This window comes from Amblyomma mixtum, chromosome 3 (assembly GCF_055824585.1).
Source record: "Amblyomma mixtum isolate Tamu chromosome 3, ASM5582458v1, whole genome shotgun sequence".
Classification (NCBI taxonomy): domain Eukaryota; kingdom Metazoa; phylum Arthropoda; class Arachnida; order Ixodida; family Ixodidae; genus Amblyomma; species Amblyomma mixtum.
This window is the reverse complement of record NC_143014.1, coordinates 114,849,287-114,919,545: the sequence shown is the minus strand read 5'-3', so window position 1 is coordinate 114,919,545 and position 70,259 is coordinate 114,849,287. Positions and strand designations below refer to the sequence as shown.

Here is a 70,259-nt window from a genome sequence, read left to right as displayed (position 1 = left end):
CCTTCGCACCTTTGTGGCTGAGCTGATTCTGTACCGACCACTTCAGCAGCCCAGATAATTTTAGTTAAACACATAAGCAAGCATTACAATTGCATCAAGACTAAAAACAACGGCAGAACGGTGGTAGGCAGTAGGGTCTCTCATAGCGCCAACTACTAAAAAAAGGGTTTCTTCTTTTTTCAAATAATTTTTGCAAGGTGTGCATTTTTGCGACTAACACATCTCAAAATCGCTGTTTAGGCCATCACGGTGGCTCAGTTTTTATGGCACTCGGCTGCTGAACCGAAAGACGCGGGTTCGGTCCCGGCCGCGGCGGCCGAATTTCTATGGAGGCTAAATTCTAGAGGCCCGCGTACTGTGCGATGTCAGTGCATGTTAAAGAGCCCCAAGTGACCGAAATTTCCGGAGCCCTTCACTACGGCGTCCCTCGTAACCTGAGTCGCTTTGGAACGTTAAACCCCCATAAACCATAAACCATAAAATCGCTTTTTATGGCCAATAATTTTTTGCTTGATGGTATGGTTGTGGAAAATGCACACGGCTACCTTGGCACATGCTTCATGAACCAAGCCGCTATAGTTGCTTAGAGTAGAAACCACAAACTAGCACAAAACTGCTCCATTTCCCGTGACTCTTTTGTTCGAAACTGGACATCGTTATGAAAGCAACACGTGATATGCGACGCATCATCCGTCAAGCGCGATAAGCGTTGGAGAAGATTAAGCACCTACGCAAAGCACCGTTCTTACGCAATAATTTCTTAATAGAGGAAATTTTCAAAATTGGATAAATTGGCAGGCGATGGTATAGGCATGACTTTTTTTTTTTTTTTTTCTATGGCGAGATCGAACAAGAGAAGATGTTTGGAAAAGAAACTTTAAGTTCGTCTTTGCAGCCCAAAAATCTGAGAGAACGCATTTTTCTCCCATAAAACATGAACGTCCGGACGTGCGTCGAAACGGGGTCTCGGAAACAGATTTTTAAAAGTTGCGAAGCAAAACGTCTTCAGTGCCAAATGCCACCTTTTGAGGAATCACTGACCGCTAAAATTCTTGGATTGCGGTCTGTATCGTTTGAATCATCAACATCCGTCGGACCGCGATCCAATTGGCAATGTTTGCCTGCCATGTACAGAAAGTGTTTCGGGGCTCCGTAAGTAAAAGCGCGCTTCAAACCTTCTTACTCTGCGGTCTTGAGAAGCGCAACTGACGAGACTTGTCGACATTAAAGAGTAGATTGAAGTCGGCACCTCCGAAATGTGGCTGGCCCTCAACTCCAACATAGCGGCTAACGCACAAGGAAAACGCACACAGAAGGAACCCAGACAGGACAGCCGCCGCGGTGGCTCAGTGGCTATGGTGCTCGGCTGCTGGCCCGAAAGACGTGGGTTCGATCCCGGCCGCGGCGGTTGAATTTCTTTGGAGGAGAAATTCGAGGCCCGTGTACTGTGCGATGTCAGTGCACGTTAAAGAACCCCAGGTGGTCGAAATTTCCGGAGCCCTCCACTACGGCGTCTCTCATAGCCTCAGTCGCTTTGGGACGTTAAACCCCATAAACCAACCAACCAACCAGACAGGACAAACGCTAGACTTGCAACTGAATTTTATTGCGAATTTTATGACGTATTTATACAACATTTTATCTTACATTCTCCTTTCCTTGCGCCGCTGATGCCGCTATATACAGTTGCAGTCGCGTTAAAGTGTGATAATGGAGCCTAAAAAAGTCACGTGTGTAGTGTGCCAACTGTGACAGGTTCCGCTACCGCCATGCGCCGACACTACGCTGCACCAGACGACGACGAAGTTATGCGCCGACACTACGCTGCGCCTGACGAAGACGAAGTTGCCCCGCTCTCTTGGTGCTGGCTACGCCCGTCTACGCTGCCAGATGGCGCCAGAACAAATGACGGTGGTTGAACTGGCCGCCGGTGTTGGGGCAGTCTCATCTGGCATGGTTGACACAGGCGGCAGCGTACGGCTCCGGAGTTCCAGGTTGGTAGGGGACGTACCCAGCACCTGCACCAATTGTAGGGGTGCGTTTATTAGGCGTCCTCAAGAGACCGAACCGCCGTGCAGGATATGGCAGCGTAGACGGGTGTAGCCAGCACCAAGAGAGCGGGGCAACTTCGTCTTCGTCAGGCGCAGCGTAGTGTCGGCGCATAACTTCGTCGTCGTCTGGTGCAGCGTAGTGTCGGCGCATGGCGGTAGCGGAACCTGTCACAGTTGGCACACTACACGTGTTACAAAAAGCCACGGGCGTTTCTAAAAGTGGTTAGGCTGGAATGCAGAACTGAAGAAATCATGAAAGATGTATATACGATGTAAACCCGAGAGAAAATATGAAAGGTGAGCGCAAAAAACAATGAAAACGCAACTGTGATGGTGAACGAAGCTTGCAAAAGGCAAGATAAAGGCTAAAATAGACCTGTGCATAGGCAGGCCAGGGTAAAACAGATAATTCACATAAAATCGCTAAAACCAAGCAACGATAAAACCAAAAACAACTAAAACCACTCCAACCCGTGGAAGGAATGTGAAAACAACATGAGCGGAAAGGAGGTACAAAGATACGAGACAGCAACAGCCGCAAATACACAGGTGCAGGCCAGAAGGCAGACGGGGATATTGCTCTTGGAGGCAGGGGTATTTAAACCCGCCAAAACCCTAACGAAGGCTACGTGGAACAAAAAATTAACCACCAGCTGACCAAATGGGAGCAAAAGTACCGGAAGTTCACAACCTATATATGTGGGGCTGCGTACTGTCCTAGGAATTTTTTTTCTTCATTGGTGAGCACGACAGAGGGCCTGCTCACGCGTTCGTTTCCAACCTGTTTAATGTAAAGGGCCTCTAGGATTTCACTGCACTCCCTTGTGCTCATTTTCCCTATGGCAGCGGTTTCTTTCCATTTTACAGTACAAGTAGGTTTGTGAGGGCATTTTTTGCAATGTTCGGCCATCGCAACGGCTGCAACCTCTAGCTGGTGCTCTTGCAGTCTTTCATTTAGGCAATGGCCAGTTTGTCCTATAGGTAGCGTTTGCCGCAGAGCAGGGGAATGTTGTACACAACGCCCACGGGCGTTACTTTTAGTAACGCCCGTGGCTTTTTGTAACACGTGACTTTTCTAGATTCCATTATCACCCTTTCACGCGACTACAACTGTAGGGCGGCATCAGCGGCGCAAGGAAAGGAGAATGGAAGATAAAATCTTGTATAACTACGTCCTTTCCGAAGTAAAATTCAGTTGCAAGTCTAGCGTTTGTCCTGTCTAGATTCCTTCTGTGTGCCTCTTCCTTGTGCACTAGCCAGTAGTTGCTTGCGCTAGCAACCAACTAGTGCGCTAGCAACCAACTAGTCCAATTAAGAGCCTTGGCCTTATCTCTGTGGGCTCGCCACGCGTACTAAAAAGCCCCCACTTTCTCCCTCGCTCAATCCCTCCACCAAGAGCTGAATATATTAGCTCGGCCCGCTACTTTCGTAAACCCTTTGCCAAGTCAGCTTCACTGGCTGTGAAAACAACATGATTAATACGTAACTACCATGCTTGGTAGAAAGTGCAACCACGGGCTGCGGCGAGGACGCCAGGGCATCACTGTCGAACCTGCCCCGAATCGTTAGATGCGACCTCATCGATACTGATACCAGCTCCGAATTCTCGGCTACCGAGCAGGAAAAGCTCTTGGTGTGTCGATACAAACAAGACCACTACGTACAGCCCCCGTCAAAAGTATACAGCTCAAGGGGTTTGCTTCTAAACTGTTTAGTGCGGCTGCATAGCACATCTAGCAGTCCAAAGCTTGGCAGGGTTGGGGCCTCGAAGCCATTTATCGTTCGAGAGATTACGGTCTCTGAGGATGCATAACCAGGCACGCTGCAGTCCTCACAAGCAAATCTCTTTGTCTGTATACTTTTGACGGGGGCTGTACGTGTGATTAATGCCCTAAAATTTGGAGAATTATGCAGCCCCACAGTGATCAGATTTAACCAAGTGGTAGGAGAATGCTTGCGCAACTGCTTTAATGTCCCTAGTCGAAAATTGAAAAAGAACATGGACAGTTTTGTTTTCTTTGTCATGTGCGCGTTCCCCAATATATTGTGTGGTTTAGGTTGCGCAAGAAAGTCTATTTTCAGTGCACGTTACCTGTATCTGAAGCATCGTTGCCAACTCTTTCTAGGAGAGTTCCGCAAGCAGATAGAAGAAACGTGCCCCACCCTCATCTTTTGTGATGCTGCCAATTCGGACAAGTGCAAAGGAATGCTAGACCTTATACCCTCAGTAAAGGTAAGAGAGACAACATGATGCATTAATTTATTACGACGTTAAGATTCGCGCTTTTCGTGCAGGTCCAGCGCGATAGAAAAAAAAAAAAAAAACGACGTATTACGCATGTAATACGCAACAGATCAGTGCAGTGCACCGAATAACCAAGCACAGTGAAAGCAATCGCAGATCGCAGCCACAATTATTAAAGAAACAGCGCAGGGACGCTAGGGCAGCTTGCGGCAGATAAGGCGCTCTCAGCGCCTGTCAGCATTATCAACGCCTTATACGAGGTCTGTTAGAAAAGTATCCGACTTTATCTTTTTTTTTTGCGAACACCTGATGGATATGAGACAAGCGCGCTTGCATCAGGCGACCTTGAACCTTCATGCGCATGCATGAATTTTTTCCCGCCTGCCGATAGCGTCAGTCGCTGGGAAGCAGCGTTTGAGTGAGGCAGTGTGCAGTGCTCTCGTCGGTTTTTTATTGCAAGGAAAATAGCGGAGTGAAAGGAGCAGCGCTACTGCAACAAATTTTGCCATAAACTTGGCGACAGCCGAGTGGAAACCATTCGAAATATTCAGACGGCTTTCGGTGAAGATGCTATGAGCAGCACACAGTTTAAGCAGTGTTACAATTGTTTTAAAGATGGCCGCACATCGGTGGAGAATGAGCCACGCTCCAATCGGCCATCAAAATGCCAAAATGACCAGGTCATTGCCGAACTGAACGCTATGGTGATGCGGGACTGTCGCGTGACTATCCGAGAAATTGAGGAAGAGGTGGACATGAGCAATTTCTCCGCACATTCCATTATCACCGAAGATTTGGCCATGGAGAGAGTTGCGGCGAAATTCGTGCCGAAGCTGCTCACGGTGGAGCAAAAGCAGCTTCGTGTTGAAGTCTCACAGGACATGCTGGATTCCGCAAACAGTGACCCCGACTTCATCAACATCATAATCACTAGTGACGAGTCTTGGGTGTACAGGTACGACCCGGAAACCAGATCCCAGTCGTCAGAGTGGAAGCATTCCACGTCACCAAGACTTAAGAAGGCCCGCCAATTGCGCAGCAATGTGAAAGTGATGCTGACTGCTTTCTTTGACACCATCTGTGTGGCAGACCACGAGTACGCACTCTACAGGGTCAAACAATGACCAAAGAGTACTACAGGGATGTCCTCCGTTGCCTACGTGATGCTGTGCGGCGCAAGAACCCGGAGCTGAGGTCAACAGGAAATTGGCGCACCCATCGCGCCAATGCTCCTGCACATTCCTCGCACTCGAATCAGATTTTTTGGTGAAAAACCAGACTCCTGTAGTTCAACAGACTCCTTACTCTCCTGATATGGCCCCTGCGATTTCTGGCTGGTTCCCAAAATCAAAAGGCCATTGAAAGGAGCGCGATTTCAGACAAGGAAGAACATTATGGCTGCAACGACAACTGAGCTAAATTCCATTCCGAAAGGGGCCTTTTCGGAATACTTCCCAAAATGGCAGCACCGCTGGGAGAAGTGTGTGGAGTGCCAAGTAGACTACTTTAAAGATGACTAGGTTTGCAACGCTCCAGTTATGCAAGTTTTTTTTCAACGGCCAAAGGTCGGATACTTTTCTAACAGACCTCGTATGTCTCAGGCTGGCGTCGTATCCCCGAACTGTTCGTTTTCTGCCGGTAGAAAATGAACAGACCAGCCCAAGAACGAGTATTGCTGAAGCCACGATTATGTTTCTGAACGCGTATCAGACTTCCGTCGGTGTATGAATATCAGCGTTCCACAAAAAACGCTGCTTTGAGTCAAAGCGTTAGTGATGGTTTAATCTACTGCTAAAAAAAAGCAATAATGAAGAAAGTATTTAAAAAAATGATATACGATTTTCTTTCTAATTAATGCGTTTAATCAGCGCAGCAGTTGCATGTGCTGCTCCATCCTGGCATCCGTTGCGCCCCATCGAACTCTATTTTTCTGTCTTCTTTTTCTTTCATCAATGCGGCCAACTTGGGCGCACCTAGTTGAACCAATCAGATGCATTGTGTAGCCACGTGGCTTACGAGAGGGGAGTGCATTAGGACGCGCCCCACTTACCTCTTTTTCACCTGTCCTGACCTCCTCCTTCTTTGGAGCGCTTTTACTCTCTTCACGCCCTCCTCCTTTGACCTTTCCTCCTCATCCTCTTAGAGGAAAAGCCAACGCCGCCAAAGACAGGGAACAGGCACTCAACAGCTGCGCTGAATATACTTCGGCAAAATCCCGAGTGCTCAGTCAGGCTCACTCACAAAAGTTTGGTCAACCTACGGGCTAACTCAAACTCACACTCACAGCAGGCCGGGCTCAAACTCAGGCTCACAACTCGCTTGGGCTCACTCAGACTCACCAGTGATTCGGGGTGTACCACCCATAGCGACTCACGTCTCGCTCAGACTCACGCCTCATCTCGGCTCACTCACTCATTTCAACTCACGACTCATATGGACTCACTCATTTCGACTCATGACGACTCATATTGGCTCACTCATTTCACTCGCACCTTTCAACTCATGACTCACGCAGGCTCACCTTCGACCAGAAATCGGACAGCTAAATCGTTTTTACGCCGAACGGCCCTAGTTACGCGCCTAAAATCACCCCCCCCCCCCCTCAAAAAAAAAAAACGAGAATCCGCGTTTATGAACTTTACAAACTCTGCCCAATCGGCATCATGGATTCACTTGGAATCATGGGATTGTTCACCTCATGTCATGGACTCTATACCGGACTGAACCACTCTCCCCACGACTCAGATTATGATCTGATTGTGAGCCCGTGCTCACGACTCACATCATGATCTGAATGTGAGCCCGGACTCACGGCTCAGATCGTTAACTGAATATGAGTCCAGAGTCACTCACGACTCAGGCCATGATCTGAAATGAGCCTGAGTGAGCCCGAGTGAGCCGACTCATGAGTGAGTCCGCCGACCTATGGCGCTCAACGACTGTTATGTACTGTCATCACTCATTCCTTGAGCTTTGGTTTCGTTTTCCACCATGCGAGTGCGGTTGAAACGGCACCCTGGTCACGTGCAAGGGGCTGAGACCTGCACCGCCATGAATTTTTTGAAACCACCCTTTCAGGTTACACCGACTGTTTCAAGGGCGATCTGCATTATCCTGTTTGTGCAACAAAACAGCGGTAGATCTGCGCACACTGCAATGCGAATAAGCTATGGGTCCATTGTTAGCGCACAGAGAAAAACAAGCAACAGCCTGTTATAAGGCGGCAGCCTCGGAGGCGGATGCACTGCTCGGCTTTAGGTGTGACAGCCGTTGTCTGTCTACCTACCTCTGCAGAATGTCATTATCTTCGGGGAGGCGGAAGGCCTGGTGAGCTTTTCGGAGCTGCTGCAGTCTGGCCAGGCGGGAGAATTCCGTGTGCCGCGCGGAGCGGACCCGGACACCATGATGGGCGCATTTTACTCGAGCGGCACAACGGGCGTCGCAAAACGGGTGGCCATCTCACACCGTCAATGGATCGCCCAACTGCTCTCTACCAGGTGCGTGCAAGCTGCGAGTCTCCCGTGATCCTCTTTTCTGTCGCGGCAACAGGGTCAAGCTACATATGCGTTAATGTAGACGTGGCTTTCTCCCCCGTTCTTGCGCAATTTACGAATTATTGCAGCCCATGCATCGTTGCCGACGCGTCAATGCGAAGTCTCCAGGCACCGGAGAACAGTTTCCGAGGCCGATGACGTATGCCGGTCTGTCGTTTGCACAACGGACTCGCGGTACAAATTACACTCTGAATGACTGCCCATACGTGGGCTGCGACGAGAGGTTCATTTTTTTTTTCTCACTTTCCCAGCCCTTGAAGGACGTGTTGGAAGAGAACGCTCGTTTGTCGCTCCAACGAGTGTTCTGCTTCGACCGGCATTTGTGATTCAGACCCTGCAGGCATCTGCGTGGGGTATATTCGTAGACACAAGGCGCTCGCTATACGCAGAGAGCTGGCAGTCAGCCAGCTGGGACCAGGGGACCTGGTGCTGTGCTCGGCCCCGCTGTCACACATCAGTGGCCTCTGGCTGTGCTGCGGCTGCCTGGTGATGGGTGTCCCGCTCCTTCTGCTGCCTTCCTTCGACCAGGCCGTGCTGGTGCCAGCCGTTCGCAAGCACAGGGTGAAAGTCTTAAGCAAGTACCGCGGAGGCCAAAAGGCCGCGAGGAAGCCTTTTCAAAACAAAGATCGAGGCTGAAATGGATCTCTTCGTGTTGGATACAGTCGCTTCGCTGCTGAAGCATGTCATGTTATCAAAAAAAAAATTACAATATGCAGCCGCTGAACGATTATATGGTTAGTCCAGCTATTAACTGAGGACTTAAAAAAGAAATATTTTACTGCGTAAGGAGGCAAGAAACGTGGACATACTTCCTAACACCTCTTTGTTGTTATCCATAGGCGTCCTCGTGCGTTGTAGAGACAGCAGCACGTCTATATTTCCGTGGACATCGTACAGTATGCCCCGTTGTGGACCGTGTCAACGTTTACAAGCGCTCCTCAAAGGCGAGCTTGAATAGACAGGGCCTGCGGCCGCACTTCCGCTGTATGCGATTCACTGACACATTGATTGTGGCTTTCTTCTACGGTGAACAATACAGTGAGATTCATTGTTCGTCATTTTAAAAGCTACACGCATTTCGATGCTATACTATACACAGAAGTAATTGTAACAGTTAATTTTTTTTGCTGCGGCTGGAATGGTGTCATCTGGAATCCAATATGCGTTGAGTGGCAGAATCGTTTGAATAAGTGTTGCCGTAGCTTCTGATAATGAAAAGCGGGGCCGCTGGTTTTATTTGTTCATAAAATACTACGGGCTCTTATGTTTGTAAAACAGTGCAGAAAAACGATGGCTACACAAACGACGACGCGTTCGTACAAGAACGTAAGGTGAAGGCAGCGTTTATTTTTCATGGTAGTTTCGACTTGAAGCAGCGAAACCTTAAAACGGCGTCTTTTAGAGCGTTAGCTCTAATGCTCGCATTACTCAAGGTCGCGTCAGTGTGAAACAGAAGGTCATTCAAGTGGGACCAGTGGGTGGTACCATTGGTACACAAATTGTGGATCACCTAATTGGCGTAGTATATTCGGAGTGGTATCAAACGATTCAGAGCACTACGGAGTATAACTTTACTAGTCGAATCAAAGCGTAGCATATAACAGGAATTCGCACCGACGACCTTTGGTTCCCAAAACCGTGACTTCTTGAAACTTCAAACGTCCATTACGGCGGAACTAATTGACGTAGGACATTCGAAGTGGTGTCAACCGATTTGTTTTCTTGCGCTGTATACGCTGGCTTTAAAAAAAAAGTAGATATCTGGATATAACGAAAAATTTGTGCCGGATATAGCGAAGATGGCTAATGACGCAATATTCGTTCGAAATTGCTAACACTCGATACTCATACGCTGCCTCAGCGTTTTGCTCTTTTGTTTTGCTCTTTCATCGAGAGTGTGGTTCGGCGGTATTCGCATTACACACGGGTGGGCACGGGTGAACTCGACCAAAATCGAGTCTTGTGGGAGATGCAATTTTTCTGCTCGGGCTCTCTTACGTGCGGCAGACTTAGCCACCAGGGCGACGCGTCGCAAAACAAGAAGAGTGCTCACTTGGTTTTTTTTTTAGTTGACTGTGGCCGTTCGTTTTCCGATAAGTGACGGCAACTAACTCACGTTTCAGGTTACAACCATCATGATATATCCGTCCTACCTGAAAAGTTTAATCGACAGCGCACCAGCAGATGCTTTCAAAAGCGTCGATAAAGTGTTCATCGGTGGAAGTACTGCTCCCGCCGCGTTGTTACAGGAGGCGCAAGTCAAGTTCGGCTTCAAGTTTATATCGCAAGGTGAGCCCCAAAGCTGACGATAATGCGGCGTGCACTTGAGCAGGGTGTCCAATGGATATGTTATCTTCCCGCGAATAGCAAGCGATTGCAAGTAAAGGGCGTTGCTACCATTGTGCAGGCGCTTATGTTGATAACCATTTTGTCACACGTGTTTTCCGTTTCGCGTAAAGGATACGGCCTCACCGAAACGTGCGGCAGCGTCACGTCCACGGGTCTGAAGAGCTGCGGCTTCGGCAGCGTTGGCAAACCGGTTCCAATGGTGCAAGTTAAAGTAAGGCCATTCAGCTAACGAGAACACATAAAGAACTCATGCACACCTGCATGGCTGTGCAGCATGCTTTGTCTTTACTTCAGCCTATATCTCCCTTCCCCTTCTCCCCGTGCAAGCCGGCCGACCGGAACACTGTTGAGGTTAACCTCGCCGTCTTTTTCCTTCCTTTCTACCTCTCTTGTAAAAATGAAATAAATTTTGTATGACTCAGCTGCAGTGGAATGCCATGCCATTCGCCTTGGCATGTGTGCATGAGTGACCGGAGGCAGCAAGGGTGTGACTAAAACATCTAACGCCAGTCGAGCGCGAAGTTTTGTGATGCACCGAGATTTTTAACGACTGGCGAGTCTCCTCCTAGACGATATCTCTCAAAAAGTGTCTGTGCACCTATCCGAGTCGGGATCTCACTGGGGGCTCATTTCCTTCTTGCACGCATAGGTGGTCGACTCCAAGACGGGCAGGAAGCTTGGTCCAGGAGAGAAAGGCGAAATATGCGTCAAGGCGCCGTTCAATTTCATGGGCTATGTGAACAAGGCACGGGAGACGGCCGAGGTGTACGACGGCGAAGGTTTCATTCAAACTGGTATAGACCAAATGATAATAATTGACAGCCATGGAAGTTCTCAACGTTTTCATGTCGAACAATCTTGGAGAAAAATTTTGAATATTGGAAACCTGTAAGGTACACGTACAGAGGGCAAAACGCTTCTCTAGAACACGTTCTCGGCGTGTTTTGGGATAAGCACGCGATATCTAGCGATAACATTTGGTTCAATATGGTCTGGACGTAAGCATTTGCAGTTAAGCTCATAAGATTTCGTCGTCATTTTTTGTCTGCCTGGTCATAGCGGCTTTGGGAGGTACGGAACAGACATTTCAGTCGTTCTAGGCATGTGTTTTGCCCTCTGTACAAAAATATTGAAGGTAATGGTGCACTCTTCCGATATGTAACAAAATCTTTCTTTTATAGTGTCTCCATCGCTCGCATCGAGCAGTTAAGGCTGCCATAGAAAACCAATGGGGAACGCTTTTGACGACAGCGAAAACGTTAATAGCAAAATATTCAAACATTCCAACGGGAGATCTGCGGATATACTGATTGTTATAGCGGAATTTTACAATATATGAAAAAATTGCGCTCATGAAGTCTTAAAACTGCTTAAAAACCGTTAAAAACTTAAAAACCGTTAAAAACTGCTCTTTTTTCCAGAATTGTTGGGTATGGAACGCTTCTGGCTTACGATATATGTGCTGGCTATGAACGTAATAAACTGCAATGTCCTTTGTTTGTTTGTTTTTGTTTTTTTTTGGGGGGGGGGGGGGGCGTGTGCCGGAAATAACAGCATTTGTTTTTTGTTTTTGTTTTTTGGCGCTCAAAAGCTCTCGAAAGGCGCACTGCTCAGCAAACGAAGCGATGTCAAGATGTAGGCGTCAGGTCCTCAAGACAGCGTTTGCAGACCAGTTGCAGTCTGAATTCGCTTTTTATTGTTGCAGCACATAGTTCCATCGCTCTGCAATGTAATTAAGCGCACTCTGCTTAAGCTGCACTTAGGTCTAGGAGGCACGCCGCAGTGAAGCGGTCCGGATTAATTTCGGCCACCCTCAGCCTCAACTCACGGACGTTTTTTTTTTTTTATTCACCTACACTGAAACGGGGACTCCGTGGCCGGATTCGAACCCGCGACCTCGTGTGCCGAGTAGCAGAATGCTGTAGCCACTGAGCCACCGCGGCGGGTCGTTCTGAAATAGGATGACAGATTAAATAAGAGAAATATGAAGACACCATAACGGCAAAAATGCAATGAATAAGAGGTTTCTCAGCCAAGTTTAAATGAGAGGTGCGCGTGCGCCTTTCTTAGGCGCACACGTTCAGCAGTGCCCGCGCAACGATCTCGTCCGTGGAGCGAAGCTTTTCTTTTGGTCTATGAGAACCGCCGCTAATTGTAGCCGGGGCTGAGAGCGGGCGGTCAGGGTGTCCTACAGTGCGTGCAGGAGCCGGGTTGTGTTGCAGGCGACGTGGGCTTCTACGACGAGCGAGGCGACCTGTACGTGACAGGCCGCCTCAAGGAGCTCATCAAGTGCATGGAGCTGCAGATCGAGCCGGCCGAGATAGAGCGGCTGCTGCTGCAGGACCAGGCCGTGCGGGAGGCCCTCGTGGCCGGTGTGCCACACGAGCAGTTTGGCGAAGCCGTGCGGGCCTTCGTCGTGCTACGCCAAGGCTGGGCCCCGGACGAGGACACCAGGAAGAGGCTGCGACGAACGGTGGCTGGTGAGAAATGGGGCGAGGGCGTGCACGTGTATTTTGTGCGTGCATGTGCAATTCCACGCTGGAGGGCCTCCCTAACGATTGCTTTTCTTCACACTTGTACAAGCATTGCTTAAGACAGCTAACCCATTTTCACGCAGGAACACTCAGATTCAAAGCCCCCTTTGTCGCCCTCTGATCGTGCTCGTCATTACGACCATCAGCATACTCAAGTTCATTGCAGGAGAAGGCCTCTCCTGGTCGCTTTACTGTTCGGCTATTTCAGCTCTTCAGTTTAGGCGCATCCGCTTCATTTGCAAAAACAGCGATGATAGCTTTCCTGCAACTTGTGCTCTCTACACAGTCAAGGTCACCATGCGCTTCGTGTGTGTTTTGGTAAAGTTCGTCAAGCAGTGTTTGCGCCTTCCAGTGTGACCAAAGTGGGTGACGGAGAACGAGCGCGGGCTTGCTGCCAGCAGTGGTCAACGCCATTTCATATTATAGTCTCGTTAACAGATGAGTTGAGGCGAGCGCATTTCTTGACGAAACACGAACACCATGTGTGTACTTACTCGTACAACCTCGCACTCAGGCAACCACGATTCTTTCAGTTTTTTTTTACTAATTTTCCTCTTGGAGTATAATACGCAAAAGTCAGTCTCAAATTTAAAGCAGAAACAGCCAGAAAATTCGGAATTTTGTACAAAAAGATTGTTCTCTCATAATTCTCACGACTGCACATAACGAAAACGTGCAATAAGAAAGCGTTTGATACTGAGCTTGAACGAGCAAATGCCTTTGCGTTGTGAAAAAAAAAAACAAGAAAATACAACCCTTTCACAATTGTTTCCAACTTCGTGGTCACCCCATACCTTCTCTTTCCACTTCAGGTAGGTAGGTAACGACTTCATTTTGAGAGATTTTATGAAAAGGTTTCTGCACCCTTAACCGCAAGCTTGCTTCACTGCACGGGCCGATAGTAATAGGTGAAACAAGCTTGCAGGTAATGAAGGCGCACACGAAAACGAGTGGAAGGTAGGGATAGTGAATGTGGCATTATGAATGAAATGCTTAGAAATGTACGACAATAACGGCGAAGACTGAATCCAGTCTGCAATACTTTCGCTCATCGAGCAGTCGTCGGCGGCATTTGTCACTGCAACGTGAACCCGGTGAACTCAACGTCACCTTTCATCTCTTACACAAATATACACATGCACTACATATTCCAGCTCTCTTCGGCCGATGCTGATCTGCTCTGTTCCTCAGCATGACTTGCAATACGTGACGCGGTATGCTTCATTCCGGAAGTAGTGCGAGGCCGACGCTGCTGAAATGTTTTGTACTTGGCTGTCCAACAAAACAGCGTGGTTCCCTGCAGTGTACTCCCATGGTTCCTGCTGTGTATCCGGCGTATTCTTTTCCAATGAAGCGCGAACCGCAATGTGATAACCACCGATGCGTTGGAAGCCATACTGAGCGCGACTGCACCTACCTCGGCCTATGCCATATTCATTTTCCAGAAGCTAGATAGCGGTGTTGCACACGTCAGCCTACTATACTCCCCAGTCGACCCTGTCCACTACATTTTATCATCCCATTTCCTCCCTCTTTTTTTTCTCCGTTTTGTGTCGATTTGCATCTAAGTAACATGAGAGACAGGCCTCCAAGGTGTCTTTTGTTTTGATTTGTTTTTATTAAGATTAAGATTTGTGAACTAGAGTCGCGGTAGAACTTGCGCACACAGGAAGCTTCGTCAGCCGCAATTTTCAACTTTTCCAGTGAAAAAAGTTTCATTTTACGGTTGATACTTAAACTGGCCCTGAAACACTTTCTGGGGAAAGTATATAACTCGCTCAATCACTGACCTCAATTGGAACGAACACCTGAGCCAAAAAATACACTTCTGAAAGCAGCAAAAAGCCCACAATCGTGCGCAGAAGTTGGCGAACCCTTTCCGTACACTTCTGCATACTCGCACCCTCGTTTGTTTCACGCTCCTACGTAGGTCGCTTAAGAGACGGCTATTAGATTATTTCAGACGTCACGCAGCTACCATGGCCGCGGCCAGCCAGCAGTCAGCCGCAGTCATGCGACACGTGTTCTGAAAGCCGACGAAACCGAGCTACGACCAAACATAGTTCGGTACCTGTCAGCAGCAGGTCTCTCGCGGGGTAGCGCAACATCGTATGTTGCGTGGACACTAGGAGCGCATTATTGGCCCCTTCTTGCCTTGTTTCCACACGTATGATTCATTCCATTTGTGCCTTCAAGCAATAATAAAATGTACTAAAGAAAAAAAAACGCAGATGCTTGTGAGCTGACACGCAGCGTCGTTAGCAAAGAGCGTGACGACGCGACTTTCTTATCAAACGGCTACTTTACTGCTGTGCGTGCCATGGAGAAATAAGCTTTATGCTTCTTCCATGCTATCAACTCCAGACAGCGGTAGCAAAACTCGCTCTCTCGAAACTGGCGAGCGACCTCACCCGGTACGGTCAGGGGTGCGGCGTCCTCGGAACATTTCACATATACACAGGAAACCTCCTACCGGCTGCTTGCACTGCTTCCCCATTACAGTTTGTTCACAGAGCACGCTGTATTGGCAAAGCCTTTAGAGTATAGGTGGTGTCGTGTTGGCTGCCTTGTGGAAGCAGAATAGCAGTAAGGAACGTTGAATAGCTCGTTTCTTGACGTGGAAGTTTTCTTGTGGCTATCTAATTATTGCGTTTCTTTCTCTCTTGCGCACCCCTTGGCAGAGGCGCTACCCAGCCACGAACACCTGCACGGAGGAGTTGAGTTCGTGGACCACATTCCGAAGTCCGAGACGGGCAAGAGCATTCGCGCGGTCCTGAGGGACGCGTACCTTCAGAGGCAGGTTTCCATCACAGAGTGAATTATCTCAAACGCATGCTAGTTCAGCATACTTTTTTTTTAAATAAACGTGACCGATATTCCAAGCGAAACGTTTTGGAGCTGTTTTTATTTTGTTCCAAATGATGCAAAAAAAAACGTGTTATGGGCAGGGTGCACATACAAGATTTTAATTGTCTCCGCCACACAGCATCACTCCAGGGGCAAATTACGGAACACTCAGTCTAAGACAGAGCAGTCCGTAATTCGGTCCCTGAGGTTTGTAGAGTGATGCACGCACCTAAAGGCTTGGGTGTCACGAAAAAATATGCGTGAACACAGTGGCGGTCCTGAAGGGGGGGAGGGGGGGCGTCACCATTCCCCCCCCCCCCCCACACACACACGCACACACAAAGCCTTAGCACATCTTTCCGAACATCCGTTTTCGGGCTCTCATAGAGCGAGATGTGATTTTTTACGCTGAACTAGATAGCTATTTCGTCCGTGATGCGTCAAGTAGTCCCCTGCTATGTACGTTCACCGTGTTAGCGGCTGTCTTGTTTCACACAGTTCTACGTTCTACAGGTTGGTAGCCATACTAGTACACTTCGTAGTGATTGTCGAGGTATCGTGGTCCTGCCGTGTCCCCCACCGTTGTCTTGCCTTGGGGCCGGCGCGGCGACGACGGCGGCGGCGGTGCCATTCGCCTGCGGTTGCGGTGGCCAGCACCCTCGTCGGGGCGGCAAGGAGCCACCCGTTCATGTCTTTATCCCGCCATGAGACACAGTGACGCCAGCTAGGGGATCATCCCTTTTGTTGACTTCACAAGAAGCGCCAACCAGCCGCGTTGTCGGAGGGGACCGAGGGCGGAACAAAGCCTCTTCCCCGAACTGAGTAATGAAGACCGCTAACCCCACTCGTGAAATGCCTGGGCAGGTGCTTGGACTTAATAAAACATGGTGCGGGGCTAGCTGGTGATGCTTTTTCTTTTCGCCCGTCCTGTCATCTCTTTCTGTGTATTCGTCTAAAAACGTAGCTCTGTTCAAATTTCAAGAAAAGGTGCTATGACCTTCCTGGACACGCCATGGCGGGATATCTTAGCCGAAGAATTGTTTTTCCCTACTATCGAAGTGGATATTGCTCAGGTAACCGCTAACTTTGAAAGCATGGGTTGTGGTGTAAATTTATATCATTCGCCATTTATTTTTCAACAACAAAGAGCACAAAAATTGTTGTACAAATAAAATGTCAATAAAAATTGTTGTTTCTATTTCTTTTCTCTTTTGGTACACGGAAGTTCGCCCCATGCAATCATGGAGCACATCAGTTGATTGGGAGCGAAGGAAAACAACTCTGGAGCGCCTGTCGAAACATTGAACAAGGCCGCATCCCATAGAGGGCCTTCAAAATTATAAAAACTTGCGAGTACCAGGGTTTCCCAGCCCACCGCACCATTGTATGGGCCCTACCGCATGTTGGCATTGAGGGGAATGAAGCAGCTGAGCCCGATTCTGCCGCCCGCGCGCTCACTCACTGGGCATCACCTCACGCACAACCAGCGCAGGGAGAGGAACTCAAACCTGCTATTACTTTCCGGTAGATTTCTCTCCTATACCAAAATCTGCACGGCCACTACCCCCCACCCTTTAAAGGCCTCAAAAAGGCGGAGGAGCGCTGGCTTCTCCGTCTATACATCAACACGGTACTGTAGTGCCCACATTGTGGGGAGGTGTTTGCGGACACCTACCACATGGTGTAGGTTTGCCCCTCAATTCCTTCATTCCCACCCCATCCCCACCCTACCCGGGAGGACTGGGAGGCTGCCCTGCTCAATTGCTCCGACCTCCAGGCCCAACGAGCCCTGGTGGCACGAGCCCAGGCCGCCGCGCAAGCCACGAGGGTTCCAGACTAGGGACCACCCCTCCCCTCCTGAATTTGTAAGGGTCAGGCGCTTTAGGTCTGACCCAAAATCCTCTCTGTACCACCCCCCCCCCCTCCCATTCTAGGGGTAAAATTGGGGGAGGGTGACACCAATCCACCCCCCTCTTTGTCCCTGATTCTCCGCAGTCGTTGTTGCATACCTTGATATTCGCGCAAGAGTGACAGAACTTAAGAGCAAGGAGTAACTTTTCTGAACATACAGCGCGCCCGCAGCGCCAGCCATTCTTCTGTAAGGCGCCCAGTATCGGAGGCTATGATGCGCCGACTAAGTAATAACATATTAATGCTAGCCATTCATTTTACTGCAGAACGATACGGCATATAACTTGCAAAAGCGCTGCAGCCATCTCATTACAAAGGAGCATTGCAACTGACGTTGTCAACAACGGTGCACCATCATCATCATCAGGGTCAGATCTGCAGTCGGTGCGCATCTCCAGAGACTCAGTATGCAAATTCGAAACAGCAATTCAGTCTTCTTTTATCAGAGCAAATAATGTTCTCGGTGTTTCACCACAATCAGTCTACGTCGGTAAACGTATCAAGCGACGTCGCACTACAACTGCCCGTAATTACGAGAGTCATCGGAAAGTCTCCAAAGTTCGAGCCCGGCACCATGGTTATTCTTGGTTTTGCGGCGAAAAACCGCTTACACGAGACAGAAGAGAGTGGGAACACGACGCGTCGTGTCCCCACTGTCCTCTCTCGTGTAAGCGCTGTTTTTTACCGCAAGATCATACAGCCGGGTAAACCGACCGCGGCGGTCGCGTTTCGATGGAGGCGAAACGCAAAAGGCGCCAGTGTGCTGTGCGATGCACCGACCAGCCCAGCCTTTCACCTTGTTCATGTATCATTCTTGGTTTATATGCCATACACTCTATTTACTTTTCTGTATACAGTCCTGTTCGGATGCCCGCGGCACACTCATATCAGGAGTGAAGCCAACAGCCAGAGAAACCAAAGGACACAGGGGATTTTTTTTATATTAATTTGTTTATTTTGTGGTGTTTATCAATTCAGAATATTAGTAAATATGTTATCGCTTAAAGCTAATTGATTAGAAAAGCAGAAGAAAAACAACCACATGCCGCCGGTGGGATCCGAACCCACGACCTCCGAATTACGCGTCCGGTGCTCTACCTCTGAGCTACGGCGACGGCTGTGAAATCTTCTGCTTTCGGGGGTATTTATGTTTACAAATAACCTAACCTTGAGAGTGTTCATCAGCGCCACCCACGTTCATAAGGGGCGGACGTAGAACATCCTGAGTTACCGCTGGTGTGACGTAGAACGTCATCGAACGGCGAGGGTGGAAGCTGTGTGAGAACCCTCTTATGCTTCCTATGGCGTCAAGGCTGCCAGAACCGAGACCCTCGCTAAGCAATTAAGCAAACAAGGGAAGGGGAATGAGGGGCTCGTTATAAATATGAGAGAAGCCAACAGCCACAGTGTTATTCATACGTTTCAGGAAATTGTTTGCTTCCATTTGGATTCATTTATACTGCTGCTCTGCCCCTCGCCCTCAGCATATTGTTTCCTTGCGTTCAGCGTCCCCTTCCTTCAGCCCATTCAGCTGATAACAGCAGCTGTCTTTGCAAATAATTACACCAGACATTCGCCAACGCGCAATCTGCTGTACTGCGCATGCGCGAATATACGGCAATACTTTAGAAAACGGACAAGACAAATAATTACCGCGGCCGGGATGTCTTCATCCTCTTCCCAGCGTACGCATGTTCGGGCGAGGCCACGCGGCGCGCGATGCACCCGCGCAGAACCGCCGGGCTGGTGGCGCCATGGAGCCCATCTTCGCTTCAGGCGGCGTACACATGAGCGCCAACGGCGCGGCCCTCAGCGAGGCGACCAGCGCCACCCACGCTGCTGTGCAGTCCGTCAACATCAGCTCCTGGGGTAACGTAATAGTGGCGAACGCCAGCAAGGCCCGCAAGCTGGCCCGGAGAGACGACCTCGCCGCGGCCAAGGTCAGAACTCACCCCCTTGCGCCGCCCGGACCAGGCCTCGCGCGCCTGCGAACCTGCACTCAGAGCGGCAGGCCGGGAAGGGCCTCTTTGCCTTTAAATGCCTTTCGTTTCCTTTGGCCTAGTTATGATAAATTAGCAAATCAGCGCGAGCAGTACTAAGAGGAGCACGCGTTTCGCAATTGACAAGGTCAGGAGAGTGTTCACTAACGCACTCGCAATACCGGGAGCTAGAGAGTTGCCTGAAGCAGTGCGTACATACTAGCCGGGCGAGTGCATGCCACATGCGTGATCCCTTTCGTCGACTGCATTCCGCAACGTTCTCCTGACACCATGTCCTTACGGCTGACACTCGGGTCTACTTAGCGGGGTACCGATGCGCGGACCACCATGATGCTTCAGCAGCAGCGCTAGGCGCGCACACAAGGCGCCTGCGCTTGCCATCGCCGCTGTTAGCTCACAAAAGGGCGCACGCTATCAGGGTGATGTTACAAATAAAGCTGTGGGAGCATCGATGGAAAATCATTTTATTCCGCATTAGCATGGAGCCAAACGCGAAATAAGCGCCAAGTTTAGCCAGTGGGATACATATCGCTAATAGGCCTTTTCTTTTTTTTTTGTATCGCAAGCAGGATACAGCAATGGCAGCAGACGGTGCAGTTCAAATGTGAAACCACCTGTTCTGTATTTCAGCGTTGCTTAGGCGACGCTGCGACGATAAGGAACCGCTCGACCTTGAGTGAATGATTGGTGAACGGTAAAATGCACAGAATAATTTACATATCTGTGAAGTTTATGAAGGGACCGATAATTAATCTTTCAAGGACCCCAATTTTTTTTTTCGAGCAACACAAGGCTTGGGTGCCAGCATGCTAGATTCCGCAGTGGTTCGTTACAAATGCTGTAAAATATGCTACGAACAATTTTTCGGCCAGTGGATGCGTTCGTTTCTTTGTATTCGGATGCTTGAAACAATAATCGATATCGCACATCACGAAAGGTGACAAACCGTAAACACTATAAATAGCTAGCTAGGCCTTAATTTTTTCAGTAACTATGTGACTGTCTGGTCGGCAATCTTCCTCTGCACAATTTCCCATGGCAATAAATGCCCACTTGTACACATTTCCATGCTTGCATGCATATAGGTAATATATACGCCTTGCATACCACCAAACGCATTGACGCGCACCGCAATGTTATGAGGGCTGTCGGAATGGGCGGATTTATTGGTCACTCTCGGAGGCGGCGGCTCCATTCGAACGATGTACTTGACCTTTTTCGTCAAAAAAACGTGTTCATTATGGTCTTCCCACGTAAAATAGCTGCTCACGCCTTCAGTCATGGAACGAACTATGAAAACAGCTAACACTACATAAGGCCACAGTGTCGGATTAAGAAGAAACAAGCCGCCGCGTGGCCAAAATCCAGGAGCCAGAGGGCCTCCGATTGCGTAGTCCGCATGGCGACGGTAGTGATTGAAGTGATTGGACCCTTCCGCAAGGGTTCAGCAGCACTCGCATTACTCGAGGTCGCGTTAGTATGAAACACAAGGCCGTTCAAAAGGGACCAGTGGGTGGCACCATTGGTACACAGCATATTGTGGACCACCTAATTGGTGTAGAATGTTCGAAGTGATATTGACGATTCAGCGCATTACGGAGCATAACATTACTAGTCGAATCAAAGCCACAGGGCTTCGCACTGACGACCTTTGGTTCCCCAAACTGTTACTTCTTTAAACTTCACACACCCATTACGGCCAAACTAATTGACCTAGGACATTCGAAGTGGCGTTGGTCTAGCGGAGCAGAGCTTCTAAACGTTCAACGGCACTACTTATAATTCAACAATCCCGTTGGCTCACATCGTTCTTGGCTTCCGCACTTCGTAAATTTTCTCTTGTGACCGATTGTAACTCGTACACAATAGCCAGCAAGCTATGAAGTATTTACATCTGAAGGACCTTTCTCGCTTGAAACCCAACTTAAAAAAAAAAATTGGCACTGGCTTTGCTCAGCTAGGCAGGGTATACGTAGCGAAAGCAGTTTCGTCTACTGACATTGCGGTAGCGACACACCGTCGGTGTCGTTCAGCAGCTTGGAGGCGTCTCTTCGCGAGACGTTCCTCTCGTTCTTCGGGCGTCTCGGCCGTCCGCTTAGCCTTTCTCGCCTCGTTTTCACGCTGTCGGCCGGCCTCGTACCATGCGAAAACTTCTGGACCGGAAAACTGAAGTTCACGCAGCCTGCACTGCTGCCGTGACGAGCACGGCCGCTCTCCTTCCATGGTGCGCGTCTGAGGAGCGAGCGCATCGCAGCCGGCTGCGCGGCGCGACTAAGCGCATGCGCAGTGCGGCGCCATGGTACTGATTGCCTTGGTAACGGCGCATGCGCAGTAGTGGCTTTTGGCAAGCACCGCCAAATTCGCTTCTGCTAGCCTAGTGTAGCTTTCGCTACAAAAGAAAAGATGAATTCGACGTCGGCTCAAACCGAAACCTCCAAACCATAGACTATACCGATAAAATTGGTATAGGCTATGGGATACGCTGCCGATGCTTCACCGGCGAATGTCGCCCTATACAAAACGCTCGTTCGACCGATGAAATGTACGAGTCTAACAATCTAAGGCAAGGTATTTTTCAGCCATAACACATTTTGGCCAGTTGAAACTGAGGTGTTCAATCTTCTCCGGCGCATACCCTGCCCAAATCTGCGTGGGGTGCCCCCCCCCCCCCCCTCCCCACACACGCACACTGATCTTGATGGAGTCTGCCGCGCTATGCTGTACTAAACGCAAGGCCTAGACTAACAAAATGGTGGTTCCGGACACAGAATTGTGACCAATATGCTTCTGAAAGAACGGTAATTTGCAGAGGTTAAACAAGCTGCGCGCTCTACACAGGTAGTGGGCATCTGGCTTGGCTGCTTCCTGATAATCTTCCTGGTGGTGGGCATTCCGAACTACATCCAGAAGAAGATGCGCGAGGCGCAAGAGAACAGTGACCGGCTGTTCGAGCGGCGGCTGTCCTTGGGCCACATCCGAGGTCCGGAGTGACACGGCGGCGTTGCTGGCCAGAGCTGGCCGCATCAACCACCGCTGCGCGGCCACATTAAAACGCTACACCCGCCAGTCGATCTCCGCACGCAGGAATGCATCAACGACCCGGCTGCACTATCAAGAGCCGGGTTTACGCGACGCGCCAGCGAGGGACTGACCGATACGACGGCAGGTCTCTGGACATTCCTAATGGTGCACGGAGCAATATCGTCGCATACGCATGAATATAAGCGAACTTAAAATAAATAAAAGGGAAACACTCCTTTCCCATTCATTGACGACTGAAGTTTTGCTTTCTTTTTTTACTCCGAGAGCGAGAGAGAATAACCTAATTTACTCAAAATCAGGTTGATTCGAAGTTTGCTGTGGCTGGGTCCCGAAGACCAGGTCTCCTGCGGCGTCAGCTGCCTTGTGGGTCCTGTCGATCAGCCAGAGCTGACTTTGCAGGTCCCTGGTGGGCAGCACTACCTCCCACTGCTCTGATGTGGCGCCGTGTATGACTCGCATTGCTGTTATTTGTTTACAGCCCCATGAAGTGTGATATAGTGTGGGTTTGTCCCCACACCAGGGACAGGTGTCCATCTATATGGCTGGGTGTATCTTGTTTAGCATAAAGAGAGATGGGTCAGAGTTAGTCTGCACCTGTCTCCAGTTGACCGACTGCTTCCCTTCCTATTTAGCATTTTGGGCCCCGCGGTGGCTGAGTGGTTATGGCGCTAGGCTGCCGACCTGAAAAACACGAGTTCGTTCTCTGCAGCGGCTGCCGAATTTCAATGGAGGTGAAATTCTAGAGGCCCATGTACTGGGCAATGTCACTTCACGTTAAAGAACCCCAGCAGGTCGAAATTTCCACCCTTCACTACGGCGCCCCTCAAAGCCCGAGTCGCTTTGGGACGTTAGTCCCCCATAAACCACCTATTTGGCATTTCGTGTGCAAGTGGTTTACTTCCTCCTATCTCCTCATAGGTGCTCCAGGACGTCGCCTTAAAGAGGCTGTGAAAGGGGGGGTCTCAACAAAGATGCGATATGCCTAGGATGCTAAACGACGCAGCATCGCAAATATCATCCAGCAAAATATTTTTTTGATGCGTTTTGTGGAAGCAGAGTTATTTGCAGTCAAAATTTGAATTCTTGCATTTTCGCGCCTTTCCCTCTCCTCATTTTTTGCACGCTGAAATGTCGCTTCAAATCGGACTATCTAATTTTCTGTTTTAGTCTCCCCGATACTCTTTGGCCCTGGCTGGTTGGCTGGTGCTTGGTAGGCAAAGTTGTAGTTGAGTGCACACCTGGATCACACCGCGAGGGAAGGGAATAAGCAAGAGGTGAAAGGGATAGATATTTAAAAAAAAAGGTGTTTACGCTTGCCCTCGCTAAGTTTTGCGACTTATGCAGCAGTTATGTAGCAGCCAATATATTTTTCTGCTTTTAATGGTTGTGGGAAATTGTGGGGGGGGGTTTAATGCCCCAAAGCAACACATGGGCTATGAGGAATGCCGTAGTGGAGGGCTCCGCAATAATTTATACCACCTGGAGTTCTTCAACCTGTGCTGACACAGCAAAGCACACGTGGGGCCTTTTGCGTTTCGCTTCCATCAAAATGCAGCCGCCGTGGCCGGAAATGAACCCGGGTCCTCCGGCTCAGTAGCTGAGCGCTCTAACCACTGAGCCACTGCGGCTTGCTCTCAGAAAATCATAGCATTGCAAGTAAATGTATACACACAATTTGTACTTGTAGTAACAAATGCACTAAAGTATTGTTTCCGTCACTTCGCGAGCGAGCTGCTCCACAGGAACCAACATCACAACCCGCCCAGCCAATTTGCAACTTTGCCTTTCACATACATGATGTAAACAGGCAATTTGGTTTCATAACCATCAGGAACACTTTTTTTTTTTACACTTCTCTGGTGTTCAGAGCTGCATTTTTCCTAATGCAATTAGTGAAAAAAAAAAAAGCTGCACAGATACCACTTGCATGGCACAAATTGTGCTGCCGACACAGCATACGAAGTAATAAATTTTGTTCTATTCTCAAATACTACAGCAAACCTGCCCATGGTTCAGCATGCCTACACTTGCCACATGCTGGTATATACTGGATGTTTCACCCAAGGTGTTCTGCAACTTTTAAAAATATGCTTTTTGAGTTAGAAGTGTGCTTTTTTTGGCAAAGCATTTTCAGCCGTAAAGTGCACCAGAATACAGCTAAGATGTGCTAACAGTAGGCTGGTTAACTAATACTGGAAGATAACTTTTTAACCTTTACAGTTAGCCTCCTTATTTATTGAGAGGCGTGTAGCGCATCATAAGTAATATCCATATCAGCTTTCATAATTTTGAAAATGCAATTACCCTTGGCGCTGCGACCAAACAATTTTGACTACATTGACTAGTTACGTGCACTGCAGGGGTTGCTTTGCCTGCCAGCATTTCAAAAGAGCATGTACTATAACGCAATGTACGCAAGATCTGATGGGCCACAGTGCTGAGGCTAACTGCAATTTCTAAATTCTAAAGATATTACTTACAGTGAACTTATGCCTCTCAATAAATAGAAGACTAAGTGTCGTATTTGCTCGCATAATTTGTACACGCTTTTGCTTCAAAAAAGGGGGTGCCCAAATAGCATGGAAATTCTGCGAACACTATCTAAAAAAACTCTCATGCTCTGGTGAACTTGCGCAGCAGGGAGCGTAAAATATGCGAATAAAGGCTTTTTCTTCAGAAACCTGGGCAATAAATTAGGGGTGTGCGGATTGCGAGAGTAAATACTAATAATAAACATTTAATATTACTTAACTAGCCTACTAGTTGGCACATCTTAGCTTTATTCTGACATGCTACACTGCTGAAAACTCTATACTGAAAAAAGCGCTCTCCCAAGTAAAAAAGCCTACTTTCAAAAATTGCAGAACAGCTACAGTCAAACACCAGGTAGGTGCAGTTCTTGCCTTAATCATTTACATACACTGAAGAGAGAGAGAATGACTTGAGACAGCAGAGCCTAATGCTTTGTGATTTTACATATGTTTAATGTAACAGGTTGTACAACAGTGTTTCTAAGTAGGAAAAAAATATTACTGATCCATTTACACCACTTCAAGCACACTTGTAAACAGATTAAGTGCTAATATAAATGTGCACTTTCCAAAAATTCCATCCCATTTCGTGAAAAAATAAGGCACATCCGGGTATCATTAACATGCTGATATAATCTACTAAACGCAGCCCAAAAAAACAGAACCTTCCCCACTGATCTATCAGGAATATCAAAGCTATGTCAGAATTCCATAACAATGTCTTCTCACATAACTGAATAGCCGCTGGAATTAGACGCTTTCACATCCAACACATTGGACACAGAACTTAAAGTAAATCATTTCTGTGATGAAAACTTGAACTCTAAATGCTAGCAACAAAATCAGTAACAAAACCCCTGCTGCTAGTAACAAAAGCCAGATGCAGCACAGACTATGTGGTGCATCACACGCATGGAAAACGATGACAGAGACAAGATGAGAGCAAATGAGCTCATTCACATGTCTAATAAGGTGCTTAAAATGCAATCTGATGCACTCAAAGCATAAGAGAAGTAACTGAAAATTTGCTACTACTGTGACAACAAAAAATCACAGCAAAAATCATAGCAAAAATAGCAGTTCCATCTGCAAACAGAAGCACTAATTTTAAAACCCAAAGTCCTTATGCATGTAAACAGTGGCAAAGAGCGTATATGCACAGCGTGCCATAGCCAAGTGATAATGCCGCTGCTTGGCTATATCAGTCATACAATACGTAACATAACGACGAAGAACCACAAAAGATGCAGAACGGAGGCAGGCGACAAGACAAGGTGGTTGTCACCTGCCTTGTGCTGTTGCCTGCCTCCTGTGTCTTTGTGGAGTAGCAGGCCAGGGCCATGTTACCACCGGCCGACCTATCCTCCACTCCTCTCATTAAAATCTTCTCTTTCTCTCTCCTGTGTCTTTTGCAGTTTTTCGTCGTATAACGTCTTGCCAAATTATGTGACATAATATGGCATAAAAATGTACAACTGATCCAAAAGAAAAAGTAACAAAACAAACTTAACAAAAATAGCCCAACAAGTATTTACAAGCTTGTACAGAGAAGATTTTACACCCCAACATGTCAAGTTGCATGCCTACGTACAACACAACAGAGTTGCAGCATTATTTAAAGCATTGTTGGTAAGCACTAAAACAGCCATCTTTGAATTTGAGTCTAGAAGATAATCCTGACCTCTGCTTGTGACCGCTCACGCAATACTGTGAACATTGCATTTGCTTACATTGTGCATCAATGGTAATATGGGGACGATAATATCCCATCAGCTCTCAAGCTGATCGCTCTTCATGATTTTCAAATTCTATCATGGCCAAACCTCACCCATACCTCAGCCAGGCAGAATTTACAGCACAGCATCAGGCAGCAACCAATTTGCTTCTAGAATCCCACTACCCACACCACCACATGCAACTATTATATATTACTGGCCTTTCCTCTTGTACTGTAGTGCTGTTAGCCCATGACTGCCCCGTTACCTTTCACCCCTCCAGCCACTTGGAGAGCCGATTCACTGCTCCGCTTGCTCACACAAAGCTCAAAAAACTTCCGACTGAAAATGTGAATGCAACACTAAACCTCACCAACTACACATGGCACAGTACTGGACTTAGTGCTGCAAAAAAAGTTAAGCTTCTATTGCGCTTGAACAAGCTGCATTACTGCTAGAAGGCAAAGCCTATAGCTTTTGGGAAGTTCAAATATATTGACCAAGCGTCACAAAGCCACTAGCCTCGCCACTAACAATTTTTGCATTCCTCAGGGTCCCACGCACGACAGAAGACACTCCAAAAACAGAGACAAATGGCACATCACTCAGGATACTTGCATCCGTCCACAGATGATGGGCTAACAGTTCAAAGATAATTAAGGCCACAGTGATGAGTATGCTAGATTCTGGTACTTTGGTCGATTTGAACAGGCATCATTATCTATCAGGAACCACCAAACATGGCTCGGTTTCAGCATTACTTTCGGCTTTGTCTTGCAATGTTTTTGAAATAATATTTGATCACAAAAAATAAAACGGACTTTCAGAACAGGCTTGGGGTTGAAATTCACTTCACATTCTGTTATAACAGGGCCTTCACAAATAACATACTTAATCTACAACAGCACTATAATGCATGCAGCATTCTAATTTTCCAGCTTTTGACAAACAGCCTTTATAAACAATAACAACAGCTCAACACACAAAGCAATCAGCTGTGGTTAGCACGAGTCCTTTGGTCTTTGTACTTGATGTATGGTGAGTACACATCAAATCCAAAGGAAATGAGGTTGTCGAAGAAGACGCGATACCTCAGAGGAAGCACGTAGAAGTTGAGAAACTGAGCAGGTGGCCAAACTACCCACTCTACCCGGTATATGGTGCCACCTTTGCACCATAGCTCACGGCCCAGCTCAGCCCAGGTGGAACGCTCTAGGAGGCTGACTGTGCCAAAGTAGACAACCAGACAGATGGGTGAAAACACAACCTGGTCATACAATACCTTCAGCAAAACAGTGCGCAGGGATCGACCCAACATCCATCGGTCCAAAAGGACGTACCTGCAAACAATGGTGCAAACAATCATAGCACACAAATTCAGGCAGATGAAAGCATGTTTCTCTAACTGAGTAACGACATTAAACAAGGAGTGGAGGCTCATAAAAATCTATCAGCCAAGGCCAAGATATTTGCATTTCTTCTATCATTTGAAGCTCTCCACTCAACATGTTCAAATGTATGCAAATTAAAATGAATGGACCACTGCCAGTCTCACTGCAATGATGTACGACTTCATGCATGCTATGCTCACACAGCAGCGCTGCCTGCACTACAGTTGCCCTTGAGCAAAGCAAAACTCTCAATTCCACTTAATAGACATAAATGCTATATGATAACAGCAATGGTTCTATGTAATTTTGGATCATCTTATACACAACACATTCAGGAAGTACCATAATGGTACCACTGGACACCTTGAATGCAAATACTTTTGCATGCGAAGTGGTACTGAAAAGGGCCATGTGATTAGGAGTTCATTTGCTACCATAGTCACCTTCACAAGATTAGACCTATTTTAAAGAGGTCTAATCTTGTAAAGGTTAGACCTCATGCTTCATGCCTAAACTGCAAATCAGCTGTGCGATGTCAGTGCACGTTAAAGATCCCCAGGTGGTCGAAATTATTCCGGAGACCTCCACTACGGCACCTCTTTCTCTCTTTCTTCTTTCACTCCTACCTTCCTCCCTCCCCTTATGGCGCGGTTCAGGTGTCCGCCGAGGTATGCGAGACAGATACTGTGCCATTTCCTTTCCTCAAAAACCAATTTACCACATACTATGCCAAAAATTTGCACAAGTAATGTTACTTTGCCAGTTTGTTTTCTTCTAACAAGTCAAGTTTTTATAAAGAATTTTTAGTTTCGGTAAAGTAGCCAATACTGATTCTTTCCTTTGGTGTCTGAAGATTGTAAAACAATTATTCTGCAGTCATAACCTATATGACATGTTGATTGATGTCTTGCTATGTATATATGATTAACAAGTTAAATAAAGGCGGCTAAGACTGAAAATTCAAGCCACCGGAACATGCATAATGCCACAAAGTTGAAAGAACATGACAACAAACAAAATAAATGTAGATTACAGCGTAAATTTTCTGTGTTCAATATTCATACATGTAAACATTTTGCTGCAGCTTGCTCCATACCTTGAAAGAAAATGAAAAGAGTGAGTTCAATGCCTACGGAAACTGTCCTGAGAGGCGGTGGTCTCGGGTTTGATTTTCTATACCAGGACAAATTTTACTTCAACTACGAAGTTTCTTTGAAAGCTGTATAGCTTTCCTTTATAGCCATATAGCTGTGCTTCGGTGGATGCTAATGAGTGATAACTCCCTAACTAAATATCAAGGACGGTGCAACGAACATGAAACTTCACTAAGACGAATAAAACAAGTACACACCAATAATGGCACACCATGCCGGTGGTAAGGCCAGCTGCTGCCATGTGTGACGTCCTTACTGCGTTGATGTCAGCCTGGTGGCCACACAATATTTCATAGTGCTGCTGGACGAGGTCACCGGTAATCCCCATAACGGTCGATATTGTGGCATTAGTTGCCACCAAGTGGCGACCAAAGAGCGCTCGACCAAATCTCCTGAAAAGCTGCAGGGCTCCATATTCCATTGGATGCAGTTCTCCAGTCAGTTCTGAGCTCGTTCGACACTAGCAAAAAGTGAAGAATTTTAATTAATGTTTCTATCAGCATTTGTCATTACCAAGCATCGAGAGTTTTATCAAGGGCCAAGTGCTGATCTATGTAGTACATCAACTAAATTCTCTTTATGCAGAGAAAGCTGTGCTAATGGGTAGTTGCCGGAGAAAATGTTAATCTGCGATACTCGAGAACAAACCTAAGAAATTGGTTTTTCGGAGCTTTCCTTTCCTGGACTGAGGCGTCCCCCCGAGAGGCTCCAAAAGAGCAACAATTTCTTTTAATAAAGTTTCTCCTCCTTCTCATGCGACACTGCACAACTACGAGCGCGAGGCGACGGCTTTCGCAAGGGTGCTGTTCTCGATTACGCGCTCCTGAGGCGACCACACGGTTACCTGGAAGCTGACGGCAGCTTCACTGCAGCGCTACAGAAAGCTGTCAGCAATTACACGCGGCTAAAATGGATTAGGTTACACTTGGCTGCTTACGAGTTGAAAGTATAATATAACCAATGACCAGTTAGTTGCATGAATCGATGGACAGCGGAATAAGCACTCACATTCCAATGGTACACAGCAAATGATACATTATTTCAGTAAACTTTACTTCGAAAATATTTCATTGCACAAAAAGATCACAAAGTCGTAGCAACATCAAAACACTTCAAAGTAATTTTAAACGACCAACGTGACCAAAGGCGGATATAAAGCATAAAAAAAATTGACAGAATACTGAGAGGCAGTACTGTATAGTTACCAGCTACGTGGAACATGTGGCCGTAGGAGCCACTTTCTGCATTCAATGGGAACAACAGCAACAGAAAAAGCCCATGCATGAAAAGACCGGCAACGGAGCTTCTGTACAGAACAGCCGCGAACGCTCCACTGAGCGCATCTTTCAAAGGTTGATACACTAACTAGTTCAAGTCTGATAATTTACAGATCGTCGCGCTACGGAAGAGAGACAAATAAACTGTTCTTTCAAAGAAAAGTTGCAGAACTCAACAATAAATAGCGTTTAAAAAACAAACCATAGGCGGCGCAACAATATGTAAGGTCTCAATGCTCATGAAGACAAATGTTAAGTGAAGCGTGAAGGTGCCAGTGTTGCTAGATAAAATTATATTTTTTTCACCATATCAACTAGGAGACAAACGGTGTTTCAAAAAAAAAAAATACATATATAATTTTAAGTAAAAACTTTCTACAAGCAGCGCTACTAACTCGCTAAATCGCCGGTACCATCACAGATGCGCTCTCTGCAGCAAGTGCATGCAAGGTCAGTGCATAGAGAAAGGGATTCCGTTGTGTGGGTCCGATGGCGCCTCCGTCATTGCCGTCGTTGATGGGAATGGTGCTCATGAGGGCATTCCGGGGAATGAGGCTGCTCACAGCCTCGCTCGAGAATTATACATCCGAGCTGCTCTGGAAGTGCCCTTGAGTGGGAATAAAGACCCTCTCATAACGTATAAATAAATAACTGAAACACCAAGACAGGATAGAAGAACACTCTCACTTCCGGACTCACTCCAAAGGAGTGCAGGGCCTGGAGGAGGCTTCAGGTCAACAGATTCTCTTTCCCTACTGGGGAGCCTGAGCTCTGCAGTAGCTGCCACAGAATCACTTCGCAAAAACACTTAATTTGGGAGTGTCAGGATTCTCCTGGGGCTAAATCACAAATCATCCCAGACCTTCCCACCTGGGAAGATCTTATCCGAAGCCACGACCCGGATCAGCGAAGACTCATCCTCCGTCAGGCTGAGACACCACAAAACTCTCTCCGCGGTCTCCGGTGCTGAGAGCCGGCTGGGAGGCGCCCCCTCCTAATTGTTGCGCCCCGACCGTGAGGCCCCATGCTTACGGAAATAAAGTTCATTCATTCATACCCTCTTGCCCCGCCGCGGTGGCTCAGTGGTTATGGCGCTCGGCTGCTGACCCGAAAGACGCGGGTTCGATCCCGGCCGCGGCAGCCGAATTTCGATGGAGGTGAAATTCTAGAGGCCCGTGTACTGTGCGATGTCAGTGCACGTTAAAGAACTCCAGGTGGTCGAAATCTCTGGAGCCCTTCACTACGGCGTCTCTCATAGCCCGAGTCGCTTTGATACGTTAAACCCAATAAACAAACCAAACCAACCAATTTACCTTCTTTTGGCTCTCCTCATGAACCCTGGCCTATCCACAGTCATATATGACATGCCACTAAGGAAACAACTACTAAAAGAATATGCTTGCGCCATCTGTGACCCAACCCAATGCCACACACTACACACCAAGGACCTTGTACCCGCTACCGGGTCGCAAGTGCGGTCTCCATCCTAGAGAGAGCGCGATCCGCTTCCAAGCGCGCGGACTAGTCTCGATGCGGCGGGAACCTAGCTATCACGGGGCGATCCGCGCATGCCCCGTGCCTCCACGTAGAAGCAAATCGTGCTGTGCTAAATCCATTACCGCACCGCATTCAACATGCGCCTAATTGCAGAACTTGGCCTCTCATCTACTTACCACCACCACCTTGAATTCCTACTTCACTGCCCCAGACTTGAGGCTTTCGATCCCACCTGCGAAGCATTATGGCTCTGGTACAGCACAACGCTGAGAGCCAAGCAAACACCACTGCCTCCAAAATACACCTGATCTAAGCCACCGGTTCAACGCCGGCCACACTACGATAGATGAACACAGACGCCAATGTGTCGAGCAATGTCAGTGCACGTTAAGCTTGTAGCCCCTCCCATTAATCTTCCATTGTGCTCAATTGATTTGAGAGGTCCCATCCCATCTGAATGGGAGTCGCCTGTATAGACAGTCACTTCATAGCAGAGTTGCACAACCAATGATGGCGTATTAGACATAAGAGGGGCATTTGGCTGCCATAAATGTTCCAATTCTGGAAGTCAATGTGCAAAATGACTGTTCATACTAAAGCTGTGCAGGGAAGGCCATCAGCACTTATCACTTCTACTTCAACAGCAGCTGTCACTACAAGTAGGTTTTGCATGCATGACCCAGTACACTACACAAAAAGTATTTAATACCTTTTCGAATAGGAAGACGACAGTGCGCAAGAAAACACACTGCCACAATTATTTGATGTACAGCCAGAAATCGGTTTAACAAAAGAGAGATGAGTAATGAGAACTGCAGCACCACATCATACTTTATTTTACTCACAGAAACAGAAAGTATACATAAGCCAAGAGAGATATACTAGTTAGATGAAGAGCTTCTTCAGCAAAAGTAAGCTGAAATAAGGATGTATATACAACATGACAGCATGATGCAATGTTGAAAAAAAAAGGGGGCAGTAGGCAACAGTCCACTGCACTGTCATGAGCCAATACAATGGGTGCTAGTCGCACTGCACCCCGAGACCTTTTGAAGTGACTGTTTTCTTTCAGATAAGCAACGAAGTATTCCCTCATATTATACTGGCACAGAAAGGAAAACTAAAATACAATGAAAGTTAAGTACTTGCAGCAGCAACATAATAACAACTTTTACTAAGTCACTGCATTTAAACCACTACCAAATTATTTGGCTCAGCCACTGTGGGAGAGCTAATTGTGTCCTGTTAACAGAACAGAATACCATCCAACCAAGCAAATAACAAAACTTCTTGCTCCGTCTGAAAACAATGACTGCCAAAAGAATCCCCAAGTGCAGTACTCTTCTTTTTGAAAATGAATTCCAGCTGGTGAACCTGAAAGAATAAAATAACAATAAGATTACATACAGTAGCATAAGCACCAAGAAAAAACTACAGCCTACAACCCAACTGGGCACTACAGAAAAACTTTCAGTTTATATGAAAGTTTATAATATTCATATATAAGACACACACATACACAGAAAGATATATTCAGTACACAGACATCAGAGAGATTTAGCAAGGCAGAGACATATACGGATTAATGGACGCCTCCAGCGTGCAACGCCAGGTCCAGCGATTAAGTAGACGTCTCCACTATGCTAACTAACCATTACAGGATCAAGATCTGCTGATGAGCTCTTAGAGTATGCAGACAGCTGATAAGCTCCACAAGAAAGAAACCTGAGGATATGATTAAGCTACCAAAGACCTGCCTTCACACACTAATTCCACAATTAATATTCTAAAACAACACAAACAATTAAGCTGAAGGGGAGTAAATCTCCCCTCTTGACCCATAAACCTACATCAATTATCGTACACCCCACCGCGGTGGCTCAGTACCACGGCACTCGGCTGCTGGCCCAAAAGACGCGGGTTCGATCCCGGCCGCGGCGGCCGAATTTCGATGGAGGCGAAATTCTAGAGGCCCGTGTACTGTGCGATGTCAGTGCATGTTAAAGAATTCCAGGTGGTTGAAATTATGGGAGCCCTTCACTACGGCGTCCCTCATAGCCTGAGTCGCTTTGGGACGTTAAACCCCAATAAATAAATAAACAATTATCGTACATGTAATTTGCACACCCGTAATTTATCACCAGGGTAAAAAAAAAAAAAAAAGAAAGCATTTACATGCACAACGCTCCCTGCCGCGACAGACCACCAACATGCACACGGGTGCGCGAAAGGCAGGCTTGGGAAGATGGCGCAGCAGCGAAAGGTGCAAGTGAAGAGGGGACAAATTGCGCGCTGTTTACCCAGCTCGCTCATGCTGGCGCGAGAGCAAACTTCCAGTAACCTCTGGCTCGTGCCATAATTTGAAACTACAAAACAGCTTGCTGCTAGCCAGCCGGGCTGCACGCAAGGGTGCTGTTTTATCGCCTTTTATCTCCATTTGCTCGACTCCTGGCATTGCAACGGAATCGTTGCTCGTTAATTGCTTTGAGCCATCATGCCATCCCCTGGGAAGGAACTGCATAATGTGGGGCAGGGTGGGAGAGGGTGATTAGTATTGGGAATCAATTTTTTTTTTTTTGCCTCAGTGAAGGGTGTGAGAAGGAGAGAGAGTGGTCGACGTAGAGGCGACAATATTCGGTACAGTAAAAGCTCGTTAATTCGACACTGACGGGACCGCGAAAAATTGTCGAATTATCCGAATGTCGAATTATCGAATGAACAACAAAAAACAATGTTTGCCGCAACAGGACGTATACCTTTATTTGGCAAGGAAATCTGTAATCACCGTCCGCTTTTTCGAGCGAATTTGAGCGACTACGATAGCTCTAACAGCTGCCAGGTGCCGCGGCACACGCACACGCGCCGTCAGGGATTTGTTCACAGAAGTCCTCCCGCACGGACAAGGCTTCTGCGGCTTCTTTCACCGTGCACTTCGGCATTTGGGACAACTGCTCACAATCGTAAATCGTCGTCGTTGTCAGCGCCTGTCACTTCAATTATTTCATCCTCGGTCAGCTGACAGGACACGAAGGCGAGGCGGCGCGCAGGCCCTGCGCGCTACCCACCGGAAAGTAGCGCGGGGAGGAGGTGAAGGGAGCGCCGCTCCCCGCTTATCTGTTTTTTCAACCGCGGACTGCGTTGTTGCTGGAACGCGTCTTATCTTTCCTCTGATCTTTTAACTCTCCTCTTATCTGCACGGGGACTGTGGACAGGTGTCTTATCTTTTCTCTATATTTTTCTCTGATCTTTTAACTCTCCTCTATCTGCACATGGCAGCGGTGGTGGCTGAGCCAGTAGGCAATCCCTTGCGATTTCCTTTCACCCTTCTCTCAGTCGCAACAAAACAGCAACAACAAGTAGCGCAGTAAACACGCTGACAAAGCGGGCATTTACCAAAAAAGGCGCCGTAAATAACCGTGATAGCGACTGCTGCGACACAACAAAGCACAGAAAAAAAAAAGACGCCAGCCGCTTTGGCCGCCGCTAACTCGCTTCCTCGGATGGATGGACGGATGGATGGATGATATGACCATAGGGATGGCCTATCAGCCGTACAGTAGCGCCGCTCATGGCAGTGTTTTTTTCTTTTTGCTCTCGGCACACCGGCTTGGCGGGCTGCGGAGTGAAGTCGAATTAACCGACGCACGGCAGAATTTGTTCGAATTAACGAGAGTTTCGCCCCATAGACTCCTATGTATAATTGTAGGGACCTCGCGCGCGCGTCGAATTATCCGATTTGCCGAATTAACGGGGGTCGAATTAACGAGCTTTCACTGTATATATTGTGCATTATGAACTTTGTACAGTTTTTTTAAGACGTGTTCGAAAAATCTTTACATAATTTTCGCACCACCTTTCAGAAGCCTTAAAGAAAATAAGTGAGGAAATTACATGAGTAAATATGGTACTCGACTCTACCATAGGGTACTGTCACACCACCAGTTGCTAGACAAAATGTAGCCAAAGAGCTGAATGAAATCAATCATTTCACCCGGTGTCAAAACTGCACAATGCGACCAATTGTGCACCATTTCAAACACAAATTTTATCCAGACAATACACCAGGTGTGCAGAAATTGAACACATCTAGATACCCACGCTCACAGCTAATGCAACAGTGTACCTGAAAAACCAAATGGTGCCAAAGACATCCCAGAATGAAAAATACACATCTTGAATGCACCTAGCAAAGCACAACATGAGCAACACTAACACAGGACAAATGAACATAAAAAAGGTTGGTTTATGGGGAAAGTGACTCAGGCTATGAGAGATGCCGCAGTGAAGGGCTCTGGAAATTTCGACCACCTGGGGTTCTTTAACATGCACTGACATCGCACAGTACACGGGCCTCTAAATTTCGCCTCCATCGAAATTCGACTGCTGCGGCCGGGATCGAACCCGCGTCTTTCGGGACAGCAGCCGAGCACCATAACCACCGAATCAACGTGGCGGCTGAACATAGAAAAAGGATGAGACAAACAATGAGAAGGGTTTCACGCTTCTTTTGTCTTTTGTTCAGCCTTTGTCCCAGCAGTTCATGTCGTGATCTTTAAGATGGCATATCAGCTAGCCCAATCATCCACCCTAATCTTGAATTCAGATTGTGCTAATATGCTATTAATATCTCTGCAGCCCAAACTCAACAGCAGGTATGGAACCAGCCGTGCAGCACTCATACAAAGCAACACGTAACACTTATGCCGAGCTCCCAGCCTTGGCATGCACAAACCAACAAGTTGAAGAGAATGCTCAGCCACATACTATTTTTTTTTATCCAGGCCATAAAACTATGAATGCAAGCATTTGGCTATTCTGAACCTTCAAGCCCCTTGCAGTGCAGGTAGCTTGTTACAGAAAAGCTAACTTTGACTGCAACTACAAAGAACGCCTGTGCAAGTGTGAAAAATGACAACAAAGTACTACCCTGATGCCCGGAGCAATGTCTACCGCCGGCCTCGACCCCTGGCACCACCACGCCCTCTGCCACGGCCTCTGCCCCTTCCTCGGCCACGGCCCATTGTAGCTGTGAGTAGGACAAGAATTGATATGCACACTTTACCAAAAAACCATAGAAAAGCGTTGCATGCATCTTCCAAATTTGCTTTTTCTGACCACTGATATCACAGGTCATTTTTTCAGCTCTGGGAGAAATACTATAAGCCAAGCTTTGTGAAGCAAATCCCCTAAAAGGGCATAGCTAGAAACCGGTAGCTCCAGAAGGTTTTAGAAAGCATGTGCCATGAACATGTGCTTTCTTGAACAACAGATATGCATCCAAGGACTGACATATTGTGAACTTACGTGTACTTCATCCTAGTACTACTATTTTCAATTCCTGGCAATGAGCCAAGGAAATTGCATCTGTTTATGGTACCTGCATTCCAAATAAATTAGCGGTCATCCATACACATTGTACATAAAAATTACACAACCATATGCTGTGCTGTTCACATGGGTGTATAATGAGAATCCAGGCAATCATTAGAATAATTTGCAGTTGCATGCTGAAATGTGAACCACAGCATACATGGCAGCAATTAAATTACTGTAATGCAATAGACGATATGCGAAATACAATATCAAACAAGCACGCTAGCAACCATCGACAAAACCAAGATTGGAACTGGGAGCCACGGATGCAGTGCTGCCAGATCTCCAAGCAGTTTTCCAGTGGTCTATTACAGTAATTTGGGAGCAAAAGTAATTCATTACTGTCAAAATTACTTTTATTAAGAATGCACCACAGCTTATTGTGTCGGCAAAGATTTGATTTGTTGTCTGCTGGGTCAGGCACCTCAAAAGCAAGAACACACAAAAGGCCTGGGCCAGCAAGGCAGCAAAATTGCCCACGCGGGTCAGTGGCAATGTGGGCGCAGCCTTAGCCACCACCTTGCAACTGGGAACAAGGAAAGCTACATAGTTACTGGCACTTTGTATAAACAGAGACATACCAACATGCGGTTTGACGATTTTTTTGGTTGTACAAGACAGGACTGCCCTAAAATGTTATTTTGCATGGCAAAGGCCACCTTCTCCTCAAAGCAGGGCAAAAATTTTGACACCCACTTAACAGCATCGCAGTAGCAGATGAGCTTCAAATTGAGAGATCTGAAATGAATGTTGGAGCTGAATCCAGTGTACTTTTTCTGTGCATGAAATTAAAAAGTAACCTGTAATGAAGTGTAATTTTTGAAAGTAATTGTAATGCAATGTCATTACCTTTCTTGGGCAGTAATTGGTAATGTAATTTAACTACTTTCCAAAGTAATTTTGTGATGTATGAATCACAGCTAGCCAAATGACGTTTTAACTCTGAGGCAAAAAAGAAAAGGACATGCCAAAATTCCCAGAAAAAGACTATTTCCATAAATATGAGAGATTTTAACAACTTTTCCATTCTTTCTATATTCTATTTAAATGGATTAAGCAACTCAGTCAAGTGCAATAAAAATTAACCATGCAAGCATGTGCACAAAAGCATGCTGCCACCATCTAATGGCCCCGCTAGTTGGCACCAATTTGTATGCACATGTGCACCCTTTTGAGCTTGCAGACTTTCCAAACCATTTCCTTCCGCTGAATGCGCTCCCTGGTCATAGTGAATGGTGCAAGATGGAGCCACAGTAGCCACTACGGCTGTTAGGGCAGTGCCGCTAGAATTAATCAAGTGCGCATAATCTTGCTCCGCGTGCTGCGAAACTTGTGCATTTGCTTCCCAGAATGATCTACACAAATTGCAATGTAGTAAGTATCCCACTGTGAAATGGCTGTGCTTCTTCCACGTGCTAAACTAGTTTAGAGGCTTAGAACATTCAACAAAGTTAGAAACTGAACACGACAGTCATGTGTGCATACCTTCTTGAGACAACTGTAGCAAATGTCAACGAAGTTTCTTTCCAGCACAATTAATCAAAGTTAAACCGAGGTATGCAGACATAGCACATGGTTTTAATTACACTAGGACATGTTGCTTACTTCAGACTTATACATCAGTGTTGGTAGTCACGCAGAGCAAGCTGCAGTATTTATTTTCACTTTATGCTTCCCAAATAAGTGAGGTTAATTAAAGCACTGTTCCAACTATCACACACTGGCAATAGCTTCCAAACGAAAAGTTGTGGAGCATCTAAAGAAACCACATATGGCGCAACATCTGAGAAGTATAGAGTTTTGAATAATTCTTCATTCTCTGCAGGAAGCATGCAAATCTTAAGTGGAAGAAAATACTGCAGAAGCATGCACTACTGATAGGAACTGCCACAGTATTAACTTGGGCATACAATGTTTCCGGAAAGCATGGGGTGTGCTGCCAGATGTGAGGCGCTGGAAATATGCCCTCCTGCTACAAAAACTTGGGATTTTGTGCACTTCTGACCACAAGTTTAAAAATATTATATAAAAATTACACCTTTGGAAATGTCCCTCAGCAGGCTACAACATTCAAACATAGACCTTCTATTTATACCCAGCACAGTAAAAGTAGATCCAATTGATATAATACCATTTAGATTAGCGTGAATTAAAAAAACTGCTCCTGCTTGCTCTTGGAAACCAACACCACAAGTTACAATTTGACGCAACATACTCCTTTTATTTTTTTTAAAACCTAGCCCTGCACTATCTGTGATAACCTGCACATTGGCATGCAGTAGTGACAGAGTAGGAGGCTTTCACATGAAGTAATGGGTGCCATGATGGCTCACAGCGTATAAAATTTCTACAGTGCAGGCCACAGAAGGTGGTGATAAGCCGCTTAGACACGTACACGGCCTTTTCACCTTACTCCATGTATACCAACACGGTGGCCACTGCCGTGTGCAAGTTCAAGGCAAAGTACCTATATAATCATGCAATGCTCGTAGGCCTTTCTCTTTTAGTGCTATTGACACCCAGCCTGTTTTTCTCCATTGCCCACTTGGTTAGGACTTATTACTTTCATTGCAGATGATCAACAGTCCAATAATCTTGCCAATCCTTAGCATTACCACGTTAAAATACTTACTTTAGTTAAATGACAAAAATATTTCTCTCACACAAACTTTCACATGCAGGGGACAGGAAGCTGGACATCCTTTCTGGTGGATGCTTAGCAGCAGTGGTGCACATTGTTTAGCATGCAAAACCAAGCCATCTACAATGATGCTCAGCAAACTAGTCTGTAAAACGCATAAATGATTTCGAAGGTCTTCTCAGGCAGCCTTACCAGCCTCCTTCTTCTTTGCCTTGGCTTTTGGTGTGTCATCGATCAGTAGAGTCTCCAAAGGAAGGCTGTCCGGCAAAAGGTAATATCGAATATTGTTGCCCCGGATACTCAAGCTATCAAGCTGCACTGGTTCACGATTCCTCATTGTCATCTTGACAGCTTTAAGGTGAGTGTTCATGGCCACATCAACACCTGCAGACCAGATGGAACATACAAAAGACATGTGACTGCAGTAAGCACCCAAGAAATAGTCACACTGTTCATCAGCTATGAACAGCACCACACACAGCCTTTCAATGGCTCAATCTGGAAAAAAAAACTATACCCAGCCAAAACTTGAAAGTGTAGAGATGCAAAGTTTGCAGGTCCTGTTCTCTTACCCAATGATGATGTGCTGGGCCTTAAGAATGAAGGTACCTAAGAAGATTTGCCCCAGTGTACTTTAATAGCTTATTACAGAACTGTTTTTGCCAACAGTTCTGTTTTAAGTTTCATGGGCAGTGGCATCAAAAGCAAGCACACAAAACAACCGCAAGCCACATGGACTTATAGAACAGTGATGCATTTGTTGCTTTGCTGCAAACCACAGAACCACCCCAAGTCACGTGCAATCCCAACAGACAATGCAGTTTATGGTTTATTGGGGTTTAACGCCCCAAAGCAACTGAGGCTATGAGGGACGCCGTAGTGAAAGGCTCCGGAAATTTCGACCTCCTGGGGTTCTTTAACGTGCACTGACATCGCACAGCACACGGGCCTCTAGAATTTCGCCTTCATCGAAATTCGGTTGCCGCGGCCGGGATCGAACCCGCGTCTTTCGGGACAGCAGCCGAGCGCCGTAACCACTGAGCCACCGCGGCGGGGCAGACAATGCAGTGCTTGCATCCTTGTTCTGTGAGTGCATAAGACTTGTGACAGTTTTGCATGCTCACTTCTGTAATCACAGCCTATGGAAACCAAAACTACAACACTTTGCCAGAATAAGTGCCATAGTATTTAATGTGCATATCTTTTCCAGTTCTGTTGCTCCTAAAGCCCTACACACCATTATCACACTGTTCATGGGAACCTGTTGGCAATAAGTGGATGAATGGAACACCCAGGTTTTCGTAGCAGTTTCTACTCCCAAGGACGGTAACCACTCTGATGTCGGTGCAAATGATGCATCAGTGGCTATTCCAAGCTAACACAGACTAGCAGTGAACGATCATGTCATCCACCAGAAATCTACAAGAACTTATTAGCATATGGATTTGAAATTGGCTGTTGTGTTGCTCAAAAGGACTCATATAAATGCTCCTCCAACCTAACATCTGCCCCATTAGCATTTAAATTTCACAAAGAGGCATCTGAATTGAGTTATTCGAATTACTAGAAGGTTTGGGTGCAGTGCTTCCATTTTAGCTACAATGAATGGTGAGTGTCATCTGCAAGCGTTGCAAAAATGAAATTAAACAACAACCGGATAAGCTATGGCATCTATTGATATGAGGGTGAAACTCCTGTAGTGGAAGTGGCAAAGCAGGCAGTGAGGTAAGGAGGGGTCTTGCACTCATACCAACAAATGGTGCAGTTCGACTATTGTCCATCTTTTCATCCAGCAGCAGCCTGACACACACATACACAAAATTCACACCACGAAATGCCACCTCAGCACAAAACTTGAATGACTGAAAGAATGAACAAACAAACAAACACACACACATGCAAGCAAACAAACAAAAAGTAATGTGGCCAAGAGCCAGGAGAAGCATACTGGCTCTTCTAGCTACACAAGTCTACACAGCTGTATACACAAAGCCAGAAACGACATCAAGACTTCAACCTACACACCCATTTCTGCTATAACGCTAACTTCCATTACCCAAATATCAGCAATTAATGTATTCCCGTTTTTGCCCTCATTGTCACTATGTTTACACAAAAATGCGCCGGACCAAATGCTGACCTGTGTGGCATTCTAGACATCGCACAGTTCACGGGCCTCCAGCATTTCGCCTCCATCGAAATGCAACCGTAGCGGCCGGGATCGAACCCGCATCTTTTGGGTCAGGAGCCGAGCACCATGAACACTGAGCCACCATGGCAGCTTGAAAGCTAAGATGCACTTTGCAAGCATACATCTTACATATAACTTCAACATATAAAATTATGCACGATTCATAACAGTCAAGAGAGGACACCATGGACAGTCACAATAGCACAGCACATAGAATTCCCTAAAAAAGTCATATGTCCCATTTGACTGTAAATTAATCAAAGCTGTATGTAAAGGGTTAGCATAGTAAAAGGAACAACTAAATTTCAGCATAAGTGTGAGGGACCAGAATGGCAGCGTTCATGCAGTTTTGTCGTCGCTACCCACATAACAGTTGTGAAGTTTACAAATGTTATGTGTGCAGTTGGGAAAGGAAAAAAAAACCATCAGAACAGAAAGAAACCACACAACACACGTTAAGCTATAACAAAGAGCTTAAAAGAACTTTTTGTTGGGCGATTGGTAACTGTTCGTCATAAATATTTAAAGGCACCAAACCACCCACCCACACCCACACACAAGATAACTGGACAGAGCGCCTTCTCTTGTGTGCATGTGTTTTTTAGCGCCTTTAAATATTTTTTACAAATTACACTTCTGTACACTTGATCAATGGCGCTTCCGATCTGTGCCCACTTTGCTGTTACAAGCAGGCGATCATGTTTTAACAAGGTAGCAAAATCGCAAATTACGCACAGCTGCATGTACACACTGACGGAAATATACGCTTTAAATTCTTTAAATACCTGACCATTCGCCTCCATCAGAGTGCTTCCCGTTCCTATTATCGGCCGTGCACTTGCGAGGCAGAAGCACACAACTTGGGAAGAACGCATACTACTTACAACTTCGAACATGAAAGCTCATAAAACAAGCGCACATCAAACATGCATCATACGTACCAGTTATCGTGCCGTGGACTTGAGTGCCATTCTTGAGCTCGATTGTCACCGTCTCGTGACTAAGTTTCATCAAAAATCTGCAGAAAGATAGGGAAGCGGGATTTGGGTGAACGATTGACAGAAGCATGAAACAGAACGGCGTAAGGTTTACAAAAGCTTTCCATAAAAATTTTCGTGCACAGGTTTATATGCAGCCACACATTAAATTCATCAATGAGAAAATATCTACTAACTGTAAATTTTGCTGAACAGTTAACCAGCAGTTAAATCGAACACCAAGAGAAGCTATGTCCCGCACGAACAACAAACAGACGAGAAAAATACAGCATGAACGGCGAAAATTCGGAATCTTGTGTCACAATAATAACGAGATTGACAACACCATACCTCACTAACTTCATGATTGCAGTGGATTGTGAAGCTTTGCAAACCACTCGCAGCGAACGTTTTGTTTACGCTACGCGAGACGCCGGTGTTTCAAAATGGCGCGGTGTACCCTATTTAGGATTTCGCTAAATTTAGAGAACACTAAATAAGCGTAAAAAAATGTAAATAATGTTAGTACATCAAAAAATAACTTACAAAACAAATTATTAATAAGTTTATAGTTTTTAATTGGTTTTTACTTAATTTAATTTGTCAGAATTACAAGCGACCGTTTAGGCCGTTTTAGCCGAAGTCGATCTGCGACTGTTGATGTTGATGGTTGTTGATCTGCTAGATCTGCCTTGATTGTCTGCTAGTTGCATGGCTAGTTGCGCCTGCTTTTTGCAGCTGCTCGACTCGGCGTAGAAATGAATATCTTGCCGAAAAAAAGGTGCGTCATATTCGAACAGAAAAAGCTTCTTTTTGCTTCTAGTTGCCATTACCGCTTCTCCTGTTATAGCATTCTAGAAGGCTGTCTCTAAACCGTCCTTTAAATTGTAGTTTACGTCTTTGAGATACAATGTATCGAGTTCTTTCTTTTGTGCAAATGAAGGTTATGAAGCATTGATGTCCTGTAACAGTGTTTTGGTTACGTTATTGGCGAATAAGACTCTAGTCATTTTCTCTGACAGAAACTTTGGCCTTTATTTTTTCAACACCCGTTTATTCAGTTTGCTACTTGTCCCAACAGTCCATTCTATGTTTGCTTCCAACTGGCTGAGATGGATGCACTGACTGCTTGCTGAATAATCTATCATGGTGAAGTTAGGAATAAACACGCCGTGCCTCCGAGAAGTTCGATCAAGCGTGAATGCTTCGTTTTTTCCCTTTGCCGCAGTTGGCATGTTCGCACTAAGCGGAACATTGACCGTGTGCGCAAGGATGAAGCGCTCGCCGCTCAAGAGGAGAAAGAACTTCAAAGGAAAATTCAGCTTGCGGTAAGAAGAGCTGCTTTCACTCTAGTGTTCTTTGCATGCAGTGGTAGTGGGCATCTTTTTTTGTATCTTTTTTTTTATTGAAGTTGTACTACATGTGGCTTCTGGAGCTGGCATGTTGACGGTGAAACTATGCCCGCATTTGTCACTTGTTATGGAAGCGGCATTGCAGCAAATGATGAGAAAAAAAACGAGAGGCTTTAGCACTTGGTTACAGTGCTGGTACGAGTGAAACTCATAAGAAAAAATCGGCAGAAATAAAAAAGTTGCCGTCTCACGTATAAGTACTCGTAACTCGTCTTGAAAACATTTGGGCGAACAAATCAGGTGAACAGATCAGTTGGCATTTCGAACCGTTGCTTGCGTATTTGCAGCTACTTTCTGTGCCCTCAAATTGTGGATGTGCAGTCTGTTCTGAAAAACTCCTATTTAAAGCTGGTATTGACTGCAAAGATGCCCTTGATGAGCTTAATAATCCTTTGCATCATGTTAAGCAACCTGGCCTCTGAAAAATATAGAAAATTATTTAATACATGGATGTTGATACTTTGTGTTTATGCTCTATAGTGTCTAAAAGCTATGAATAGCTTCAAGCTGTAAAAAAATGTTTCCGTTTTATGCCCAAATAACTTCCAGAAGTGAGAATAAGCTGGGTCGAGTGTAGGATGCTCCCGTCACACCAGAATATCATTCTACATTTCAGTGTTGGCCATGTCTTTTGGCAATACTGTGAACACTTTTTTATGTTTGTTGCCATGCATATTAAACGAAGATATAAGGCCACAAAAGCCGCATATCCTTTCCATCAGTATGGAGTTTGGAGCAAGCTATAAAAATTTAGATTTATAGTGAAAAGGAACAAAGCTACTGGGACCCCATTGCTTAATATAGAAGACTGCATGAATATTATGTTACTACTGACATCGCACTTAAAACAGTCATCAAAAAAATGATTAAATTCGCAAGCTTTTAACAGCCCTAACTCATTACGTTAGTCTGCGTCTCAAATGCAGTGACAACTGTTGTCGTTGTATGCATAAAACTGACTGCAGTTGTGCTTGAAAAAGTAATTTAGCGATGTGTGGAAACATACTTTGTCTACAAATTTAAAAAATACGTGCCTGATTCAACATGTCTAAACAGTAATGAAATGGAAACATGTGTTCAAATTTGAGCTTTTTGTAATGTGAAGTGTTTTTAAAAGGACACTAAGGAAAGATTGAAGTTGGCCTGAATTGATAGATTACTGCATTCTAACAATTGAGATGCTACTTTCGCTAAAAACTGAACTTTTATAAGATAGAAAAAGCAATCACAAAAAAATACAGGTGTCGCCATCACTGGCTGGTTTCACAAGTAAGCTGGATAGGATGCGCCGACACAGTTTTTAGGCATGGATTCAAGGGGCTAGGCTACACTGCCTTTCATTTCAAAACAGTGGTCGTGGTGTTCCTCCTGGTGTACACGTCATAAGTTTGATGATGGGCTAATTTTTTAATGCAATTTTTTGAGCAATAAATTGCATCTTTAGAAAATCAATATAGCCAGAAAGAGCCACAAAATCGATTTTTAATAGGAACAAAAATTAGATGGAGTTGTCCTCAATGTTTCTTTAAAGGAATACTGAATAAAAATCTGGAAATACTGAGAAAGCGCTAGATTTTCATTTGTGAGGTATGGTTACCCAAGTATACAGTCATCATTCCGGTTATTTTTGAACGGATGGCTGTATCTTGGGTGCTTTGTGATTGGCTGCCATGTCGCACTCAGCGAGTGCCTGCCTACAAGCTGGCAGGCATGATGTCATGCCTATCCTTAGCAGCACTCTAGGCAAATTCGGGGTTTTTGAGCTAAAGAAATGGCGCAGTAACTATCTCACTACTTGGTGGGTGCCGTGAGGGAAGGCAGGAAGGTGGGAGTGAAAGAAGAAAGAGATGCCATAACGGAGGGCTCCGGAATAATTTCGACAACCTGGGGATCTTTAAAGTACACTGACATCACACTGCACCTTGCTCCTTTTAATGTGCACTAACATCACATAGCACACGGGTGCATTATAGACAAGCTGGCCTGGCAGTGTGCAGTTCAGGAATTCCCGCCCACTGGTTCCTCTGAGAAGCGTGCGATAACACTACTGGTACCATCTCTGCGAAAGGTTGCTTTTTTGGTTTGTCATCGCTGCAGACGATGGGGATTGCCGATTAATTCTGACCGAATCAGGCAAGTAGTCACCGAAAGTGTACAACCACGAAATGCAGGCAGTGAGTCTTGAAGTGTGCACTCGAGGAAGCTGAACAAAATGAACTGTGCAATGAAGCAAAAGCACCCCAAATGAATTCACTTTCATATGGTACGTGCTGGCGACGTGTAAGGCTGACGTCACGTCCCGTGTTGTGAGAGCTTTCACAGGTGGCGCGAGCTAATTGCAGCGATTTGATAAATAATCATTAAAATAACTGCTTTCTGCTCATTTATGGTTTAAAAATATATGGTCTTAGTCACTCTTGGCGCCATAGCTATCATTTCATCCAGAAATCTCCGCGTCAGATTTATTGTTCACTATCCCTTCAAAACAAACAGTACTGGTTTGTGCAGTCATCCGTAGAGTGAGGCCACAATTTTGCTAATGCAAATACCCGAATGCATTTGCACATCGTTGAGTAAATCAAGCAGAAGTAAGCCGGCATTACCATCATAGCATCCAATGACGTTAATTGTGGAAGTGTGGCAGCAGTTCGAAAAATAGTGGTGTGGTGCAGGTCTTACTTGCATTCAAACAATGTGGGAGATATTTATTCCTTGTGTGACAACAGCTGATTGGAAAAGTTACTTTTTGGATAGTGTCTTCTTCATAAGTCAGGCTAGCGTTCATTTTTATGTGGTGTGTCAGATTTTATTTAGGCAGTCTAAATAGCTGAAATGCACTGGCTTTTACTGCTCCAGGTAGTTAAGTGTTTGTGCTAGGAACATGATGTTTACCAAATTTGCTATCATTTATACCCCTGTCAGGCATGCAGGTTAAGTGTGCTTACACTTGTAATAAGCGTATTCTGGCGGTGCCATACAGAAGAGCACGCTCTCGTCGGAGTGTGTTCATAGAACAGACTTCGCTGGCTGAGCATGTAGCCTTGCCAGCAGTGATTTCAGACACAAAATGTAATGTGTCAAAAAAGCTCTCACAAGTCTGTTTTACTCATTGTAACACTGTTTTTAAAATAATTTCTTTGTTAACCAACAAGCAAAACAACTTAACAAAGAAACAAGATCAGATGAAGCTCCTCTGCGCTCTGCCATATTGTTTGTTGTTAGAAATATGGATATGCTAGGAAGTCGTCTTGACTTGCAGTACCTTAATAATATAAAAACTTCTATTTTTCATCATTAAAAAAATTATGTAAGTTCATTTTTATCTGTGTTACCATGCCAAATAATTCATTTTCTTAAGTTTTTTTTTCAACTACTTTTTCAAAATGTTTGCTTTTTTGCTACTATAGTACAACTACAACTTATGTCTGTAGTGAAGCCTCACCTGCATTGAGGACTGCCACACAGCATTCTTCCACAACAAAAAGTAGTTCGTTGTTAAAGCTCTTCTTTTTACCTAAAAAAGAAGCTAACCATAAGAAAAATTATAAGCTCAAGAGTTTTGATACGTCTGGTTTGCTGTAATAAAATGTTAAAAGCTGATTTTATTTAGTTTTTTGATTGGTCAACGTAGTACTACAGGATGCTCTGGACCATTGTCCGCTGCTACCAACTGCTGTTTTTTTTATGTTGCATTCTACTATACAAGTGACCCTCTGCTTCCCCGTTTACCGTGTAGGCTAAAGTCACTCGAAGTGCTAAAGTACGCTCCCTGCAAGTGCACCTAAAGACTATAGGCACCAAATTTTTGCTTCCGTGTTTTCTTCTTTCAAATGATGCGTGAGACATTAATGTTCATGGATCACCATGTGATGTTTACCTATGACCGCTGAATAATTTATAATTTAATTTCTTTGTTATGCTGTTTCGGTTTCATCAACTGAATGATGGATGTGATGTGTAGTTGGTCTTTAGGTCATGTGAGGCATAAAAGAAACTAATAATGCTGATACATCATTTGTTGTCATTCCAGCTCTTGAAGCAGGCTGGTTTCAGTGTTGTAGTGAATTATAACTACATATCAGCATTTATATTATAGGTTTTTCCATGCCTCATGTCACTTAAAGGTCAACTACACATCATAGCTATCGTTCACTTGGTGAAACCAAAGCTGAAACCATATGAGAGAAGAAATTCAAATATAAATTATTTAGTGGTCGTAGGCGAATACTCACGTGGTTATGCATGTATTCTGATGTCTGACGCATCATTTGAAAGAAGAAAAGCCTAAACAAAGATTATGTATCCACAGTTCTTTAACTTGTGCGTCTGACAGAGGTATGAAATGCTGGTAAAACACTGCAGTACAGTTGAACCCAGATATATCAAACTCGAAGGGTACTGCGGAATTGTTCGATATGTTAACAATTTGATATATGAAAAATGGCAGTAGATGGGATTATCTGTTGAGCAAAATTTGAGGGACACGTATGCTGCTCTGCTCTGAGGGTATGACGTGATAGCGTTAATGGCTCCCTTCAGCTGCCTGGGGCCCTCTTTGCATATTACTTTGCAGGCATGGACACTGTTGGGCAAGACACACAAGGCCTCCCTTTAATCAAATCAAATGAACGTGCCTTGGTGGACTAGGGGTAGCATGTCTGACGTGGGATCCAAGAGGCACGGGCTCGATTCCCATCTCACTCCAGTTTTCTTTTCAGTAAAATTAATTTATTTTACGTTCTTACATGTTGTAATGGTCTTTGAGTCATATTGCAACCTTATATTCACAATTTATGCAATGTTTTAATCACTTTTCAAATCCGCTGGTCCATGTGTGACGTCACTACCTTTTCGACCAATCTGCATTTTCTCGCACTCTGCCGGCGTCGCCGGGTTCTCTGCTGAGTGGGAGCCTTAACGCTGTCGTGTTAAAAATACATTGCACCCACGTCAGTGATGCGCTTCTGGCAGCAGCATGTCACCTGCCAGTGGGCTGACAGCGCAGCGCTCGCTAGGGTTTGCTAGGCCTAACTTGTGTCGCATTGATGTCACAGTGGACGGTGCATTGGAACTAGCCACTGCCTATCTCAAGATGTCTAATCCTATTAGCAGTACACTATGAATAAATAATGTCATGGAAATTAGCGTACAGTTTCTTTCTGCAATGCCTTTGGCAGTGAAGCAATCGGAGCACGCCAGGCAAGGGACATTGCCAGGCTATAGTTAGGTTGGCTTCACCACATGGCAGTGACGTGACGTGGAAAATGAGTACTATAATTGTATACAAGTTAAGAAAAATGCAGCCTTTTCCCGCCAAAGGACCCACTTCCAGTCAATGGCATTGCCTGATTCTCATGGACCTGCTAGCGTGAACGTGAGAATGCAGGTGGTGGCTTGACAATGAAGGGAGCCCCGTTCATCTGCCACTCCCTGCTTTGTCACGTTAGCAGGTTCGTGAGTATTTACCAGTGCCATTGGCTCGAAGGGGGTCCTTTGTCGGGGAAAATCCGCTTCTCTTTTTACTTGCATCCGACTATAGAGACCGAAGGTCACCATCAAGCGCACCCCTTGTTCACATTGTCACACGGTTTCACAACGCTAGTGCTGCCAGCAGGTACCCAAGTCAACGCAGCCGACCCGTCGCCGTGTGTGAAAAGGAATCAAAGAGCGCCGTTAGAAAAGCTGCACTTGCAGGGCGAGGCGCGCTGTTCGATTTATGGAATGTTCCACTGAACGCAAGTTCGATAAGCACGAGCAGTAGTGCAGTACTTTTGCATGGCATTTTCAAGGGGATGTTCTGACTGTTTGATATTGTCACGGAACAACAATTCAGTATGTCTGGGTTTGATATATCCGGGCCTGACTGTACTCGCCTCATGATTCACTTGTCCTTGGCTTATTAGAAAAGTTCAAAACTTGTGCATTTGAGATAACCTGAATTGAACAAACTTGTTCTCTGTTTTTCGTTACTCTTTAGTTTGAAATTCCCAGAATTTCTTAATGGGGCCCTGAAACACATTTCAATAAACTTGTGGCATGCCTGGGATGTTAAAGGACGCCGGTCCATGAATATCCTCCAGCAAGCATTTTTTTTAATGCATTTTGTAGAAGCGGAGTTATCTGCAATGGAAATCTGAATTTCACGGTCTTCATGCCCTGCCATCACCCCTCATCATTTTTTTTAATGCTCAATGGTTGGCGCTCCTCTGCTGGCCCCACCCACCTGGGTTGCCAATGCATGTGGAAATTCCTCAGGGGGACAGAGGTTCCCAATATGCCAGTGCGGCATGGCTGAAGGCCGCGGCCATGGTAGCTGCATGATGTCTGAATGAATGTGGCCAATAGTGATTTCTAAACCTCGATTAGACACATAGATGAGCGACATTAAGGAGAGCGCCAATTTGAAAAAGTCGCTGGAAAGAGCTTGCCAACTTTAGCGTGCAGTTGTGTGTTCTCTGCTGTATGTAGATATGTGTTATTTGTCTGAGATGCCCATGACAACACAGTCTAGTCATTGAGCCAGTTAATATACTGTGCGCAAAAAGTGTTGCAGGGCTTCCTTTATGATCACCTAAAAAGACTTGCCAGTGTTGATACTGATAGTAGTGACAGTGTGTTTTTTTGAAAAGGCCTATGCATAACATTCTTCTATGTCAGATTGAACCATCTATGCAGTTCTCCTGAGTGCTAACTGCTTTGTGCCATAGCATACTGCTGGTACTTGCTGTCTTGTAAAAAAGGGTCAATGCTGTTGGCAGAAGCTTACGGGGTGTACTTGCAGCTCAAAGTTTCCTCTTCAGTGCTTTAAATGTATTGTCATCTGGTCATGCTAAAGGAAGGTTCAGTTGTGCTTCTAGGTGGTTAGATCAGATAATGCTGGCTGAAAAGCAGTTCTCGCCACTGATGTCCCATTTCGTTGAACCTCTCAGTTGGGAATCTTTGACTGCTTTAAGCCTTGAAAATCATCTTGAGGAGTGGCTTAAAACAGAGTAACTCTGCTATCATTAGCAGTAATTTGGGCACACCTTATTTTTAAGTTTCACTTTGTGCTGTGTCCACCACGGTGGCTCAGTGGTTAGGGTATCCGGCTACTGAGCCAGAGGGCCCAGGTTCAGTCATGGCCGCGGCGGCTGCCTTTCAGTAGGGGCTAAGCACTAAAAGCACCTGTGTACTGTGCGATATCAGTGCACGTTAAGGAACCCCAGGTGGTCTAAAATAATCCGGAGGTCTCCACTACTGCGTCCCTCATTGCACATGCATTGTTTCAAGACGTTACACCCCACAATTTGCAATTTGTTTGTGCTGCTGCAAGAAATATACTGAACTTTACCGGAGGGCAGTTCCCTGAAATACGCATCTATCATAGCCTTGGTCATTTTGGGGCGTTAAACCCCATAAACCAAACCAGTTCCCTGAAATACATTTTGTTCTTTTCATGCTTCTTGATGGTTTACTGTATTGTTACAGGAATCTGAAGCCCGTATCAACTTTTTACGTGGAAAGCTGAAAGCGGAAGGGCAAGGAGAGTTTGACTTCGAGAAAGCAGCAACTGCTGAAGTTGCTACAGATTTGACATCAGGTGGCCATTTCAACTTCTTCAAGGATGTGGAAAAGGCTGAGGTACTTTCATGTCCAATCAACTCGCTTTCTCTTGAGTTTGTGTGGTACTGACCACAGTCTGTTTTTATGATTTGTGCTAACTTCATCAAGGCATGGACTTTTCCATTGTCCGGAAAGGTTCTGCTGCATGAACCTCACAATGGGGTTTAAATTTTTGCCTTTCATGTTGTGATCTGCACCAAAATATTTTTAGCCTTATTTGTAGACAACTAATATGGTGCCAACCTTCAATGTACTGGCTTTGTGCTGTATGCTCAGCCAGTCATTTGGCACCCCATCTTTTTTGTCTTGTTTATGACCAATCACTTGTGAACATACGCTCGTTTTCTCCTGGGCCATGAAGTTAGCTAGTGGTGATACGTAAGGGGTGTCTAAGGCTAAAAGAAAGAAAACACTGGAAATAGCTGGCAAATGGGGGCAAATAGATTGTGCAAGTATAAAGCTAGTGCATTGATCTAGGTACTCACCCCAACCTAAAGGGAGCATTTTTAGCTTGTTAAATAAAAAATGAATTATTAGTTAAAACTAGATAATCTTAAAGCTATTTTTGATGCATGAAAAGTTTTAAAGATTGTGAAGCTTTAAAAAAATTTACAGTGGTTTAAGTGTCATCATGACAGCTTTTTTTTTAACCTGTGAATAAAAAGTGAAAAAATAAATATATTGGTGTTGCAATTTTTTGCTTTGAGTTGGCAAAAGTTGACTGATCAAGCCAACAACTGGAGGTTGTAATAATCATGCAACTTTAATCTTATATTGTTCAGTGCTTCATGTACTTAGTCAGGTCGTGCAAGAGCTTTCAGAATATTTTTGTCTCACCAGAACTGCCGTCGCTGGGAATTTTCTTTGACACAATGTGACTGAGCCATTGTATGTGCCAAGATATAACAAAATGTTTTTAAATAATTACTCAGCAGAAAGTTCTGCTAACACAAGACAACCATGGAAGACTGGCTGGATTTTATCCTTGTGAAGGGCATCTCGGGACATGACAAAACTACAGCGTGACTGTCTGTGATGGTGTTAACCACAAAATGCTGCACTTTTGAGGGCTTGTAGTAACAACATAAATGTGGAGCATGCTAGGTACATGGACAAGAAAATGCAGCAGTTTATAGTGGTATGGAAACTTCATGCAGACTTCGCTGTAAATATTGGAGGCATGGCTTGTGGATCTGGGTTAGAAATAAGTGTAGAAGAAACACCATAATACAAGATGCAACTGCCGCCGCGGTGGCCCAGTGGTTATGGTGCTCGGCTGCTGACCCGAAAGACGCGGGTTCGATCCCGGCCGCGGCGGCTGGAATTTCTTTGGAGGAGAAATTCTAGAGGCCCGTGTGCTGTGCGATGTCAGTGCACGTTAAAGAACCCCAGGTGGTCGAAATTTCCGGAGCCATTCACTACGGCGTCCCTCATAGCCTGAGTCGCTTTGGGACGTTAAACCCCATAAACCAAACCAACCAAACCAGATGCAACTGAACGTATGGCTCTGTGTGGGTCAACCCATCAGCTGGGGAGCTCCAGCTATTTGCTTTGTGTTGTATTTTATCTGTTGTTGCATCTGTAGGACATTTTTGTTGCTGTTAAAGGGCATCTTTCCTGTGTTTTGTACATTCCCTTAGCACTTAGCTGATGCTTTTGCTTTCTGATGAATTTCGCATCTGTTGCCTGCTCACTGCTCTATCTCTCGTGCATTTACTGTGTACTCTGTACAAGATAAATTCAGGCATATCTTGTTTGAGAAGTGTTTGGTTGGAAGCAGGGACTTCTTTCTTTTTTTGGCACAGTTTCAGTGCTAAGTAGTGCATGCATACCTCGGCAAAATCACAAGTGCTTACTCAGGCTCAGTCACAAAAGTTTGGTCAACCTATGGGCTCTCTCTGACTCAGACTCGCATAAGCACGTGCTAACTCGGAACACATTTAGGCTCACAACTCATTTGGTCTCACTCACACTCGCAACTCATCTGTGGTCAGCCACTCATTACGACTCACGACTCATCTGGGCTCACTCACTCGTTTCGGCTCAAGGCACACATGAGTTTAGTGAAGCGCCAAAGTGGCACACCCCCAATTCGATATTGATTGTTTCAAAGGTGTGCTGTGCAGTGTTTTATTGAGCTGTCTTTATGAAGCACTTTCTTTTCTGAAAGTTTATGCCACTGATTTTTTCTTTTTTTTCATGTGCTGCAGCGGAACTTGCATGCAAAAAATGAAGACCGTGAGAAGGATAACAAGGCAGAAAAAGAAGATTACGAGAAGAAAATTGGTCTGCTCACATATTTGGGGCAGAGCTCAAGTGAGGCTTCTGGTAGGTGTTCCTGCCTTTGCTGTCGCATCTGTTGTCGCTTAAATTTGCTTCCTGAAAGCTACTGCCTCTGTTTGCCCGAATTCAGTACGCTTCTATTAGACCTTTTATCATCTCCTTAGTTTTAGAATTGACTCTGTGCTTGAAGAATATTATGTAATACTTTAGGGCTCATGTATGGTAATAAGCATTTGTAGACTAGTTTTGTGTATCATTTATGGGCTAGTAATCCAGAATATTGGCAGGGTGGGTGTTTCAATTTCATTCGCAGCAAAAACATAAGGTACTATCAGCAACGAATGAAACACGAACAAGAAAACTGAGGTGGCAACATAAAAACACCGTCGTATTGGCTCCTGTATTGGAAATACAAATGCGGTTGAATAACACTTCTAAAGAAGAGTCTTAGTGTCTTCGAAATTAAAATAGCAGGAGCTAGCATTCAGCTTCCCCTGGCTACGAGCTGCATATTTTGCAGTCCGTGGTTAAGTTGTCTTGTTCGCATTTCATTTCTTGCTGATAGTACATGGAACCTGTTGAAATGATAATTTGTTTACTTGAAGTTCACAAACATTTAAAAACTATTCTGCATGCTACATTTCTGGTATTTTGTGTGCAGGGATAATTTTTGTTGAGCTACAGAAGCTTCATTTTGTGCGCATGTGCTTCACAGGCAGGAACTGCTGACTGGCAATACTTTGGTCCCTCCAAGGTCATGGTGTATTTTTTTCTTTTTTGCAGTTTTTCTCAAATTGATTAAACATTTCCCAGGTTAATGGAACTTTGAAATTTCATCACTGTTATAGAGTGCTGTATTTATGCCTCACTGTATTGTGAGTTTGCTTTAGTTTGCTAAAAAAAAATGGATGCTATATCAGTCAAGAACCTGCCGAGGTGGCTGCATGTTTAGGGCACTCGGCTAGAGAGCCAGAGGTCCCAGGTGCAAATACTGGCCATGATGGGCTGTGTTTCGATGGAGGCAAAACGCAAAAAGCACCTATGTGCTGCGGGATGTGAGTACAGGTTAAAGAACCTCAGTTGGTATAAATTAATCTGGAGCCCTCCACTACGGCCCTCATGTGTTGCTTTCAAGGATAAGTCTTTTTCCCTCTTCTATTGAAGAATGCAGTCACATTAGTTTACCTGATTTTTACAGCACAAGATTAAAAAAAAATGAACCTTTTTTTTTCGCATTATTTGTAGCAGCTTATTGAGCCATTTATATTTTAAATTATAAATTGTGGGGTTTAACGTCCTGAAGCGACGCGTGGGCAATAAGGGACGTAGTAGTCAAGGGCTCCAGATTAATTTAGACCACCTGGGGTTCTCTAATATGCGCTCAGGTCACACATCACATTAGCACCTTTTGTGTATTGCCTTCATCGAAATTGTGCTGCTGTGCCCGGGATTCCATCCTGCATCCTCAGGCTTAGGAGCTGAACGCCTTAGTCACTAAACCACCTCGGTGGGTCAAGTATTAAAAATGTACTCAGTTCCTGCCTATTAAATTTGTGATTGAGGTTTTGTTGGTGTATTTTCATGATAAAAGCCTACAGCACTGCGGTATAAAGTGAAAGCCACATCAGCTTACACTGTATAATAGTAATTGCGCTGGTCAGTGAAAATATTGCACCTTCAGGATGGGCACACACACAGGCGAGGCAATTTTCAAACAGGAATGCATCAAGACTTTTAGTGCTTGTTTATTTGAAGAAACCTGCGATTTTCTTATGGCGGGTATGACATGAGCACTCCAGGATTATTACTTCGTGGTCTTCAACTTTCTTTTGCACAGCATAAGGCATATTGTTTCAACGTCTGATGAATGTACAAAGCTTGCCATTGGAGGTCAGAATCTCCTCTGAGAATACAGGCTAGTCTGCTTGGTCCGCTGGTGGTGAGCTAGTGTCATTGTCATCCAGTTCATTCTCTTCACCGTGGTCTTTTTTGTCAGGAATGATGGCAACGATGTCTTCTTCAGTCAGCTCCGCTGACATCAGGGCTGCATTATCGGACTCTACATAGTCATCAAAAGTTAGATGATTCTACTGGGGAGCTTGTCAGAGGCTTCATTCCAGAACTCCCTTGTGCTGTTGTCATCATCAGTGTCCTTGCAGCCAGTCTCTCGCTCCTGGTATGACGTCACGCTGTGATGTCACTAGGCATGGTATGATGTCAGGGGTCATTCTAAAGGTCAAATGTGCCAAGTGGCTGCCGCTATGCGAAAGGCCGTTCTTGGGAGTAGTATTGCTTTCACAATAAAAGTGATGTTGGGTGGGAGGAATTCCAGGCGTATTATTCGTGAGGCGTACGTTGACAGTGTATGCAGAACAATTTTCCTTAACCAAAGGGATTCTTCTACCTTCCCTCCTAATTCGGTCACCCAGCTTAATCAACCATTCGATAAACAACTGCTGCGTCATCTATATCACATGCTTGTCTTGTAGTTGTATAGTAGTTAAAGGATGCTTTTTATGCAGAGAGGTTTGTCATATTTGTCAGTGATTAGGGGTTTCCGTTTCTTTGTCCCCATTGAATTGCACCAAAGGAGCATGGATACTCAAAGATGTGATGTCTTCCCGCCCTTGCATTTCTCATCTTTAAAGTTCATAGCTTTGTCGGACAGGAGGTGGTAAAAACATGCCCATCTCAGCATTAAAAATGTCCTCGGAGTATGACTTGGCAATCTCTTGAAAACTGTCGTTGCACCAGGAGTCGGTGCTCTCCTTGTCTGCAGCCGCTTCTGCTCCGCAAACTTTCCTCCAGGTAATTCTGTTTTTCTGCCAGAAATGAAAAAAAACGACCTGGCACTTATTTTGAACTCTGTAATCTCGAAGGCAGTGGTGAACTCACGCACTTTTAACGCATTAGCGTTAAAGGCCCCGTTCTTCAGAAAATCTGGTGTCGGCATTATTGGCGTTGTGAGCGAAAAATCCCGGGTATGGCTCTGCCAGGTGGTCCCCAGAGAGCAACCTAGGAGGCAGGTGGGCCACCTAGGTCACCTGCCATGGTGGATCAGTGCTTAGGGCGCTTTGCTACTGAGCCAGAATTCCCGGATGTGACCCTGGTCACGGCGGCTGTGTTTTGATGGAGGCGAAATGCAACAGGTGCCCGTGTGTTGTGTGATGTCAGTGCGCATTAAAGATCCCCAGAAGGTCGCAATTATTCCGGAGCCCTCCACTACGGCACCTCTTTCTTCTTTCAATCCCTCCTTTATCCCTTCCCTTACGTTGCGGTTCGGGTGTCCACCTAGATGTGAGACAGTTACTGCGCAATTTCCTTTCCTCAAAAACCAAAAACCAGTTTTCACCTAGGTCACGTGACCTTGTGGCGTCATCACAACCTGCCCACTGGATTGTGAGCAAACAGCCCACTGTGGTAGGTGGCAGTTTGCTCCTGCCCACCACTGGGAGCACCTGCCATTGCTGGGCAGTGGCACATCGCTTAACCGCTGCTCCATTATGCCAGGAGGGGTATAAGAACTCCCAGGGATCTGTGAATGTAAAGTACATAATGACCTTCTGCGTATACGGGAATTAACCCATTACGGTGTTGCGGCATACCCCTAAGGCGGAGCTTTTGTGTCCCCTCCAGTTTTTTCTGAAGCACTGAGCTGGATGCCGTTGTATTCTGCATTCTTGACTCTTTAAACTATGTCAGTACCGCCTCATCTATGTCTTGGTAATTCCCTAGTCTCGACTCTTTTCTAGCAGGGACAGACTGCGACTACCAATATAGGTTTGCTATCTTCACACGATCTTTCAGAATGGTTGCGACAGTTGAAGGTGCAATGCCGCATTCCTTGCAGTTGTCGATCTGTTTCTGTCCAGCATCCACTTGCTCTGGATTATCAACTTTTTTCGCTAAGCAAAAACTTCCATCATTTTCAACTTGATGCGGGCAACCGCAGAACTCATGGTCAAGGAACTTTCAGCCCCTCATGAAACTTTGCAGACGTGTAAATCATAGCTCTCGGTGGGTTGGGCTCCTTACTTCAATGTAAATTCGTAATAATGAGGTGCCTTTATAATAGGTGAGCAATTAAGGCATGTTATTCAGAAATGTTATGTATTCTAAAAATCGTAGTGGTGAAATATTTTTGCATTGAAGGTGTAAACATTTTGGCAGCGGTTTTCAGAAAGTTTGTAAATATGAAAAATTTGTTAATGTGAGGTTCGTAGTCATGAGATTTCACTGTATATGGAATGCACATCTCATGCATGCTGCTAACCTTGCTGGGGTTCTGTTTTTTCTTCTTTTTTTCTAGGCAGTAAACCATGGTTTATGGGGTCTCATGAAGATCGCTTGCAGCTCCGTGAGGAGTCGGAAAAGTTGGTTACCTCTGAATCAGTCATATTATGGGTGCCTCGTTCATTCTTGTATCTAGTTGTGTACAATGTCTTGTGCCTATTTTAAAAATTTTCTTTAAGCTCTTGTCACTTCCATGTGTGTCTCATGTGTCATGTTTTAATGTCTATGTATAATGGTTGATTAATTGTATGGTGATGTGTAGCAAAATGACTTAAATAGCATGCAGCAGATAGCTTCATGCAATGTTTGTGTGAATGATACTATGCAGCTATACTTAGTGAGGATTTGTCTTGTGACTTGTCCAGCGTAAAGAAAATGCTGCTGTGAAGTGAGCAATAGGTTAATAAGATTTTTGCATTCAACGCAACAGCATACCCTTGCTATTATAGGAGCTGATGGGGCAGTAGATCACAAGTAGTTCGTAATCTCATGCCTATGTTTGCATTGCCCAGGTTTGTGTTTTGACTGTTATCACTGAATGGAATCTATACAAAAGGCTCTCTTTAATTTGATTGCTGTTAGTTTGTTTAGTTGTGTATTTCCAGGTTTATTTTTATACATTCAGTACTTTTTGGTGAATTTTATATATCTTATCGTTTGCACAGTTAATGCAGTGTAATTGCTGTATCAGATTTGAAACTGTAAAACTCAGCTCTATTGAACCACTGTGTTATGAAGGCAGTTGTTGATGGCAGTGGACAAAGCAGCAGAAAATATGGTGTAATAAGTTTGGTTGCTTCTGAGGCTCAATTTTTAAAAACAGGTGAGCAGAGAAAAATGAACAATTTCACCCTTTTTGAATTACTACTATCATCATCATCAGCCTAACTGCGCCCACTGCAAGGCAAAGGCCTCTCCTATGTCTCTCCAGTTAACCCTGTCCTTCGCCAGTTGCGGCCGCCGTATTCCCACAAATTTCTTAATCTCATCCGCCCACCTAACTTTCTTCCTCCCCCTGCTACGCTTGCCTTCTCTTGGAATCTACTCCGTTACCCTCAAGGACCAGCGGTTATCTTGCCTTCGCATTACACGCCCTGCCCAGGCCCATTTCTTCCTCTTGATTTTGACTAGGATGTCATTAACCCGCGTTTGTTCCCTCACCCACTCTGCCCGCTTCCAGTCTCTTAACATTACACCTATCATTTTTCTTTCCATAGCTCACTGCATTGTCCTTAACTTAAGCTGAACCCTTTTTGTTAGCCTCAGTGTTTCTGCTCTTAACTGATTACTACTATCAGCAAGAAGTGAAAGCCGATATGGGTATGCATTTTTCTTCATGTATGTAACGAATAACATGTGCAGTGAAACCCCAACTGTGTTACTCGCCATGGTGGCTCTGTGGCTTTGGCATTCAGCTGCTGACCCCAAGGTTGCACAGTCTAATCTTGGTCACAGTGGCCACATTTCAGTGGAGGTGAAATGCAAAAACGGCCATGTGCTGTGCAATGTCAGCGTAAAAATCCTTGGTCTAAATCTGGAGCCCTCATCTATGGTGGCCTTCATAACTTACATGTCACTTTGTGACGTTAAACCGAACATGCCTAGCATACTGAATCCTCAGTTGCATGACCTTGGAGATACTCTGCAAAGCAAAAACTAAGGGTTTCGTCTTGGCCGTGCACAACATAATGTTCAAAACTGTATGATAGCCTTGAAGTCCTGGTACAGATTGTAGATTGAGGCGGATAGAAGGGAGCCTCACCCACACCATTAGTGTATCTTTAGTAATAACCTGCTACAGTCCAAATTCTCCAGAAGCTTAAAAGAGGCTTGGAGAGACTTATCAGTTGTTAAAAATGAGATGGTTTAGTTATGTTACAAGCTGTGTATCCTAATTTTTTTTTTAATGTACAGCAACAAAGAAAAAATATAGGTTCAATATTTAGCTTTTGCCATCATTCTCAACTCTAATTGTGTGGTTCTCGCTTCTCATGGTAATCCTGCTCTTGCTATTATGCTGAGTGCTGATGGGGTTAATTCAGGTGCTGTTGCCATATCCTAACTGCTTAAAGGGGACAGCACAGCTGCTGTCCTGCTGCTGCAGAGAAAGATAGCTTATTTTTTGCTCTCTTTGTGAGCACTATGCGGTGTGTAGGACCACCTAACACTGCTGAAGTGTTCACTGTGTTCAGCTGCCTATTAAATGCTTAGATCTGCGGTGCCTAAGGGAGGGCGTTTATGACACCTTCAAGTTAATAGTGAAGCATCCTTCAAGGCAAATATTAAAGAACTAAACAATTTGCCCTTCCTTATGAGGTGTTGAGCCTAGCAGACGACCTCAATAAATACCTCTATAAATCATGATGTGGATGTTACTTGTGAGTAATTGTGAGATATCTGTAGAACTGTTACATGCAAAGCTTTTTTTCACACCCTCTTCCTTTTGCCACGCGGCCATTGCTGCACTGCATATTTTTACAGATTGTTTTAGGTTGCGGATTTCACGATCTCTCATAGCAAACTCTCAATTGTTGCATATCACTGCCGATGTGTGCCCGGTACTGTGTCCTTTGGCAGCTCCCACAGTATGTTGTGGTGGGCTGGAAGCATTAATTCAAGGGAGGGTTTGTTCAGACTTTGTGAACCCATTGTAAAATGCAAGGCATTACATCAACTCGTGGCACATAACCAAGTACAACCGTACTCTTTTGCACTGATCTGTTGCAGTGAAACTGTGCTGGTTTGACTGGCTTGTATTCATTTGTTTTTCTTGCTAGGGAAACTAAAGACTCCAAAGCTAAGGACAGCATGGACCCACTACATCTCATGAAGCACTATGTCTCTCTGAAATATGGCTTGAAGGAAAACACTGAGAAGATCAAGAAACTTAACGTGATTATCATTTACTAGTATTGTTATTAGATATTGGTTGAGTAATTGATACAGGAATAGGTAGTTCTGTTCCTTACTTATGTGCTGTCAGCGTTAAATGGAACACTTACTGCTGCAAGTAGATAAGAAGTGGCAATTTTTTTACGTAACTCTCTTATTCACTATTTGGTTATTCTATCATAAGTTAGTTATTTGGCATCACAATTTGTGAGTAATGGTGAGTAGCAATAGGATATTAAATAAGAGTTTGCTTGTAGTTGAGAGTTGCACCTTATTGAAAGGTATAAAATGTCAAAAAATTTCTCTTCTGTGCAGTTTATATGGGGATGGGATTTGCTGCCAGCACTGTCAATTACAAAGTTTGTGAATCGCATCTGCAGTGTTCACTTGGCAAATAAAAACTTTGCTTGCAGGTGGTAACCTTAGGGTATGAACTACAGTGCGGTTGCAGCATATCATGGGCAATAGGTCGAAGAGTGATATATGTGGGGTCCCTTAACGCAGCTGCATTTCCTATCCGTTTCTGTTATATATAAGAGGGATACACAAAGAAAAAAAGAAACATTGCATGCCATGAGTTAATAAAGGCCACTTCTTCATATTGAAAGTTTTCGACGCGTATTACATTTTTTCACGTTTTGTAGCAATTTATAAAACCTTTTTTTTAAGGGGCTGTGAAAGGGCTTTTAATAAAAGTGCAGTATTCTTTGGACATTAAAGGACACCACTTCACGAGTATCCTCCAATGAATTTTTTTAATGCATTTTGTAGAAGCTCAGTTATCTATAGTCTTATTTTGCATTTCAGTGTCCTTTGCCTTTTCCTCTCGTCTCGTAAATTTTTGCACACATGCTCAAAGGTCGGCGCTTCTCCGCCGGCCCCATCATGGGAATTCCCCGAGGGGGAGTTTCCTCACCCGCTGGAGTGACGCTGCTGACAGGCCACGGCCATGGTAACTGCGTAATGCTTGAAAGAATCTAACCAATACCCATCTCTGAACAGAATTACGCTCGTAGGAAGGTGAGACGTGGAGGCAGGCGTGAGCATGAAGTCGCCAGAAAGGACTTGCCAGCTGTCTTGCTCAATTGTGTGTTCTCTGCTGCATGTAGAGGTGTATTATTTGGCTCAGGGGTTCATAACGAGAGAATGTAGTGACTGAGTGAGTTTGTGTGCTCTCCTCAGAAGGCGTTTCACAGCCCCTTTAATATTTCTGTACTATCAGTCATGGCACTTGCTTTTAGTTCTGGTAGTGAACTCTTCATGAGGTGCTGAAGGTTAAATGAACTTTTCCTTGAAAATGTTGCTCATGCTCTTGTAGCCAGTGATCACCACCCCGTGTCATTTTGCTGATGTTGGAAGCAGTATATTTTGTGTTTAGTGCATGGTGACTAATGCGCAGTGTGCAGTGCCAGACTGAAAATTACTGTGCTTGTTTTTTGTTTGTTCTAGCAAATTGGACACCAGTCAGAACGGCGCTCAAAAAAAGTCAAACGCTTGGGGAAATCAGTTGAAGAACTACGAGCTGAACGCTTGGCTCGTGAGAAAGCTGAGCGGTTGAAGGCCGAGGAAGCCCTACGAAGAGCTCGGGGTGAGCCATCAGCCCGGGAGAAGTCTCCTGATGTCATCATGGATGACAGACGACGGGGCTACAATTCCCAGTACAACCCACACTTGGCTAAGCGACCGCAGTGACTTGCCTGGGTATCTTGGGCCTGAGCTTGCTTTAGCTAGCAGTATGAGGAATTGAGGCCTGGAGGCACTTTGTTATTGCTGCTTGTATATGATGATATATCTAGCATACCAGTGGTAGTGCTTGAAAGGTGGTTTTGCTATTTGCAGTAACTGCACTATCAAGTATCGCATCACTCAAATTATGCAGTGGAAGCACTTAGTCATTTTCAGTCATCTGTGACAACTGCTTCAGGCTGCAGCCACTGGTTAGTGTCCCATGCTGTATTTAGGGGATCCATTAACATCATGGTTGAGGGAAGCCACCACCTCATTGTTGCCAAAAGATTCAGTTTCCATATGCCATCATTTTTGTCATGAAACCTGTGTGTGGATGGGATGTGAATTAACAAGAACCTCTAGACCTCTCTTTCTCTGTCATGTAAAAAGTCCAAATAGCAGCTTGATTTGCAGTGCTTGCATAGCCAGATATTGTTTCATGTCAGTGCACTGGTGTGAATGCTGTAAAGCTTCAGTCCATCTAAACTGCCTGTTAAATCATAAAATGTGCTTCATCTGCGTGGTTTTGAAGAGCTAAAGTAATGTTACGCTGTCTAGCCTTTTTCTCTTCAGGGTGGAATCTCATTACAGCCAAGAAAAAAACCTTCTGCCAAAATTACTGCGCTGATTCTTGTTGATGTCAGTGCACATTAGATACCTAGGTGGTCGAAAATTATTCTGGTGACCTCCACTACGGCACCACTTCTTTCTTCTTTCCTTTCTTTCAGTCCCCCCTTTATCACTTCCCTTACGGCGCAGTTCAAGTGTCCACCGAGATATGCAAGACTGTTACTGCGCCATTTCCTTTCCCAAAAACCAATTAAAAAATTTTAAAATTAATTCTTGTTGATATGCGGTAGCATACTGTATTTACTCGCGTAATTTGTGCACCCCTAATTTATAACCCGGGTTTGTAAAAAAAAAAAAAAAAACTTACTCGCATATTATACGCTCCCTGCTGTGCCGGACCGGCAGCATGCACGTGGGTACATGCAAAGCACAGTTGGGAAGATTGGCACGAATGTGTCGCTGAGTGTGGCTGTAAAATATGCGAGTGGCGAGGGCACAAATTACGCGCCATTTACCCGGGTCCCTCACGCTGGTGGTCGCCTTTCTGGATGAGCAGTAGTCCGCAAGTTAGTCCGCAAGTAGTCCGCAAGTTAGTAAGCAAGTTACATTAGAATGACCCCCTTACTGTGTTGCTGGGGCAGCGCTCCACAGCCCGTGAAAGGGAACATAGAAGGGACGCAAGAAATGCGCACACGTATTTCATAAGAGATTGCCGATCTTTGTTTTCAAGGCCATTTGTGTGCTGTGCAATGCCAGTGCATGTTAAAAAATTCCAAGTAGTCGAAATTAATTCAGTCTTTCTGCTAAGTTGTCCCTTTTAGCCCATGGGCTGCTTGCAAATGTGAAACACCATAAGAGCCATACCACACTGTTGGTTGTGTTGCACTTACAGTGCACAGTGCCGCATGCATGCCCTTAATGCAGCTTCACCGCCTGATACCTCCTCCTTTCCCTTTTTTTGCAACCTCTAGCATATAGCCACTCATTTTGAGGCCGGTCGCTTTTGAGCACATTCAGCTGTCCATCTCTTGTGCTCCTCTATCCTTTCTTAGTGTGATAACGCTTATAGTGGCCATTACCTGCATTTAGCTGTTGTGTGTTTGAAGCCTGTTGTTGGAAGGTGGCCCACCTCCTCAGGTGTCTGTGTATATATAATGTATACACACACACCACCTCCTAGGTGAGGATCAAGTGTGCAATCCCCCCAACCTTTAAGAGACCCATGCGAGTGCAAGTACATGCTATGGAGGAGTCTTCTGGTCTTCATGAACTTGAGACAAAGCTTGCAGCAGAGGTCGCACCGATGGCGTCCACGCAGACTTCTGCAATGTTCTGAAGGTGGCGTGAAGGTCTCCGCTGGGACGGCTCGCATGGCCCATGGACTACGGGTCCGCAGGCCTATGAAGAGAAGACCGGTTGGCAACTGCAGGCCAGGATTCTGCAGTAGTTGCCAGGGTGACAGCAGCTGGAGTTGGCTGCCGATTGGTCTCGCCATGGCTGCCCCGCGTGTGTGTTCACCGAACAGGATGCAGGTAGCTCCATCGCAGCAGGCGGCAGCGATACGATGTGCACTGGACAGTAAGCCTGGGTGGCTCCGCTGGATCCGCATGATTGTCAAAACGCTTTCCGCATGCCTTTAACGTAGGTCACGGGAAGGGAAACAGCAGCGGGAAAGGCCTCGTGGCACTTTGCTTAACTCGCTAGCAAAACGTGTCGCGCGGCTGTGCAAATGCAAAGTTAGAGTGAACAAAGCCTTTTCTTGAGTTAAACAAGGCTGCTCAGTTCGTGCGAGGTTACAAAACAAAACAGGTGGGCAGCAGTGTGCTCCCCTTTCAATACTGCGGTCCTGTGGTCGTGTCTCTTCTGACATGGTGCAGGCAGGTCTGAAAAGACTTAGGCCTGTCTACTACTGACAATGACCGTCAACAAAACAGAGTCGAAAAGGGTTACGTGCGCGCAGCCGCGAGACATCGGTTCTGTGGGTGGTCCTACCCTGCTTATCGCATGAAGCAGCTTCTGAGCGGTGGGCGCCCACCGTGTCATACAGTGTCAGAGTACATGGTGCCGAGCTGCAAAACCAGCAACGTCGTAGCGACACCTGTGGCCCCAGGCCATCCAGAGTCGTGACTCCCAGCGTAGCAACAGAGACAGAAGAGAAAAATATACACAAGAAAACTCGGACCACCCAGGAGGCTTCCGTACTCACTCGCTTTGGGCTTGGCAACCCCGCAAGCACTAGGCCGCACGCTCTCATCGATGCGAACCACGTGGTTCTCGCACTGAAGAAACTCTAGGGGAAACTTGAAGAAAAATGTGCTGAACGTGTTAAAAAGTTCAAACATGCTGCAGCGCAGTGCACCTTGCATTCAAGCAAACGTGCCGCAGATCCTTGCAATCAATATTCATGATAGGCTTAGCACTCGTCAAGTCCTGGCAAAGAGCGTTCCTTGAACCGAACAGACAATAGTCCAATGTTCGAAGAGCGAGGCCCATGTTGGGCACCAGATTTGGGGTGGAAATTGGGGGTAAATACAGTGTTCCGCTGAACCATGGCTGACACGGTTAAAAGCCGCCACACACTACCCCGTGATCGTGCGCACTACCGAGCTCACACCAACCACGGCTGGCCTTGCTCTGAGGGGAAGAAAGTAACGACACTGGCTGACACAAAATTGCATTTATTGCTACAACAACAATAATGCCAGCTAGCAACAAAATATGCTAAGGAATCGAAGTCGTCCGACTCGCCTTCGAGGTTGCTAGGGCAGGGAAAAAGGTCCGAAGCCGGACAAGACGAGCGTGCGATAAAAATTGGAGGGGACCCTTAAGCTCCGCCTTAAGAATATGACGTGATAGCTTAGTCGGTTAATTCCCATATATGCAGATTGTCATTCTAAACTTTACGTTCACGGATCCCTTCGAGTCCTCATACCACTCCTGGCACTGTGGTGCAGCGGTTAAGCGATGCGCCACTGCCCTGTAATGGAAGGTGCTCCCAGCGGTGGGCCTTGTGCGGCCCAGGTTGATCTTCCCGAGTGACCAATCATTAATTTAACTGCCACCTTCCATGGCGGGCAGTTTGCTTACTCTTCGATGGGCAGGTTGTGATGATGCCACAACACAAGGTCACGTGACTTAAGTGGCCCACCTGCCTCCTAGGTTGCTCTTTGGACACCACCTGTCAGAGTCACGTTGCACACGTGGCAATACCCGACTTTACCTAGCAGAGTGAAGCTAGAGCTTCAAAATGTCCCCACGAGGCCTCGCCTCGTTGGCGGAGAGTGGAGCGCCGCGCTGAAACGCCTGCACGCGCCCAGTTCCCGAGCCGAATAAAGACTGCTGTCTCCCCTGTGCGCGCAGATATTGCGTCGTCTGTGGCGCTCGTGGCGCTGCAACGCCGACACCCTCCTTTGTTAAGGCAACTAGAAAGGAGAACACACCGTGGAGAAGCAAACCATAGGAGATGGAGTGGGGTGAGTCCCCACAACATATGGGCATCAACACTGTCACATCATGCCCTTAAAGGGACTCTGAAAAAACTTCTGAGGAGAGTACATAAATTCGCTCAATCACTACATTCTCCCATCACGAACACCTGAGCCAAATAATACACTTATACGTGCAGAAGAGAACTCACAATCGCGTGCGTAAGTTGGCGAGTCCTTTCCGGCAACTTCATGCCCGTGCCTGCCTCTGTCGCACACTCCTGCATAATTCTGTTCCGAGATGGCCTTTGGTTAGATTCAGACGTCACGCAGCTACCATAGCCACAGCCAGTCATCAGCGTCGTTCCGGCAGGTCAGGGAGCTCCACACGCGTCGGCGATGGGGCCGGCGGAGGAGTGCCAACCTTTGGGCATGCACGAGATGAGAGGGAAACGTGCGAGGACATTGAAGTTCGAATTTTGACTACAGTTAACTCTGCTTGTACAAAGTGCATTAAAAAGGTTCTTGTTGGAGCATGTTCATAAAGTGCATCCTTTAACATCCCAGGAATACAGCACCTTTATTGGAAGCCCCTTTCAGAGCCCCTTTAAGGCAGAGCTGAAGTCTGATTTTCCCCATCTTTGTCTGAAGCCTGCGACCTGGAAAATCAAGCCTTGAACCGAAACCGAAGTGCTAGCGCAACTAATTCACATTTGCCCTAACCACACTTTTTTGAGCACGCTCAAACGATCTCTTCGCTTGAGCTACAAATTATGACATCGTACCGCGGTGGCTCATTGGCTTCGACATTCATCTGCTGGTCCCAGTGTCGCAGGTTGGATCCCGGCCGCAGTGGCCGTGTTTCGATGGATGCGAAATACAAAAACGCCCATATGCTATGCAGTGTCAGTGCATGCTAAAGAAGACCAGGTGCTGTAAATCAATCCGCAGAGCCCTCCATTACGGCGTCCCTCATAGCCCATGTGTCGCTTCGGGATTTTAAACCAAACAGTCCACAAATCCTGGATTTGTGGATTATGGGGTCACGCCATTGTAGGGTCACGCCAGGCGCAGAACTCAATGCGAGCACGGCAGAGGGTCGTTCCCCTGAGCTTGGCGAACTGCCCAGCAGAAGCAGAGCGTCACTGGCAGCGCCTCTCACCACCCCAATATGTGTAGTCGAGCGAAGTATTACGCTGTGATATCTAAGAGCTGAAAATGAGTTTAATATAGACTAGTTGCAAAACCTACAAGTCAGCTTCTTGTTCCAGACAGCATTACCTTTGGGGCAATAGCTAAAGGACTGTAGAGACCAAACTTTTGCTTGCATGTTTTCTTCTTTCAAATGATGTGCTAGACATTAGCATATATAGTTGATCACCCTGTGTTATTCCGCTGCAACCGGTAAATAATTTCTTTTTGGTGCTGGAGGGAAATCCTTCCTCCATATTTATGGGAGAGGAAAGAGAGAGGGCGGCCAGATCAGATTTTGCTGATTCGCATTAGCACGGCCACGTTTTTTTCTTGCGGCTCATGATGTAGATTCCATGCCCAAATCCAGGGCTAAATGGCTGACCCAAAACTTTAACAGTTTACCAGCTTAGCTCTAAATATTTGTTGTTTTCTCTCTCAGGTATATTTTTCATTGTTTATGCATTGTACATTTAATGTGTGGTATTCACTACCATCAAGTCTGGCTCCATTCAAGTGGAGTCTCTATTTCCTTGTCCACCTGTGCTCGAATCACTGAAGAGGAGAGAGAGAAAGCGGTTAGCGGCCTGTTTTACACATTGTTTTGTGCGAAGGTGGGAAATCATTTTTTAAGGTCGTTGTTTGCTCAATTTATGTCCCAAACTTGAAACAAAATGATCCCCATGCTCTTCCGCTGTGCTCGTTGTGTTGCCTTGAAGCTGAGCGGCCAGCTCAGGACTGACATGTGGTGTGAGGACATGAGTCTTTTTTTCCACCCTTTATGTAGTGCTGCCAACTTTGTATTTTTCTGAGTCGCAGGTTTTATAAAACATGCTAATGATTCTTGCAAAAAGTCGCAGCACAATTTTTGAATCAATAGAGGAGAAATGTTTCGACCACCACTGACAAAAATAAAAATGGTGCTTGCTTTCGATTGATGGAGTGCCTACATTCTACCATGGGGGTCTCGGATCCTTTGCCAATATTGGGGGAGGGGTCTCAGACCCTCTGAGACCCCCCTGACTTTAAACACTGCGACCAGCTCTGAATGACCTAGCCTTGAAATGTAATAAAAAATGCATAGTATTCATCTATATGGCTATTCTGTGTGCCACATCGCTTTTATTCTGCTTGTGTTTACTTGTACTTGTATTCTGTGTGCCACGTGAGTGCGTGGTGGTAGTGGTTTTATGAAAAGTAATAAAAATGGGAGGAAAAAGATGGGTGTCGGTGGTGTCAAGTACTATCTAAAGCACCTGGGCTGTGGCCAACGGAAATAAGACAAGGTGAAAAGATAGGGAGGAGGGACGCAGATATGAGGATTGGGGAGAAAGGATAGTGGGAGAGACAAATGCGCACACATTCAGCACAATAATGCGGGTGCTGTTCACATGTCTCTTAACTCTGCGTCTAAAACAGTCGCCAGACATGAAATGTGGCCTCATTTTGTGCAGTGTGAAATGCTAGTGGCGATGCCTTTGTAGCAAGTTGTAGCGACCGGATGGCTTCCGGGTGACAATAGACTTGCACACACACTACGGCAACCCCATAGGAGTATTTGAAGGACTCTCCCAACAAACACA

At 45.7% G+C, this 70,259-nt stretch overlaps 5 protein-coding genes across 10 annotated transcripts in view; 3 read left to right on the top strand and 2 right to left on the bottom strand.

The window, feature by feature from the left end:
* The window catches only part of LOC149351465 (luciferin 4-monooxygenase-like), a 17,795-nt gene extending 2,183 nt beyond the window's left edge, over positions 1-15,612 (top strand). For 2 of the 5 annotated variants that reach the window (XM_089580776.1, XM_089580774.1), the window contains 8 exons: positions 4,178-4,284; positions 7,591-7,793; positions 8,240-8,411; positions 9,974-10,139; positions 10,310-10,410; positions 10,849-10,993; positions 12,422-12,679; positions 15,415-15,612. In XM_089580776.1, coding sequence (XP_089436902.1) covers positions 4,178-4,284; positions 7,591-7,793; positions 8,240-8,411; positions 9,974-10,139; positions 10,310-10,410; positions 10,849-10,993; positions 12,422-12,679; positions 15,415-15,551 — 1,289 coding nt within the window. In that variant the 3' untranslated portion in view covers positions 15,552-15,612. Of the gene's footprint in view, positions 1-1,962; positions 1,995-4,177; positions 4,285-7,590; positions 7,794-8,239; positions 8,412-9,973; positions 10,140-10,309; positions 10,411-10,848; positions 10,994-12,421; positions 12,680-15,414 lie in introns of those variants that run through there. The other 3 variants (XM_089580777.1, XM_089580775.1, XM_089580778.1) reach the window with 3 other exon arrangements.
* A 3,633-nt stretch (positions 15,613-19,245) lies between these two features.
* On the top strand, positions 19,246-22,623 carry LOC149351464 (uncharacterized). Its single transcript, XM_089577035.1, has 2 exons — positions 19,246-19,431; positions 22,330-22,623. The coding sequence occupies exons 1-2, from the start codon at positions 19,246-19,248 to the stop codon at positions 22,480-22,482; spliced, it is 339 nt and encodes a 112-aa protein (XP_089433161.1). The 3' UTR covers positions 22,483-22,623.
* Positions 22,624-25,493: 2,870 nt separating this feature from the next.
* Positions 25,494-32,773, bottom strand: LOC149351463 (mpv17-like protein 2). 2 transcript variants are annotated; one of them, XM_089580765.1, is made up of 3 exons: positions 32,275-32,773; positions 29,522-29,784; positions 25,494-28,119 (listed from the first exon to the last, which is right to left on the bottom strand). In XM_089580765.1, exons 2-3 carry the CDS (start codon positions 29,743-29,745, stop codon positions 27,771-27,773), a joined length of 573 nt encoding a protein of 190 aa, XP_089436891.1. In that variant the 5' UTR covers positions 29,746-29,784; positions 32,275-32,773; the 3' UTR covers positions 25,494-27,770. The 2 variants fall into 2 exon arrangements, with proteins under 2 accessions (XP_089436891.1, XP_089436890.1); XM_089580764.1 differs by lacking the exon at positions 32,275-32,773 and adding an exon at positions 30,530-30,836.
* Positions 32,774-32,911: 138 nt separating this feature from the next.
* SmD1 (small ribonucleoprotein particle protein SmD1) lies at positions 32,912-43,743 on the bottom strand. Its single transcript, XM_089580766.1, has 5 exons — positions 43,632-43,743; positions 43,245-43,321; positions 40,305-40,496; positions 37,025-37,124; positions 32,912-33,472 (listed from the first exon to the last, which is right to left on the bottom strand). Exons 1-4 carry the CDS (start codon positions 43,643-43,645, stop codon positions 37,045-37,047), a joined length of 363 nt encoding a protein of 120 aa, XP_089436892.1. The 5' UTR covers positions 43,646-43,743; the 3' UTR covers positions 32,912-33,472; positions 37,025-37,044.
* Positions 43,744-43,930: 187 nt separating this feature from the next.
* LOC149351461 (leukocyte receptor cluster member 1 homolog) lies at positions 43,931-69,610 on the top strand. The gene is made up of 7 exons (XM_089580763.1): positions 43,931-44,061; positions 44,509-44,608; positions 52,160-52,312; positions 54,505-54,622; positions 58,887-58,950; positions 61,648-61,762; positions 63,212-69,610. Exons 1-7 carry the CDS (start codon positions 44,039-44,041, stop codon positions 63,452-63,454), a joined length of 816 nt encoding a protein of 271 aa, XP_089436889.1. The 5' UTR covers positions 43,931-44,038; the 3' UTR covers positions 63,455-69,610.
* The last annotated feature ends 649 nt before the right edge of the window (positions 69,611-70,259 follow it).

Excerpts from the sequence above, each read along its gene's own strand:
- LOC149351464 (XM_089577035.1), top strand. The coding sequence starts at position 19,246 with ATGGAGCCCATCTTCGCTTCAGGCGGCGTACACATGAGCGCCAACGGC. Across the intron at positions 19,432-22,329 it reads ACGACCTCGCCGCGGCCAAG|GTAGTGGGCATCTGGCTTGG; the intron begins GTCAGAACTCAC and ends CGCTCTACACAG.
- LOC149351463 (XM_089580765.1), bottom strand. The coding sequence starts at position 29,745 with ATGGAATATGGAGCCCTGCAGCTTTTCAGGAGATTTGGTCGAGCGCTC. Across the intron at positions 28,120-29,521 it reads GGCATGGTGTGCCATTATTG|GTACGTCCTTTTGGACCGAT; the intron begins GTGTGTACTTGT and ends CATTGTTTGCAG.
- SmD1 (XM_089580766.1), bottom strand. Across the intron at positions 40,497-43,244 it reads AGTCCACGGCACGATAACTG|GTGTTGATGTGGCCATGAAC; the intron begins GTACGTATGATG and ends TCTGGTCTGCAG. Across the intron at positions 37,125-40,304 it reads GGCAAAGAAGAAGGAGGCTG|CTACAATGGGCCGTGGCCGA; the intron begins GTAAGGCTGCCT and ends TCCTACTCACAG.
- LOC149351461 (XM_089580763.1), top strand. The coding sequence starts at position 44,039 with ATGAATATCTTGCCGAAAAAAAG. Across the intron at positions 44,609-52,159 it reads AAAGGAAAATTCAGCTTGCG|GAATCTGAAGCCCGTATCAA; the intron begins GTAAGAAGAGCT and ends GTATTGTTACAG. Across the intron at positions 54,623-58,886 it reads GAGCTCAAGTGAGGCTTCTG|GCAGTAAACCATGGTTTATG; the intron begins GTAGGTGTTCCT and ends CTTTTTTTCTAG.